The sequence below is a fragment of the Erpetoichthys calabaricus genome, chromosome 6, assembly GCF_900747795.2.
Source record: "Erpetoichthys calabaricus chromosome 6, fErpCal1.3, whole genome shotgun sequence".
Classification (NCBI taxonomy): domain Eukaryota; kingdom Metazoa; phylum Chordata; class Cladistia; order Polypteriformes; family Polypteridae; genus Erpetoichthys; species Erpetoichthys calabaricus.
Window position 1 is genome coordinate 4399915 of NC_041399.2, and position 72089 is coordinate 4472003.

Sequence of the window (72089 nt, forward strand, 5' to 3'; positions counted from 1 at the left end):
TTTCCTGCCTTGTGCCCTGTGTTGGTTAGGATTCACTCCAGCAGACCCTCGTGACTCTGTAGTTAGGATATAGCAGATTGGATAATGGATGGATGGATGGATGAATAACTGATCCATCCATCCATTTTCCAACCTACTGAATCTGAACACAGGGTCACAGGGGTCTGCTGGAGCCAATCCCAGCCAACACAGGGCACAAGGCAGGAACCAATCCTGTGCAGGGTGCCACCCCACCGCAGATAACTGATCACATAAATCTTAAATGTGACACCCCTAAATCATCATAAGGGGCAGCCCATTGCTTTTACAATACAATACAATACAATGTATTTTTGTATAGCCCAAAATCACACAAGAAATGCCACAATGGGCTTTAACAGGCCCTGCCTCTTGACAGCCCCCCAGCCTCGACTCTCTAAAAAGACAAGGAAAAAACTCCCCAAAAAAACCCTAGTAAGGAAAAAAAAATGTAAGAAACCTCCGGAAAGGCAGTTCAAAGAGAGACCCCTTTCCAGGTTGGTTGCAGTGGGTGTCAAAGAGAAGGGGGTCACTGCAACACAATACATAGAACAGAACACAAGTCAACCTCAATACAATGCAATAGTGCAATAGAAATATTACAAGTACAGAGCAGAATTCAACAGTAGATGATATCACATAATACGAGTCCTGGAGACCTCGGCCATCAAGCTACCTCCCACTATTGACCATTCCACAGCTGAGACAGCACTCCGATGACAGGACCTTTCTACCTGATGATCCCCGCAATCCTCTGTCAGAGATGACTTTACCTTAGGCGGGCAGAACAACTTGGCAGGTGGGCAGTGGCACCAAGCGCCACATTTGAGTGCTGAGAAGAGAATTAGAACAGGTGAGGGTTAGTAACAAATTTTAACTATCATGTTACTTATGTTTTAGTGCTAATGACTGACAACAGAGATGCAGTCAGCACAGTTAATCAGCAGCTCTAGTCAGGGTGTGCTAAACTGAAATAGTGAGTCATCAGCCGGGATTTGAAAGCTGAGACTGAATGGGCATCTCTTATAGTAACAGGAAGACCATTCCTGAAGTCAGAAAATTAGTTCAGTGGAAGTCACCTGTCGGAGGTTTCTACAAGGTCCAACTTATGGTGAGTCAATACGAGTGCAGTAAAATCCTGGAGGAAAACCTGATGGATTCTGCAAGAACCCTGAGCTTTGGAAGAAGATAACACGCTCAAGTATGAAACTAAAGTTACACAGGAATAGCTTCAAAACCACAATGTGAAGAAGAATGGCAGAAGATTGGAGAAAATGACAGAGCTGATAAAGAGAGAGCCCTAAGCGCATGGTCTCAAGGCTGTCATGGCGACCATTCTCTAAATACTGACATGAAGGGGGTGAATATGTGTGCGATCGATCATTTGGTGTTTTATATTTGTAATAAACTGAGACCACTTTGCAGAGATCTGTTTTCACTTTGACATCAAAGAGTTTTTCTTTTTTTCTATTGGTCAGTGTCAAAAATGCCAAATTAAAACCACTTTGATTCAATGCTGTATAACAAACGTGAAAACCTCCAAAGGGAGTGAAGACTTTTAATAGACACTGCATAGCAGTGCACATCCCGTGAGAAACGATCAAAATAAAAAAGAGAAGGACAAGCCAATCACATACAAATAATGGAACTTAGTTTCTTACTTTATGTACAGTATATACTGTACACATCTATCCATCCACCCATCTAATATAGCACCTTTCACATATCTATCTATCTATCTATCTATCTATCTATCTATCTATCTATCTATCTATCTATCTATCTATCTATCTATATCTCATACAGTGAGGAACATAAGTATTTGAACACCCTGCGATTTTGCAAGTTCTACCACTTAGAAATCATGGAGGGGTCTGAACTTCCCATTGTAGGTGTCATTCCCACTGTGAGAGACAGAATGTAAAAAAAAAAATCAGGAAATCCCATTGTATAATTTGTACAGAATCTATTTGTATTGCACTGCTGCACACAAGTATTTGAACACCTGAGAAAATCAGTGTTAATATTTGGTACAGAAGCCTTTGTTTGCAATTACAGAGGTCAAACGTTTCCCGTAGCTCTTGACCAGGTTTGCACACACTGCAACAGGGATTTTGGCCCACTCCTCCACACAGATCTCCTCTAGATCTGTCAGGTTCCGGGGCTGGTGCTGAGCAACACGGAGTTTCAGCTCCCTCCAAAGATTTTTGATTGGATTTAGGTCTGGAGACTAGCTAGGCCACTCCAGAACCGTGATATGCTTCTTCCGGAGCCACTCCTTGGTTATCCTGGCTGTGTGCTTCGGGTCATTGTCATGTCGGAAGACCCAGCCACGACCCATCTTCAGTGCTCTGACTGAGGGAAGAAGGTTGTTGCTCAAAATCTCACAATACATGTCCCCATTCATCCTCTCCTTCATACAGTGCAGTCGTACTGTCCCCTTCACAGAAAAGCACCCCCAAAGCATGATGTTTCCACCCCCATGCTTCACAGTAAGGATGGTGTTCTTAGGATGCAACTCCTCCTTCTTCTTTTTCCTCCAAACACGGCGAGTGAAGTTTAGACCAAAAAGTTCTATTTTGGTCTCATCTGACCGCATGACTTTCTCCCATGCCTCCTCTGGATCATCCAGATGGTCATTGGCAAACTTCAGACGGGCCTGGACATGTGATGACTTGAGCAGGGGAACCTTCCGTACAATGCGTGATTTGAAACCATGATGGCATAGTGTTCTACCGATAGTGACCTTTGAAATTGTGGTCCCAGCTCTCTTCATGTCATTGACCAGCTCCTCCCGTGTAGTTCTGGGCTGATTCCTCACCTTTCTTATCATCTGTGATAACCCACGAGGTGAGATTTTGCATGGAGCCCCAGTCCGAGGGAGACTGACAGTCGTCTTTAGCCTCTTCCATTTTCTGACAATTGCTCCAACAGTTGATCTATTTTCACCAAGCTGTTTGGCAATTGCCCTGTAGCCCTTTCCAGCCTTGTGGAGGTCCACAATTTTGTCTCTGGTGTCTTTTGACAGCTCTGTGGTCTTGCCCATGGTAGTAGTTGGAGTCTGACTGACTGTGAGGTGAACAGGTGTCTTTAAAGAGCTCAGAAAGGTGCTACTAATTAAGATTACTAAGTGGAGTAGAGGTGGACTTCTTAAAGGCAGAGTAACAGGTCTTTGAGAGCCAGAATTCTTGCTGATTGCCAGGTGTTCAAATACTTATGTGCAGCAGTGCAATAGAAATAAATTCTGTACAAATCATACAATGGGATTTCCTGAATTTTATTTTTACATTCTGTCTCTCACAGTGGGAATGAACCTACAATATGAATTTCAGACCCCTCCATGATTTCTAAGTGGGAGAACTTGCAAAATCGCAGGGTGTTCAAATACTTCTGTTCCTCATTGTATAATGTCTTTCTTGTTAATCTATCTAAATTTCTAATCTTGCCTACTATACCATGTATCTACCTATTCTATATGTATTTCTTGTCAGTCTATGTAAATTGTTTATCTATCTATCTATCTATCTATCTATCTATCTATCTATCTATCTATCTATCTATCTATCTATCTATCTATCACATAGAGAGCAGCAGTTTCCAAATTCAGTCCTCAGAGACCTCAGTGGCTGATGATTTTTATTCTTTACCAATTTAAGCATTATTGGCTGATGTTAAGAGTGGTGTCCAGCAGGGGTCAGTGCTGTTGCCAGCACCATTTTAACAAGTATAAATGATTTGGAAAGGCATAGAAGTAATAAACGTTTGCAGATGATAGCAAGTAAAGGGGACTGGCAGATAATCGAGAATCCATTGAATCATCACAGAGGGACCTGGACTGCAGACAGGCTTGGGCAGGTTTGTGACAGATGAAATTTAATGTCAGTAAATGTAAAGAATTACAGGTAGGAAGTAAAAATGTGAGGTTTGAATACACAATGGGGGGAGGGGGGTCGGAAAATCAAAAGTCCACCTTATGAGAAGGATTTAGGAGTCATAGTGGAATCAACACTATTGACTTCCAGACAGGGTTGAGAAGCCATTAAGAAGGCTAACAGACTGTCAGGTTATATAGCGCCTTGAAGTGTGCAGTACAAATCACAGGAGGTTCTCCTCAAGCTTTATAATACACTGGTGAGGCCTCATCTGGAGTCCTGGGTGCAGTTTTGGTCTCCAGGGCACAAAAAGGACATAGCAGCACTAGAGAAGGTCCAGAGAAGAGCAAGTAGGCTGATTCAGGGCTATGAGTGGGGATGAGTGATGAGGAAAAGATTAAAAGAGCTGAGCCTTTAAAGGAGAGTAAGAGGAGACCTGACTGAAGTGTGCAAAATGATGAAGGGAATTAGTCCATTGGATCGAGACAGTGACTTTAAAATGAGTTCATCAAGAACACAGGGACACAGTTGGAAACCTCTGAAGGTTAAATTTCACTCAAACTTTAGGACGTTTTTCTTCACACAGAGAGCCACAGACACATGGAATAAGCAACCAAGTAGTGTGGTGGACAGGACAACTTTAGGGACCTTCAAAATTAAAAAAAAAATGCTTGATGTCCAAAACTCACCAGTCACATGCGAGTCCATACCTGTACTCTTGTAATCTTTCATTTGACATGTATTTGTAAATGTGAACATATTGTTTTTCTGTTCTCTCTCTCTAAACCCTAACCTATTTTCTCTAAAATATGCCTGCCTTTTTAAATTGGGGAGTTGAGCAAAATTTTGAAAGTAAAGTCATTGGGGTTTTCCATCCATCCATTTTCCCAACCCGCTGGGTCACGGGGGTCTGCTGGAGCCAATCCCAGCCAACACAGGGCACAAGGCAGGAATCAATCCCGGGCAGGGTGCCAACCCACCGCAGGACACACACAAACACACCCACACACCAAGACCAATTTAGAATCGCCAATCCACCTAACCTGCATGTCTTTGGACTGTGGGAGGAAACCCACGCAGACACGGGGAGAACATGCAAACTCCACGCAGGGAGGACCCGGGTCTCCCAACTGCGAGGCAGCAGCGCTACCACTGCGCCACTGTGCCGCCCCATTGGGGTATTACCCTGGAAAATATTTTGGGAAGCACTGAACCTTTGCATACTTCTACAAGTGGAGCCATGGCTGCATCTATTGGCCCTTCCAAGTAACACCAGGAGTCAGCAGTGGGATCGTTGTAGTCTAACTTCCTACTTACCAGGAGCAAACCCCTTTATGTTAACTATATGACAGATTTTAAACAAACAAGAGCATCTAACAGGAGCACAAACGCCCTGCAGGGTATTATTTCATGAATACATACACTTCATACAAGCTAACTTAACGAGGTTAATTTTAAGGTATTAGAGCCAAGTAGTGAATGACATACCTGAGGACACCATTGAAAGTTGTGGAGACAGAAACTGAGAAGCATTTTGTTATGCAAGGAGTCGGTAGAATCCACAACAAATCATGGAATAATGGAGATCAAGAGGAAGCCCTGGCCATTTTCAAGAAGTTCCTACGTGACGTACAGCATTAGGACAACTCAGCTATGGGTGATGGGGCTGAATGGACTCCTCCTGTGCTGACAAGGTGGACAATTCATTTTTGGTTGGTGTGGACTCATCGAAGATCAAACTCGAGTGATGCGTCAGCCCATCGGATCTTCAGGCAGCTTCACTCCCATCTCAAGGACAATGATGTGGAATTGTTTGGTGGCCGAGATGACAAATTGAATTTGATTATGAAACTGAATGTGTGCTTTGTTGAATTTAATTGAATGTTAATGTTATAATATTTTATAAAACAAGTGAACAATTAAGGAATTGGCACAAATGAAATGAATCATAAAATGAAGTAGTTGATCATTTTTTTAAAGTACAATGGCTGTGGTTTAATTAAATGACTTGTCCATGTCTGTCTTCATCATCATAGCATCATACACTGACACACCGTACTTCAGACGTTCTGCAGCAATATAGAAAAGGAGATGTGCATTAGTTTTATTTTTCAAATTAAATAACTAATATTTTTATATAGTTGTACTACAACGTAAATGGACAAGGTGTAAGCTAAATGTATTTATGATGCACATTGTACTGTAAAGAATAAATGATTAGCATTTACTTAATGGACAGTAATGTAGAACTGAGCCCTCCTGTACGTGTCAAAGGCATTTATATCCATGTGTAGTTATTTTAAACCAAAAATTGTAACTTGTGTCCGATTCCTACTTGGTGTGGTTAGACTTTTCATTAAATAAAACTCTTCATTCATGTGAAACAATGTCGGCTAAATGTGGACAGCAGCTTCCTTCGAATGTGTTAGGAATAGCAAATGATTTTCAGCTCCGACTTCATGTGAATTATTTCAGAGTGTTTTTGCTTATTCTAAAACGAGGGCTGCAGTGTAATGAGCACATAAGCTTTTTGTTTCTTACGTTAATTGAATTAAAATTATGAAAAGAGAACTTTAAAGCCTTGAGGAAGCCATTCAGGACCAATATTAATATTCCCTTTTTTAGGTTAAGAAATTTATAAAATACACACCTGTATGTTTGTTTTTGCATATGCTAGGCCAGGGGTGGCAAACTCCAGTCATGGAGGGCCGCAGTGGCTGCAGGTTTTCATTCTAACCATCTTCTTCATTACTTTTTGCTGCTAATTAACTTCTTTTGCCTTAATTTTAATTAACTTGATTCAGGCCCCAATAATGAAACACAAAACAAGGTGCCACATGACCAGCTCACCCGTGCCCATCACACAATATCTGAAAATAAAGAAAGGTGAAGGTCTCAGTAAGGTTGATCTCTCAGGTCCCCAAAACATTTTGAAAATGTTCTTAGAAAATCAACAGTTATGGAAATGTCTGCTGTGTCAGAATGAGAGCAGCAACAAGCCTTAGAATTACATAACGAGTTTAATCACCAGCAAGAATTGGCTTCTCATTAAGAAACTGTTTGGAGTGAAATTAGTTGGCGTTTGAAGCCCCAATTTAGCTGGTCAACTGTTGATTTGTTTCACATTTGATTTCTGTTTGGCTGTCATTTAATGAAGAAAATAATTAATTCAGAGCACTAAATTCTTTAAAAACAGGGATATTAAAATGAAGGGAAAAAGAAGTAAATTAGCAGTGAAAACTGGGCACTGATTAGGAAAAGGGTTAGAATGAAAACCTGCAGCCACTGCGGCCCTCCAGGCCTGGAGTTCGACACCCCTGCGCTAGGCTTTCACACATAAGGCAAAGATTAAATAAGGTGTCCCGCAGATGAGCTCCATTCCTGCCGATGTTCATAACTTGATTTGGCTACCTACACTATTAAAAATGCTGGTTCTTTACTGGCACTTTATGGTGGGTTCTTCGTAGACCTCTTGCTTGACAAAGCACCATTTCATTTTGGGACGGGATCTTTGCAAATGAAGTTGGTTCTTTATGCATTGAAAAAATTTCTAACATATAGAAAAATAACGTGAAATCTGTAATGTATGGTAGACTACCTAGCAGATTAGGAAAACCCGAATTTTGCCTGTGTTATCGTATCCAAGAAGGGTCCTTTTATGAGGGCAATCCCAAAAGTAAGGTCTCCAAAGCGGTGGGGACGTAGAGAAACTGTTCGTACGGCTGTTGGCCACACTGTTGTGATTGGTGCTTCCTCCACTCCCAAACAAGCATGTGCAGCTTTGCTGGGATGCTCAATCATGGCTTGGCAGCCCTTGAAAATGGAGCTCCCGTTGAACGCTACCACCAAGTGCGAAGTTCGTGCAGGAGACCGTCAATTTCCGATGAGACAGTTGCGAAGGTTGAGGAAAACATGCGTAAAGTTCGGCTGTTGGAACTTCATCACCCACCCACGCTATAGTCTGGACTTGGCACCCAGTGACTACCACCTGTTCCCTAAGTTGAAAGAACATTTGTCCGGAGGGTGATTCTGCTCCGATGAAGAGGTGAAAGATGAGGTTCAACGCTTCCTGAAGGACATGGCGGCGAGCTGGTATGACATGGGCATTCTAAAACTACCACAGCGTCTACAAAGATGCATCGACCGAAATGGCGATTATGTAGAAAAATAAATAAGTCTTTAACCTTTAAAATGATGTAAACATTATAGAACATAAACGGTTGTTTGTATTTCTAAAAAAATAGGAGACCTTACTTTTGGGATTGCCCTCGTAAATTCATGGCTGATTGGTATTTCACAAATCTGTTCCTGTCTGTTTGTGGTTATTTACTCTATGGAGCCTGTCACAGATCTAAATTAACAAAGGGTCTTTCCTGAACCTTCATACAATACAATTTATTTGTTGGATAGCCCAAAATCACACAAGAAGTGCCGCAGTGGGCTTTAACAGGCCCTGCCTCTTGACAGCCCCCCAGCCTTGACTCTCTAAGAAGACCAAAAAACCCTTGTAGGGAAAAAATGGAAGAAACCTCTGGAAAGGCAATTCAAAGAGAGACCCCTTTCCAGGTAGGTCGGGCGTGCAGTGGGTGTCAAAAGAAAGGGGTCAATACAACACGATACAATACACAGAACAGAACAAATCCTCAATACAGTATAAAAATAAAAAATTTAGAAGTACAGAGCAGAATTTAACAGTAGATGATATCACATAATAAGATTTGGATTTGGTCAGAGTCCTGGAGACCTCATCCATCAATCTGCCTCCCCAATTTGGCCATTCCATGGCTGAAACAGCGCTGGGCCAGCCAATCCGATGAAAGGACCCCTCTTTCTCACGATGTGGATGGGTTTATAGGGAACCCAGAATGGTTCCTCAGTAGCATCACTCTGAAGATCCACTCTGGCACCTTCATTTTTGAAGAGTGTTATGTAAATTGAGAAACACTTCAGTTACCCTCACTCTCTGCACACCTCATTGTGTTGTAGATTTACTTTGAAATGGATAAATTGGTCTTTTCTGCCCAATAATCAACACTTGATAACACATAGTGACAGTAAAAACATTTAATAAAATATCAAAAACTGAAACCTCTCAGTGTGCACAGGGCATTATCTCTCCCGGAACACTAGATGACAGCCCCCTTGGGTTGCTGTGGCACCACAGATTCCCACAGAGCTTCACGGGAGATGCTGTACTGTTACTCAACCCTGTTGGGTCCGGTGGGTGCCACCAGGGGGTACTGCAAGGACTGGGGAGCCCCTACTTTGCCAGACATTGAAGTGTTCCCAAACCACACTAACGGGACACCAGAAGTACTCCTGGGTGTTACATAAAAGATGCCCAATGCCAAAGTTCCAAGAGCCAGAGTCGGGAAGGAGAAGACGAAGCTGGCTGGAGGAGGATTGGCGGCAGAGAGAAAAAGCGAAAGACGGGAAGAAAAAGACGACAAAGGGCCGAGTACTTTTATTGTACTGTGCTGTGTGCTTCGGTGTTGTGGAAAAGAATTGGGAAGCATTTCCCACAGAAAAGCCTGTGTTGTGCTGGACTTGTGCCTCTTGTCTCTCTGTGTCAGGTTTGTGTAGCTGGAGCGCCCCCTACAGGCCATACACAATTTTTAAAGAGTGCTTTTGTGTTACAGTAAATTCAGAATTCATTAACGTTCTTAACGGAAAACTTAAGATGGTTTCTTATAAACTTTTCCCTACTGCCATTTTGTTGCAGTTGCCTCTGCTTGAAGGTCTGCTCGTTAAGTTCCACATGAATAAATAGAAGCCAAGGTTCATAAAATGCATATTTAAGTGTATTTCTGTGGTTCCAAATATACAAAATAGGAAGAAAAACACGACGACATTGTAAAGTTTTATGTGCAGCACAAAGCAGTTTTGAGATTTCCAAAAGACTCCAAGCGCCGAGAGTTCTCTTCATGTCAAAGCCAGTTCTTTGTTTTTTTTTTTATTTGACTTTATTCGCTGACGCTGTCTCTTCTTCTACATCCAGTTCAGTAAGGCAGCAGTTGAAGAGCGTCTGAGTGAACCTTGTGAGGATCCCTAAATCAGATGAAGAGGGAGAGGAAGAAAAGACATGTGAGGGTCTTTAAAGCAGGGCTCAGATCATAAACAGACATGGCCGACAGTATTGATAACCCTTCTGTTTTAGTCAAATCCTGCACCATTCTTCCTGAAATGGATTGAAATTTAAAGATCTTACGTCATCCATACATTCATTTCTTTGGTTTGCAGTAGACAGAAACAAAACAGCTGTGAAAAGAACTCGATCACTGCTTATTCCACCAAGATGTCCCAAAATGTTCCAGGACAAAATTATTGGAGCCTGTTAGAAGATCTAAGACATTAATCGTCTTGTAGCGATCCTCCGAGCAGACTGCAAGGGGTTTTTGACGAGAAGCATGCCTGCCTATGAAGGAGTAACATCCAGTGTGGGAAATGTTTTGGCTTAAGTCGACCAGACCCGCTTTGTAATTCCTGCCAACTTTCAACCCGGCAGCGGCCTGCACAGGCAGCCACAATGGAGGAAACCAAAGCTGACGTCCATGAACTCGTCTTGAAAAGATTTTCGTGTGACCATCAGAATGAGTGCTGGGCAGGTGTCTCCGTCCAAGGAACCTGTTGAGCACATCATCCACATGTAGCTGCACATGACACGAGCTGGATACAGCACAACCTCATGCCAGGTCAGAAACAGGTGCACGCCATGTTGTCTCAGGCCATGGCAGCGTCTTTGGCACAGTAGGGGCGGGTTTGTCAACTGGAGATACAGACGCCAGGGTTGAAAGTTGATGGGAATTCAAAACAAGGTGTAGGCCCATGTTTGTCAAGTGTCTCGGAATGACTCTTAGGAATTACACTACAAGGATTAAGAATTTGTCCAACCTCGGAGTTGCACATAAAAAAACAATAAATTGTGAAGCCTTCTACACGCACGCCCAGCTAGGGTGAGAGAAGGAATGTTAAAGAATGGATGATGTCACGATTTCAAAACACCCCGAGACACAAACTGCAGTTCATGAGGATGCTGTGTACTGTTACGAACAATAAGACTGCTCCACAAACATTAAAATAATAACAATGATAATAATAATAATATCCAAAGTAGTAGAAGAAGAATGAAAACATAAAAAGGTAGGAGAGTGTACTAAACAGCATGTAATTGATACCAATTCACTACAACATCAAAAACAAGTTCTACAAGTACTTGGAGGTCCACATCAATGACAGGGTGGAGGAACTACAGAAGAAAGGGCAGAGCAGACTCTCTCTCCAAAGGAAAATGTGTCACTTTAATATGGGTAGGGACATCCTTCACGTCTTCTACACCTCTGTGGTGTCCAGCGTGGCGTTCTGGGCCAGTAACATAATGTCAAGAGAGGACTACTGAATCAACAAGCAAATCAAAAGGGCAGGATCAGCTATGGGATGCACTCTGGACCCCCTGGAGGTTGTAGAGGAGTAGAGAATAAAGACAAAACTCAGTTCCATTATGGACAATGCTGCACAACCTCTCTGTGACACACCAACACTGAGGACTTTGAGCCAATGAATTATTGAGCAGAAGTGGCCTAGAAACACAACTGGGGAACCTTCATACCAACAGCAATATGCCTGTATAGCGCCTTACTGGGACTGGGACTGGGACTGGGACTGCAAAGTCTGATGCTTTCTTTATTTTAATTTACTTCCTTTTCAGCTGTTCTGGTGTGTGTGCATACTATAATCTATCTATCTATCTATCTATCTATCTATCTATCTATCTATCTATCTATCTATCTATCTATCTATCTATCTATCTATCTATCTATCTATAGTGCCTTTCACATCTATCTATCGATTTATTATATAGTGCCTTTCATATCTATCTATCTATCTATCTATCTATCTATCTATCTATCTATCTATCTATCTATCTATCTATCTATCTATCTATCTATCTATCTATCTATCTATCTATCTATCTAACAAGCACAGTACTCACAACAGCCCATCCTCTCAGCTTTGACGAGATGCAGTGACCGTTTTCATTTCAATATAATAATATTTCATATTATGTGTTTCTTTCTAGGCAGTGGGTCTCCTTGTGGTGAAGTGTGACTTAAGAGGACATTATTCCTTCTTTACTACCCCCCTCCCTCCTCAAAAAAAATCAAGTCTCTAAAACCTCTTCAGTGAGCTCTGTGTTTCATAATAGCAAGGAGTTTCCTTCTCCTGCTCCAGATTTACACCATTTTTGCTCTACACTGAAGGTCTCAGTTCGGTCAACAGTTTTCAAGTTGCACTATCAGGGTGAACGAGGACAACTATGATTGTTGTTTTCACAACACTCGTTGTCATTGTTCTCTGAAGTCCTTCATGATACTCATGATGGCTCACCGTTTAGATGACAAATGATCCTTGGCCTCTTCTCGACTGGTAAATAGATGCCAATGAGGTACACTGGCACACCAGACAAGGCGATTGCCACTCCAATCATCGAGTTGATGGTGTCTTCATAGAGGGGGACAACCACCAGGAAGAGAGAGCAAAGGCAGTAAATCACAGGGAAGATGAGGCTCAGCTGAAAGAGAAAAAAAACAGTGGGGGACCCCTGATTAGGAAGCCATGGAGGGCTGATGTTTGAAAGAAGACTTGCAGTAGTTAGTTTACCATTATTGTCCACAAGAGTCAGTCCACTTTGGTCCAGTCAGTAGCATAGAAAAGCACATTACATCATGCAAGACATGCAAAAAAGTACAAATGAACGACATATTTAAACACATTAAATAACAGAATTCTAGAATAGTTACTTAGTTTAACAAAACTGAATTTGGCACATTAAAAAGTTCTATTACCGTCAGTATTAAAGTATTTCTACTTCTGCCTGTTTTGAATTTTGACAGCAACTAATGTCTCCCAGAAGGTCATGTCATGTCATTTAATAACCAGATTATTCCAGACCAGGGTCATGAGTTTTGAGGGGGAATTTGGGTGGCTGGTGACTATGCCAGCTTGCAAATGACACAAGGCAGAAACAAACTCTGTGGAGGGCGCCAGTCCATCACAGCCCAGAAGGTAAAATGTGTAAACATCTTTGTAAGCAGGGTGTCTGGTCCTTTTTTATCTTCTCCGCTTGGTGTTTTCTTGAAACCCTAGTTGTGACTGTCTACAAGGAGCAGACCCCAGGTGGGTTATTTTCATAAGCTTATTTTTATTAGTCACAGACAGACCCTTAAACCAGACCAGGAATGAGAAAGTGTGTACGGTGTCAACACGGCGTGTGCAGTAGTTCCATAGGGTGCTATCTAAGAAGTTAATTTTCCTCCAGCTTCTTAGCAGGTGGCTGCACTGTTGGCATTTTCTGCAGATGTATTGCATGTTTTCATTGAAGTTCAAGCTGTTATCCAATGTTGTTCCCAGGTACTTAAAGCTATTCAACTTGTTCTCCATTGAGGACCAGTGGTTGCATTAGTTCAACATTCTTCCTCAAGTCAATGAGCAAAACTTTTGTATTAGTATAGATAGATAGATAGATAGATAGATAGATAGATAGATAGATAGATAGATAGATAGATAGATAGATAGATAGATAGATAGATAGATAGATAGATAGATAGATAGATAGATAGATAGATAGATAGATAGATAGATAGATAGATAGATAGATAGATAGATAGATAGATAGATAGACAGTCCTCTCCACTTATTTCTTCCAAACTAACATCAAGTCGAGCTTTGAATGTCCCTAACGTCTTACTGTCTACCACACTACTTGGTCACTTATTCCAAGTGTCTATCGTTCTTTGTGTAAAGAAAAACTATGCTGCTATGTCTTTTTTGTAGATAAAACTGCACACAGCACTTCAGATGTGGCCTCACCAGTGTGTTATAAAGATTGAGCAGAACCTCCTGTGACTTGTACTCCACACATCAAGGCGCTATATAACCTGACAGTCTGTTAGCCTTCTTAATGGCTTCTGAACACTGTCATGAAGTCGATAGCTTAGAGTCCACTATGACTCCTAAATCCTTCTAATAAGGTGGACTCTTGATTTTCTGACCACCCATTGTGTATCCAAACCTCACATTTTTACTTCCTGTGTGTAATTCTTTACATTTACTGACATTAAATTTCATCTCCCACAAATCTGCCCAAGCCTATCTACTGTTCAAGTCCCTCTTGTGATGATAATTTGGAATCCGTTATATCTGCTAATCCACCTATCTTGGTTTCATCGGCAAACTTTACCAGCTTGTTCCTTATATTCCTATCTAAATCATTTATAAATATTAAAAATAAATAGCTCTTGCACTGACCCCTGCTGGTCACCACTCTTAACATCACCCTATTTCTGATGAGGTTCCTCTCACCATCACCCTCTGCTCCCTGTGTCTGAGCCAATTCTGCACCCATCTACACACCACACCCTGAACTGCCACTTCTTTTAGTTTGATGCTCACCCTCTCATGTGGCACCTCATCAAATGCTTTCTGAAAGTCCAGATCAATAATATCATCTGCTCCATTTTGATTTTATTCTTTTATTGTTTCCTCATAGAATTCCAGCCTGTTAGTAAAACACAACCTTCCTCTTCTGACCCCATGCTGACTGTCCTGTCCTTGCCAGGTGTTGCTCGATCTTATCTTTAATAATTCCTTCCATTAATTTTCCTGTGATGCACGTTAAGCTTACTGGCCTATAGTTCCTTGGATCTGTCCTGTCACCCATTTTATATAATGGGATGATATTTGCCATTTTCCAGTCCTTTGGAATCTCTCCAGTGCACAGTGACTTCCTAATAATATGTGTCAAGGGTTTATATCTGCACTCGCTAGCCTCCTTAAAAACTCTGTGGTAAATATGATCTACTCCTGGTGATTGGTTTGATTTCAGCTTCTTTAATCTGAGCAGCACTTCTCTCTCTACAATTTCCAAATCCCTCAGTACCTCCTTAGTAGTCCCTGTTACTCCTGGGAGGTTATCCTCTCCCTCACATGTGAAGACCTCATTAAAATGTGACTTTACATCATCCACTACTTCATTGTATGTATCTTTTAATTCATCCATCCATCCATTTTCCAACCCGCTGAATCCGAACACAGGGTCACGGGGGTCTGCTCGAGCCAATCCCAGCCAACACAGGGCACAAGGCAGGGAACCAATCCTGGGCAGGGTGCCAACCCACCGCAGATCTTTTAATTCCCCTTTGCTATTTCTGATGCACTTCACCTCCTCCTTGACTGTTCTCCCATCACAGGAACTACATTTTCAGGAATCATTGAGTTCCTGGATGATGTAGGTCCAGGGTCACTTCTGGTCCGTGGCCACCTATGTGTGTTGTGTTGCCATCACCAACAGGTACTGCAAGAATTATACAAAATACGTGGCATACAAAGAAGAGTGATGTGGTGTAAAGTGAGGTATGTTTGTGAGTTCACGGGACCCCTCCACTCTTGTTGATTCAACGTACGCTGGACTTGTCTGGGTTGACTATTATTTCTGTTTGCTGCATAGGAAATGGTTATTAAGTGTAATGTGGCACAAAGTGTTGCTCTCCATCACCGATAACATTTCAAAGTCCAAATTACTTACAGATTTATGTGCTTGTAGTCCACCAATCCGCACAATTTACTCCACAAGCCCCGCCCATTGATAGTTCCTGGTTGAACAAGATGTATCTGCCCTGGAGGAGGAGCTAAAAAAAGTACCAGGATGTACAAATGGAAGGAGTTCCTGCAGTGGGAACACAACCAAAGTTCCTAAGTTTCTAATAAGTTTCTGCTTCCTGAAAAAGTTCCTGCAGTGGCACCTCATGGGGCAGGCGTGAGTAACAACTAGATGTCACTAAATGTCTCCTTCAGATCAGGAATTCTATACAAGTGGAGTGTAGTTTGGGACAGCAAGCACAGCACAGATCAGGACAGCTGTGAAAACTGAAATCATCTACACTCAGTGTCTCATTGGCCGTTGGTTAAGGCGAACAACCAATCAGGAGGCAGCATGTCACACTTAGCTGTATTCAGACACACAAGTTGTTGAGCCATTAGAATAGCCAACATATGCGGTCAGTCCTACCTTGACGGTTACGGCTCTGACGATAAACACCCCTGTGACTGAGAAGCACCGGACCTCAGTGTAATAATTTGGAGTCTTTAACTAGAGCCTAAAACCACACAAGAGCAGCTCTAAAGAAGACGTCTTTGAAATTTGAGACACGAGTCGAACTTCTTGCTGAAGACGTGATATAGGGCGTCCTAAAGAGATTTTTAAATAAATAATATTTTATTTAAAATATTTATTTTATTTATTTTAAATAAATAATAAGGAGGGGGTGTGGTAGTGTGGTAGGAGCAGTTCCCAGATGCACTGCGGGCGTTTCCTTCACTGAAGTGCACAGGTGCGGTATCACCCATGTCCGTAAATGACGCCGGGAGCTGCTAATCGCCAAACCCGTGCCACGTCCCCATTATAAAAAGGAGAAGTGTGAGTGTGGAGGGGGAGAACAAAAGAGGAAAAAGAAAGATTGTAAAATACAGAATGGAGGTTAATGGAGAGAAAAAAAGCCGGTGTGGGAGTGAGCGAGCGAGCGCGTGAGCGAGAGCAGGCAGATGGGAGGAGAGCCCCTCAGAAGGAGTGCTGGGCCGACGCTCAGAGGAGGCGTAGGAAGCGGTCGCTCTAGCTGAGTGATCTCAAGGCGCTGGTGTGTCCCAGATGGTGGCTGGCTCGCCACGGAAGGCAGGGGGAGTCAGGGAGGCTTGGGAGAGTGAGCCCCAACGTCAGCGCCCTGGCCATTGGGGAGAACCCGAGTCTCGGTCCGACGGGAGCTGAACGTGGCCAGGGGACGGAAGGCTACCGGACCCGGAAGAGAGTCAGCGGGCGATAGGGTGACTCCTCTGTTGCACAGCTCGTATGGGAAAAGCAGGGGAGCCACCGGCTATAAGAAGATGGCACCGGGCTTTTACAAAAGGACAACTTCCTGTCGTGGTTTTAACAGCTTTGTTTTTTTGATTTTTAACCTCCATTTTTATCACATTGTTTGTTTTTATGGATTATTTATTTATTGAAACATTTTGAAGCACTGCACTTTGGACGCTCTTTTGGTTTTATTTGGTTTGTTTTTAATAAAAGCACTTGTACACTTTTTACACCATCCCCTTGCTCCCGGTGTGATTTGTCCTCATTGCACAGCTCATCCTCTCAGAAGAGAAGTGGGAGCATGGAGCAGGATCCTCACCGTCACAGAAGATTTTCTTGTGGGCTTTTAAGTTCTATTTAAAGACTTACAAAAAAGATCAGAATCAAATTTGCTTTTGTAAAGGACTCTTGATTTGTACACCGCAGAGCCGAGATTGCAACAATGGACAGACAAGATAGCAGACACCTTCTGTTCCATCCTGACCTGAAAGCATTAGAAGGTGGGACGTTTATAGGGGTGTGACACCAAGTCAGATGTGGTGTGATGTGGTGGGGAGACAGAAGTTGGTCCCAGCAGAGTTTCCTCATTTCGTTATGACAAAGCTAAGACCAGAGAGGTTACCCTAGGGGGCGCTATCATACCTGTGCAGACTCCGTGCCGTTTGAGAGTTTTTCTAAGCCATATTTGTTCTCTCCCTGACCAGAGGTTCTCCTCATTTGCTCTTGAACACAGTTACCAGTTACCAGGCCTATTATGGGGTTGTGATGCTTGGTGTTCTCCTAAATCCACGTGCTTTGCCAGCCTAAGACAGGATTTGGGTCCCTGAGTTACCGTACCTTCACAGGTCTCGGCCGGTCAGGCTGTGTAACTCTTAGACGAATTTGTCCCACCACTGACAAGCCCACAAAGAGCCAGTAGCTGAAGCTGAAGTAGTTGATTAAAAGGAATATGTCTTCTACACAGAGGTACACCAGGGTCATTAATCCCTAAATAAATAACAAAAGAATAACACAGACAACATGGCAGAGACAGGGCAGCATTGCTAAATGAAACATCTAAAAACTGGTCAGAGTGGACACTTACATTGAAAACGAGAGCAGGGATGGGCGTGAAGCGCTCAATATGGATTAAACTTAAGCTGTCTGGAAGATGGCCTTCTCTCGCTCCAACGTAGAAGAGTCTGAAAACAAAGAAATTCTGGAGTTACAAAACCAGCTCTCAGATAACTCACTTGTAAGGTCTCATTGGGAGTACTGTGTGCAGGTTTGGCCATCATGTTATAAAGAGAATATAGCGAGACTTGAGAAAGTCCAAAGGAGAGCAATTAGACCAGGCTGAGGACAACTGACAGTGAAAAGGGAGGAAAGACTGAAGGAATAATGTTCACAGGACCACTCAGGGACACTCAGTGGATGGTCCCTAAGCCACTTCAGCGTTGTTTTGGTTGTATGCCTCAGGTCATTGAACCGTTGTCCCAGTCTGAGATGATGTGCACGCTGGAGTAGGTTTTCTTCAAGGAATTCTCAGTATTTGGCTGCATTCATTCTTCCCTCAATTTCTTGCAGCCTCCTTGTCCCTGCACCCCCTTAACGTGATGCTGCTACCACCATGTTTCACTGTACGGAAGGTTTTAGGTAGTTGATGAGCAGTGTTTGGCCCTTGCCAGACATAAAGCTTGGAGTTCACTTTTTCTCTGTTCCAACCAGAGAATCTTTTCCCTCATGCACTCTGAATCCTTGAAATTCCATTTGACAAACTCCAAGCAGGCTGTCATATGAGGTGCTGCTGAGATGGTTGTCATTTCGATAGGTTTACCCCACTCAGGTCTTCTGAAACTCTGTTAGAGAGACCATTGGGTTCCTGTTCTTCACGTTCCTGACCAAGACAAGTTTTGTCCATTTTCTCTGTTTGGCTGGATGGAGAATTCTAGGAAGGCTCTTGGTGATGCCATGCTTCTACCATTTAATAATTCTTGAGGTCACTGTGCTCCTGGGAGTGCTCAAAAGTGTAGAAATGGTTTTATCCCCTGATCTTTGTCTCACCACAATTTGATCGTGGAGGTCTACAGAAAGTTCCTTGGATTTGTTAGCTTGGTTTCTGTCTTGATATGCAGCATAAATTGTGTGACCTTCTCTACACAGCACCACGTGTGCCTCTCAAACCAGCAGTTTTCTACTTTTTTGACCTGTGGACTGTTAGAAGACTGAGACGGTCCTTGAGGGAGATGGAAAACAAAAGAAACTTATATACTCTGTATCATAATTTGTCCTGAAGTCGAAAAAGATAAGTTCTGGTACTTATTTTGTACCATCCTGATTTAGCAACATTAGATCTGGTAGCGGGGGTCCCTCTGGGAGTTCAGAGCACAGGTCTTCTTTCAAGTTTTGAGCAGCCAGATTTATTTACATTAGATTCTAGAGTAGGTCCTCCTTTGTGTTTCGAACATCTTACTTACAATAGATTGGAAAGAGGGTCATCTTTCCAGCTTCAAATGTCTATATTTACTTACAGTAGATCAGAGAGTGGGTCATCTTTGGAGTTTCGAGCATCCGGATTTACTTACATCAGATTGGAGAGCAGGTCCTGTTTCGATGTACTAGTGGCCAGATTTACTTACATTAGATTAGAGAGTGGGTTCTCCTTCATGTGTTGAGCACTTGAATTAATTTCCGTTAGATCGATCAGAGAGTGGGTCCTATTTACAGTTTCAAATGTCCATATTTACTTAGATTAGATCAGAGAGTGGTTCCTGTTTGAGCCTCTAGATATTCTTACATTAGAATGTGGAGTGGGTCATGCTTTGTGTTTCAAACATCTGGATTCATTTACGTTAGACCAGAGAGCGGGTTCTGTTTCAGTGTTCTAGCTGCCAGATATGCTTATATTAGATCGGAGAGAGGGGTCACCTTTCCAGTTTTCGAATGTCTATATTTAATTACATTAGATCAGAGAGTGGTTCCTCTTTTGAGTTCTGAGTGGACAAATTTACTTACATTAGATTGCAGAGTGGGTCATCTTTGGAGTTTTGAATGGTTATATTTACTCATTTTAGTTCAGAGAGTGGGTCCTCTATTGAGTTTTGAGCATCCAGATTTACTTAAATTAGATTGTTGAGCAGGTCAACTTTGGAGTTTCGAATGTCCATATTTACTTACATTAGATTAGAGAGTGGTTCCTGTTTGAACCTCTAATTTCTTACATTAGATTGTAGAGTAGGTCATCTTTGGTGTTTCAAGCATGTGGATTATTTTATGTTAGACCAGAGAGCGGGTTCTGTTTCAGTGTTCAAGCTGCCAGATATGCTTATATTAGATCGGAGAGAGGGGTCACCTTTTCAGTTTCCAATGTCTATATTTACTTACGTTAGACCAGAGAGTGGGTCATCTTTGGAGTTTTGAATGGTCATATTTACTCTTGCTAGTTCAGAGTTTGGGTCCTCTATTGAGTTCTGAGCATCCGGATTTACTTACATCAGATTGGAGAGCAGGTCCTGTTTCAATGTTCTAGTGGCCAGATTTACTTACATTAGATTAGAGAGTGGGTCATCTTTGGAGTTTTGATCGGCCATATTTACTTACATTAGATTAGAGAGTGGGTCCTCCTTCATGTTTCGAGCATTTGTATTAATTTACGTTAGATCAGAGAGTGGGTCCTCTTTATAGTTTTGAACGTTATATTTCTTAGATTAGATCAGAGAGCGGGACCTCTTTACAATTTCAAATGTCTTTCTTTACTTATTTTAGTTCAGAGAGTGGGTCCTCTATTGAGTTTTGAGCACTTGTATTAATTGAAGTAAGCTTGAAGAGTGGGTCCTCTTTACAGTTTCAAATGTCTATATTTACTTATTTTAGTTCAGAGAGGGGGTCCTCTGTTGAGTTTCGAGCACTTGGATTAATTTACATTAGATTGGACAGCAGGTCCTGTTTCAATGTTCTACTGGCCAGGTTTACTTGCATTAGATTAGAGAGTGGGTCCTCCTTGATGTTTCGAGCACTTGAACTAATTTACGTTAGATCAGAGAGAAGGTCCTATTTACAGTTTCAAATGTCCATATTTACTTAGATTAGATCAGAGAGTGCTTCCTGTTTGATCCTCTAGATTTCTTACATTAGATTGTAGAGTGGCTCCTCCTTTAGATCAGACAATGGGTCCTCTATTGAGTTTTGAGCAGTCAGGTTTACTTACAGTATATTATTTACTAGCTGTAGCCCGTGGCTGTGCCCACATAGTAATGAAACTGGACAAACTTTAAAAATCAATAGACATTGGCACTGTATCTGATCGTGTTCAGCTCTGACTGAAGAGCATTCCCCGCGTGGGTAGAAAAGCACATGGCCGTGATATCTCTGGCAATCAGCAGCTTCCCTCTAAAACACACGGAGCTCTGATCTCTCTCTCAAGAATGTCAAACGCTACTCCTTAACAATCTGGAGATGATAATGTCTGCTGAACACTTAGGTATCGCTAGCTAAGCGGAGGCAAGGTGCGCTCCAACAGGTGGCGAGATGTAGACCAACTCGAACAGAGGCTGGCGAGTGAATGAGGAAGGCCAGGCCCCCTTGCTCTCGGCCCACAGACACTCTGTTGGATTTGTATAAATACATCGGTACATCGGCAAGTGAACTCTGGTACTTAGTGCGATGAGAGAAGTTGCAAAATCAACCGGAAAGTTCAAGCAAATTATAGAAAACAATCAGATCTAAATCCGTTTAGTAATTCTTTTCGTGAAAAGCGGACAGACATACATACAGAAAGCGCTTGGACCACAAAAATTTTTAAAACCGTTTCTTAAGAGAGCACCTATGGGCCAAGGGTAACCTACATTCCAAATTTCAAGTCCCAAGTCCTCATGGTTTGGGAGATTTTGTGATGAGTGAGTCGGTGCTATTTGGCTTTTACATTATATATATATATAGATAGTTTGGACAGCATGTCCTCTCTCAATTTCAAATGGCCATATTTATTTACATTAGATCAGGGAGCGGGTCTTCCGTTGTGTTTCAAACATGCACATTTACTAGCTGTATTGTGGGATACTCCTTGGCATTTCAAACGTCCAGACAGAACATGACATCATCTTCAAGGAGCTGGTGGTGGATTTTAGGTGGACCAGGCCCCTCACGGACCCCGTGATCATCATAGGTGACTGTGTGCAGAGGACGCAGACCTATAAATACCTGGGAGTGCAGCTGGATGATAAATTAGACTGGACTGCCAATACTGATGGTCTGTGTACGAGAGGACAGAGCCGACTATACTTCCTTAGAAGACTGGCGTCCTTCAACATCTGCAATAAGCTGCTGCAGATGTTCTACCAGACGGTTCTGGCGAGCACCTTCTTGTATGCAGTGGTGTGCTGGGGAGGCAGCATTAAGAAGAAGGACGCCTCACGCCTGGACAAACTGGTGAGGAGGCAGGCTCTATTGTAGGCACGGAGCTGGACAGTTTAACATCTGTGGCAGAGCAACGGGCGCTGAGCAGACTCCTGTCAATCATGGAGAATCCACTGCATCCACTGAACAGGATCATCTCCAGACAGAGGAGCAGCTTCAACGACAGACTGCTGTCACTGTCCTGCTCCACTGACAGACTGAGAAGATCGCTCCTCCATCACACTATGCGACTCTTCAATTCCACCGGGGGGGGTAAACGTTAACATTATACAAAGTTATTGTCTGTCTGTATACCTGCATTGTTATCACTCTTTAATCTTAATATTTTCTTTATCAGTATGCTGCTGCTGGAGTTTGTGAATTTCCCCTTGGGATTAATAAAGTATCTATCTATCTATCTATCTATCTATCTATCTATCTATCTATCTATCTATCTATCTATCTATCTATCTATCTATCTATCTATCTATCTATCTATCTATCTATCTATCTATCTATCTATCTATCTATCTATCTATGATTTTTCATTTCAAATGTAATGTGACAGCGTTCACTTTGGTTTCTCTGATCCTGACTTGGGAATTCAATGATTTTCAAGGAACGGCAAACATATTCTACGGACCGGTAATAGCTTGCAGATCAGTGATTGGGAAACACCATTGAATTCAGTTGACCACAGATGGACTCCGATCAAGTTCTGGACACGTCTCAAGGAGAATTCAAGCAAACGGGAGGCACCAGAGCAAAGAGTAAGGGGTCTGAATACTTCAAGGACCGAGAGATTTCAATTTGTTTTCACTTTGTCATTGTGGGTTATTGAGTGTAGGTTGATGGGCAAAAATGGCAGATTTCTCCATTTAGAATCAAGTCCACAACACAATGAAGTGTGAAGAAAGTGAGGAGGTTTGAAGATTTCAGGACCCACCGTAGTCATGCTAAGGGTAAATTTCACACAAACTTGTCTTCTTGCAGCAGACCCCAGACCCACTGAATAAGCAACTGAGCAGTGCAGTAGAGAGTTGGACTTTAGGGACCTTCAGTTAACAACTTGATGCTATTTTGGAGGTTAACAGGATTAGCCGGCTTGTTGGGCTTAATGGCATCTTCACTCCAAAATTGTTCTCCTGTTGCCAAAGTTGACTAAAGCATAAGGTAGGCAACGTTAAAACAATTATACAAAGCAAAACAAAGCAAGCTTCACAATACCTGGAGGACGCAATTATCGAGGAGTTTAATCCACCGTAACAGGACATGGCCACCGCCACTGGGATGATCCATTTTGCATATCCCAGAACTTCATTACCAAAGCTCTGAAACAAATGACACAGATTATGAAATAAGAAGAAGATCTGCACATTGTGAATTTCCCCTTGGGATTAATAAAGTATCTATCTATCTATCTATCTATCTATCTATCTATCTATCTATCTATCTATCTATCTATCTATCTATCTATCTATCTATCTATCTATCTATCTATCTATCTATCTATCTATCTATCTATCTATCTATCTATCTATCTATCTATCTATATCTCATTCCTCAGAGCTTGGCTGTTTCAGTACCACCCCAGATTCCCACAGGACACACTGGTAATTGGAGTTCATTGGCTCAGCCCTGCTGTGTTCCATGGGTGCCATCAAGGGGTGCTGAGGGTACTAGCGAGCCCTACTTTGTCAAGCTCCATCCTCAGTCAGAAGTGCTTTCGAGCCACAGTTTTGGTACATCGGTTGTGCTCCAGAGTGTTACATAAAAGGAGCTGACCACCGCAACACAGAGAGCCAGTCAGGAGGAGGAGGAGGAGGAAAACAAAGCTTGCTGGAGGAGCAAAAGAAAAATGATAGTGTTGTACAGAGAATTAGAGCTGGTTGTGGGGTGGGAAATGATTACCTCAGTAAGAGTTTTACACAATAAAAACTCTTTATACAGTGCATCCGGAAAGTATTCACAGCGCATCACTTTTTCCACATTTTGTTATGTTACAGCCTTATTCCAAAATGGATTAAATTCATTTTTTTCCTCAGAATTCTACACACAACACCCCATAATGACAACGTGAAAAAAGTTTACTTGAGGTTTTTGCAAATTTATTAAAAATAAAAAAACTGAGAAATCCCATGTCCATAAGTATTCACAGCCTTTGCTCAATACTTTGTCGATGCCCCTTTGGCAGCAATTCCAGCCTCAAGTCTTGTTGAATATGATGCCACAAGCTTGGCACACCTATCCTTGGCCAGTTTGGCCCATTCCTCTTTGCAGCACCTCTCAAGCTCCATCAGGTTGGATGGGAAGCGTCGGTGCACAGCCAAGATCTCTCCAGAGATGTTCAATTGGATTCAAGTCTGGGCTCTGGCTGGGCCACTCAAGGACATTCACAGAGTTGTCCTGAAGCCACTCCTTTGATATCTTGGCTGTGTGCTTAGGGTCGTTGTCCTGCTGAAAGATGAACCGTCGCCCCAGTCTGAGGTCAAGAGCGCTCTGGAGCAGGTTTTCATCCAGGATGTCTCTGTACATTGCTGCAGTTCCTTTGACTACATGCTTGGTTTGTGCTCTGACATGAACTGTCAACTGTGGGACCTTCTATAGACAGGTGTGTGCCTTTCCAAATCATGTCCAATCAACTGAATTTACCACAGGTGGACTCCAATGAAGCTGCAGAAACATCTCAAGGATGATCAGGGGAAACAGGATGCACCTGAGCTCGATTTTGAGCTTCACGGCAAAGACTGTGAATACTTATGTACATGTGCTTTCTCAATTTTTTTATTTTTAATAAATTTGCAAAAATCTCAAGTAAACTTTTTCCATGTTGTCATTATGGGGTGTTGTGTGTAGAATCCATTTTGGAATAAGGCTGTAACATAACAAAATGTGGAAAAACTGATGCGCTGGGAATACTTTCTGGATGCACTGTACATAGCAAACTTATGTCCAAGCCTTTGTGTTGGGAGTTTGGAGAACTGTAGCACCTCCTGTGGTCCATTATATACATACTATATATATGTGTGTGTGTGTATATATATATATATATATCCATCCCTTATCCAACCCGTTATATCCTAACTACAGGGTCACAGGGGTCTGCTGGAGCCAATCCCTGTCAACACAGGGTGCAAGGCAGGAAACAAGCCCCAGGCAGAGCACCAGCCCACCACAGGGCACACACCCACACACCTAGGGACAATTTAGGATCGTCAATGCACCTAACCTGCATGTCTTTGGACTGTGGGAGGAAACCCACACAGACATGGGGAGAACATGCAAACTCCACGCAGGGAGGCCCCGCGATGTGAACACAGATGGGTCTACTAACTGTGAGGCAGCAGCGCTACCCACTGCGCCACCATGCCGCCCACCCATTGAAGTGTTTCATTAAAATAAAATGTTTTGGTTTGTGTTGCTATGTTGGCTTCATGCTTGAGGGAGTTACTTTAAGTAATGAAGACAGAAGCTTCGAGGTCAGGCTGTTGTGTTCACTAATCCTGGAGTCAAAGAATGGCGACACGTCACATGCTGAGTAGCACAGGCGAGTAAGAATCTCACTGCACTCTCACAGTAATCTAGCCTAATAAGAGGATAGGTGTCTGTGTGCCCATCCAGTTGCTGTGTCTTTGTCATTCCAACAGAATTGCGCACTTAAAACATTTCTAGTAATACAATGCATTGCGTTTATCATTCCAACAGATGGTGCATCACAAACATTTTTGGTAATGTATGTTATTACTACAAATGTTTGTGATGTACCATCTGTTGGAATGACGAATGCAATGCATTTCATTACTACATGCATTACAAAGCACGTGCTAATAGCCGGTGCCGTTAATGCTGATGTCTACGTCAATCGCTTAGGTTTCAATATGTCTTAGTCAGATTGCCAATATATAACTTATAATGAGTTATTTAGTTTTTCCAGCCTTCTCTGTGGTTGTTGGGTACTTGGTTTACATGGATTCTGGGGTTCTGAAAGCTGAGGAATATGAATTTCATATTGGTTGGGTAAAATGTGTAACACTGCGGTGGGCTGGCACCCTGCCCGGGGTTTGTTTCCTGCCTTGTGCCCTGTGTTGGCTGGGATTGGCTCCAGCAGACCCCCGTGACCCTGTAGTTAGGATATAGCGGGTTGGATAATGGATGGATGGATGGAAAATCTGTAACAGTAAAAAGAAACAGTTTTATAGGTTCTTATCACAATGCCCTTTTGTTTGTTTCCCAGGCGCAACCTTTTGCTGAGTTAGCCTCGGTCGTTGTCATGGCGATCAATCTCAACAGCTCCCAGGGGTGCGTGGCACATGGTGCCATCCAGAGTGCCATTATAAAAGTCAAGCCAAAGGTTTCCAGAACATCCAATACTGGGATTCTCTATTTGATTTCTTTCACGTAGTTTCCTCCTCTAATTGACTTATTCGTTTTTTTGACTGAAATGTGGTGCATCACAAACATGAACACCGCTTTGTGTAAGAGACGGGACGCCCCTGATATGGAAGGATGAGGGAAGGCTGCTTTTGTAGGACACTGCCTCCCCCAAGACACTAGATGGCAGCTCCCCTGGAGTGTAGAGGTGCCCCAGATTCCTGCAGGGCATCCTGGGACTTGGAGTTCGGTATCTTAGCACTGTTTGGTGCCATGGGTGCCGCCAAGGGGTGTTGTGGAAGGACCTGAGAAATCATGCGTACCTTATAGCCACGGGAGTACTAGGAAGTCACGAGGATGGAAGCCCCGAAATACTTCAGGGCTGATTAAAGAACTTAAATTCTCCATCTGACCCGGAAGTGTGGCAACTCAGGTGGGAGGGAGAACTGAAACACTTCCAGGTCAAGGACTATATAACGGACTGCTGTGAACCCAGCAAGCAAGCCGGAGTCGGGTGGAGGTGGACAAAGCTTGCTGGGAGGAGTGGAGGAGAAAGAGAAAGAGAACTGCATTGTGTTTGTGCTTGATTTATTATTAATTGCCTGTATTATTGTGGCTGGGGTGCTTAGGGAGCACTTTTTAAAGAAGTGTGCTTTTAATCCGTGTCCTGCATGTCTGTCTGTGGGGTTTAAGGGGCAACAGTGCCACCTAGTGTTCACATTTGAGTAAGCCCATACCAGTTGGCGTTTAATACAGACATATACATTGCATTTGTCACTCCAACAGATGGCACATCACAAACATTTGTAGCAATGCTTTGTATTACCTCTCACATTTGTGATGCACCATCTGTTGGAATGGTAAGTGCAATACATTTTATTACTACAAGCATTACTGTACAAAACACATTCCAATACAGTAAATGGTGCACTGCAAATGTTAATGCTGAGATATACGGTGATCATTTGAATTTCAAACTGTTTTAGACCGGTAGCACAGCTAGTGACCTTATGTGAAGTTTCAAGTCGGAGAGCACTTGAAATCTATGTAGAAAAAAAGAAATCCAGAACTGGACCCAGTTCCTATACTTGGCCTAACTTGCATCCCAATGCCAGGCCATCCCTGCCACATGAGCACCTAGAGAACACATTTTTAGGGTCACTGCCAAAATATTTAGGTCTGAGAGATGTAATCTTAGGAATGACAAATATCGATGTTGTACAGTTCAGAATTGTGCTAAAGTCATTTTCAATTCACTTCTTCCATCATTAAACATCCACATTAAGAGGAAATGTGTCTGTGTGCCTGTGTTTGTGTGCATCCATCGTGTTGCTATGTCTCTGTCATTCCAACAGATGGCACATCACAAACATTAACACTGCTTTTTTTGAATCCCATGTCAAATCCCACATAACACAGACAGGTACATTGCATTTGTCATTCCACCGCCACTTAGGAATGTTTTTGTCACCTTCCCCAGATCTGGGCCTCGACACTGTCCTTCCTATGAGCTCAGCAGGCCATTCCTATGACCTCATGGCTTGGTTTTTGTCCAGATGTGGGACATTTCTATAGACAGCTGTGTGTGCCTTCCCTAATCGGTGTAGTCAATTGTACTGACCATTGGTGGTCTCCAAACAAGATGAAGAAACATCTCAGTAGAATGAGACAGACCTGAGATCAGTTTCAAGTGACACATCAAACAGTTGATGTGATATTTCAGTTTTTTATTTGCAAGCATTTCTGAAATCCTGTTTCCTCTTTGCCATTCTGGGGTCTTGAGGTTTACTTGATGAGGGAAAAGCAGAATTTAAACAACTTTACCAGAAGGTGGCCCTCTGAAATTAAACTGAATTGAATTAGGGTTAGGGTTAGGGTGAATTGTGATGGGAGGTCCGTCTGTGCAACGAGACCCTGGTCATAACATACGGAACCAAACATTTGTTCTGTCACTGTCGGATTTTTTGATATTTTTTTCATGCATATTTAGAAAATATTAGATGTGGGCATCCAGGCTTACCACTGCCACTGCGTCACTGGCCAGGAGTGCTGGCATATCAAGGACAACATAATAGGCCACATTAGTGAGGAGGTAGATGATGGTGACAACCGGCATGGATATGATGATTGCAAGAGGAAGGTTCCTGAGGAGACAATGGAAAAACACACAAATTAATTCAATTCCATTTTTTTCAATATCCATCCATCCATTTTCCAACCCGCTGAATCCAAACACAGGGTCACGGGGGTCTGCTGGAGCCAATCCCAGCCAACACAGGGCACAAGGTAGGAACCAATCCCGGGCAGGGTGCCAACCCACCGCAGGACACACACAAACACACCAAGCACACACTAGGGCCAATTTAGAATCGCCAATCTACCTAACCTGCATGTCTTTGGACTGTGGGAGGAAACCGGAGCGCCCGGAGGAAACCCACGCAGACACGGGGAGAACATGCAAACTCCACGCAGGGAGGACCCAGGGAGCGAACCCAGGTCCCCAGGTCTCCCAACTGCGAGGCAGCAACGCTATCCACTGCGCCACCGTGCTGCCCATTTTTGTCAATATTTGCTGTTTAAATACTTTTACATTTTTGCTTTTGCTATTTCATTTGTGGACTATAGGGGCGCACTTGAGCCATTCCCTGAACATTAAGGAGAAGCATCCAACTGCAGAGCCGCACTGCACGTCTACACCGGCAGAAGTGACATCACCGCATGTGTGTGCGATACACTAACGTCACTAATCCATAATCTGAAGTTACCCCTAATCTGAACCGTTTCTACTACACGCTGACGTCACTAATCCTGAACCTCAACTTCCACCGTAAAACTGCCGGTGTAGACCTGTGGTGATGTACGGTGCTGTGGCTCTGCAGTTTGATATTATTGGCTAAAAGGAGACTCAAGGAGGTCCACAGTACAGTAAACCCGCTGTCTGAGAGGCGGAGTTCACTCAGCAGGAGGTCGCATTTAGATGCTGCTTTCTGCTGAGCGAAGTACTGTGGGTAGCAGGAAGAAGGAGAGCATGGTTGTTTTCACTGTCTGTTTAAGTATTTGCACTTCACAAAGTTAGAGAGTTCCTTACAAATAGTGTGCGCCAAGCGAAGCAACGTAGGTTCTGTTGATTTGTTTTTTGGTTTGTATTATAATAATTACGCTTGTGATTTCATTAACACTAAAACGTTTTTCACTTGAAGGCACCTCGCCTTTAGTAATAAGGTGTCACCTAGTGGCCAACTTCAGTATTGCAACTCTAAGATTAATATTTGTGTAAGATTTGCAACGTGATTTTCCTTTACGTGTAATTTGAGAACTAAGAATCGATCTACTTTATTTTTAATTGTAGGCCACACACCCGCACTGTCATATGTACAGATATATATGCAAATTAAAGGTTTAGATTTGAAATCTACCTTACAAGTGTTTTAATCTACTGCAAATGCCAACTATTCCTGCACAACCAGAAGAAGTCCTTTAGTTGTTTCTCTATTTCACCCCCCCCCCCCCCCCCCCCCCCCATCCATATGAGATATATTCCATGCACCCTTCCTCCCCAATGGATGAATGAATGAAATCCACGGATAATACCGAACTCCATATATGCAGGCAATCCACAGGAGTTACATTCCTGAAAAATCCCACAGACACAGAAACCACACGTGTTTACTGTTATTTTGTAATTCAAGTAGTAGTAAAATGCACTGCATTTTTCATTCCAACAGAAGGTGCATTGGAAATATATACTCCAATATGTGATGCACTGCAAATGCTAATGCTGAGGTCTACGTTGATTCCTTAGATTTGAACCCGTCTTAGTTAAATATAAGCAGGCAGCTGCACGTTGTTGGCTCTATTGGTTCTTTCATTCAGCTTTATGCTAAAAAATGCATCTGACCACCCTGTGGTTTCATTGGGGGGGGGGGGGGGACTTCAGGGGTCTAAGCTCCCAATTTCTTGCATCCAACAATAACAACATTTATTTCTAGAGCAAATTTTCATGCAAATGCTGGAGCTCAAGGTGCTTTACAGGATAAAGAAATAAAAGTTTATAAAAAAAAACAGAAATATGACAATAAGATTAGGCAATACTAAATAACAAAGAATAAAGTAAGGTCTGATGTCTGGGAGGACAGAAAAAACAAAACAAAAAAAACTCCAGATGGCTGGAGAAAAAACAAAAAAACAAAATCTGCAGGGGTTCCGAGGCCACAAGACCACCGAGTCCCCACTGGGCATTGTACCTAACATGACCCTTGGAGAGAAACTCCCTCCATGCCCCCATACTCAACATCCAAGTACTACTCACACAATAATCAGACCGGGGGGCTAACCCCATGATATCTGCTAAAACTCACGAGACCCCTGCTCTGACCTTTTAATGAAGCTGACACGGCTCATCCTCTGCCCTTTGCCACCTCATTAATACGTCTCTGCTGGGATGGTCCTCAGTTCCTTACCAGGCCGGGAGGCCAAGGTGGTAAATGGCCAGGAAGAAAGGCAGTGTGGTCCCTGTCTCATTAGTAGTACAGTAGATGCCAATATGAAAATAGCTGTGGGTATGCTGGCATCTTGGTGAAGATCTTTACACTGGTGGGAGGCCAGTATGATGAAAGAACAGAGGATGGTGGCAGCCTGGCAGGACTGTAGGCTCCTGCAACATGCTAGAGTGCATAATATCTGGGCAGGGGTATCCAGACACACACCTGCAGAGCATGCTGGGAATTGTAGTCCCGTATTGCAGCCTTGCTGGGTTCCATGGGTGCCACCAAGGATGGAGGTGAAGGGATTGGCAGTTTTAATGTTTTTGGGCTTCCGCCTGACCCAAAAGAGTTTCCTACATGCAGTGTCCTGGCATCGGATGTACTCCTGGGTCCTGCATGAAAGGAGCCACTTAGCCTCATCCACAAAGTTCACCTGGGAGAAGTGAAGGAAGAGAGAGAAGAACAAGAAAGAAGCCTCAGTGGGGGTCCCTTGCTAAATAAATAGACTTAATTGAACCGGGACTCATGTCTGTGAGGTTGTGTCTGGGGTCTGGGGCTCTGTGGCTCCCCCAAGAGGTTGCAAAATAAAACTGTCGTAATATTAATTTGCTGTAGTGTCTTGTATTTTTCTAGTCTCAGAGGTTCAGGTTGGAGGGGGTTTCATTTAATTGTTAAGACGGGTTAGGGACAAGAGAATGTCAGGGACTTCATACCTACAACAGGTGACCGAACATCTAAAAGCCCCATCATCGGGTGGTACGACCAGAGGTCCAGTAACCGTAACGGCCGTAAGGTCACCATGGCCTGGGGGATGTTTCACTGCTTAGTCTGAGAGAGGGGGATGTCAACCTGAGCGCCCCCCAAACCCGACTTTAGACAGGAGGTCTGAAACTCTGCTGTGAACATTTGGACAGGAGACGTAGTCGGCTCCCCATTCACCACTTGGACCCTACAGTCATACCTTTGGGGGTTCTTAATTTCTTCTGTCACAAAGTTCAGAGTGTCCCATCCGCTGTAGGAGTAAAGCGCAGAGTAGAGCGCCAGGGCGATGCTCCCCATCTGAGTAGAAGATCCATGAAAGGCGGCGTCAAGATTCTGCGTGTGACCTGCCAAAGAGCGATTCAAACAGGTTAGCTAAGCTGGCCGTGAATGGCTTCATTATTTGTCCTTTTTCCGCAGTTTTCTTTGTTCATTTACGAGGCTGAGCACTCGCCTTGGGTGTTCTCTGGAGCTCCGCGACTCCAAATCTCTTATTAGTGTTTCTGATTGAAAGCTTTCATTTGTAGTTGGGAGTTCTTTTCTAACCAGTTTCACCACCGTTTTGGTCATTCCGGCGTTATTACCTGAGGACGTGACCTCAGAGGTTGTGAATTGCCGCTAATGACATGACAGGCTTAAAGGCGATTGTTTTAGGCACATCAGAGTTTAGTGAATGCTGATCCAAAAATGACATTATTTTTACAAAATGCAGTTTGTGGGGATGGTACAATGTCAGCTCTGAGGATGTTGATGGAGAAGTAGAGAAGAGAAGGCCAGAAGGAGTTGCATTGCGTTTTTGTGGACCTGGAGAAAGTAGATGACAGGGTGACTGAGAGGAGCTGTGGTATTGTATGAGGAAGTCAGGAGTGGCAGAGAAGTATGTGAGAATAGTAGAGGATATGAAGTGTGACCGTGGTGAGGTAGGAGTGACGAAGGTGGGATTACATCAGGGATCGGCTCTGAGCCCTTTCTTATCTGCAATGGCGATGGACAGGTTGACAGACGAGATTAGACAGGAGTCCCTGATGTTTGCTGATGACATTGTGATCTGTAGCGATAGTAGGGAGCAGGTTGAGGAGACCCTGGAGAGGTGGAGATATGAGAGGAGAGGAATGAAGGTCAGTAGGAACAAGACAGAATACATGTGTGTGAATGAGAGGGAGGTCAGTGGAATGGTGAGGATGAGGGAGTAGAGTTGGCGAAGGTGGATGAGTTTAAATACTTGGGATCAACAGTACAGAGTAATGGGGACTGTGGAAGAGAAGTGAAAAAGAGAGTGCAGGTAGGGTGGAGTGGGTGGAGAAGAGTGTCAGGAGTGATTTGTGACAGACGGATATCAGCAAGTGTGAAAAGGAAGGTCTACAGGACGGTAGTGAGACCAGCTGTGTTATATGGTTTGGAGACGGTGGCACAGGAGACAGAGCTGGAGGTGGCAGAGTTAAAGACGTTAAGATTTGCATTGGGTGTGATGAGGATGGACAGGATTAGAAATGAGGACATTAGAGTGTCAGCTCAAGTTGGACGTCTGGGAGACAAAGTCAGAGAGACGAAATTGCATTGGTTTGGAGAGATGCTGGGTATATTGGGAGAAGGGTGCTAAGGATAGAGCTGCCAGGTAAGAGGAGAAGAGGAAGGCCTCAGAGAAGGTTTATGGATGTGCTGAGAGGGGACATGCAGGTGATGGGTGTGACAGAGCAAGATATAGAGGACAGGAAGAGATGGAAAGAGATGATCTGCTATGGAGACTCCCAATGGGAGCAGCTGAATGAAGAAGAAGGGAATGCAAATCAGATTACACATTTGGAAAAGGGTTAAAAAAAAAAAGCAAATGGCAGTGATTGTCATATTGGAAAACGAAGGAGATAAAGCAGATTAATAAAAGGATGTGACTGGGTTTCATAAGGCAGAATAGTCAGGGTGTGTCTTCAGATCATCGCGTCTACCAGGGATTAACGCTGAAGTGTCTTTGACTTTCACAGGTGGAGCACATCTGGCAGGAGTCAGAGAATAATAATAATTCATTACATTTATATAGCGCTTTTCTCAGTACTCAAAGCACTATCCACACAGGGAGGAACCGAACCCACAATCTTCCACAGTCTCCTTACTGCAAAGCAGCAGCACTACCACTGCGCCACCTGTGAGAACAAAGAGAAGCGAGATTGTGTTGGTGTGGACATGTGCAGAGGAGAGATGAGGGGTATAATGGGAAAAGGATACTAAGGATAGAGCTGCCAGGGAAGAGGAGAAGAGGAAGGACTAACCCAGCGTTTCTCAGCTTTTAAGTATTTGCAACCCGAGTTTTCATAACAATTTTAATCGCGCCCCCCTAATGTTTTTTTGAAAGGATCCCACTAATACCAATTTGTTCTTTTTTAATTAATGGTATATCATAGATGCATATTTTATTATACCTACTTAACTTTTATCAACATTAATCTACCTCTATATTTATTTTTCTAGTATCAGAGTGTAGTTTAAGTTAATTTGTTTTGATTTCAATAGATGGATTTTTCATATTTTCGATTCTTGTTTTCTTTTTTTCACATCTTTACACCCCGCTTTTTGTTACTTCGTGCCCCCTTAAGGGGGGCCCACCCCACAGTTTTAGAACCACTGGCCTAAGACAAGGTTTATGGATGTGGTGAGTGAGGACATGAAGGTGATGGTGTGACAGAACAAGATGTAGAGGACAGAAAGATATGGAAGAAGATGATCCGCTGTGGTGACCCCTAACGGGAGCAGCCGAAAGAAGAAGAAGTAGTTTGTAGGGCTGAGAAAAGATTTTAATCTCATGTTTACATGCAGAGTGAGAGGAAAAACTTTATGATATAATGGAGCATAATGCCTCCCTGAGCTGCACAACAGCAAACGGTGTGAAAAACATCCTTGGGGGAAAAAAAAGAAAATAAATCATAAACAGGAAATCCACTCCCCCTCATGACACTTAGTGTTTACCCCCAGAAAAACGATCCAAAAATGTTGTTTTGTGAAAATGAAACATATGAATACTGTCACGCATGCATTACGTTTATTTTCCTTCATCAAAGGGACTTCCAACATTTGAGATACCAGTGGTTACATTCTTTTCCTTTCTCCAATTGGAGCGCAGAGGGTGAAGTGACTTGCTCAGGGACTTGGTGGGATTTGAAATTCCAAAGTCTTCACAACTACACCGCACCGCCTTCATAATAGAGGATTGCTGTCCGGGCTCACCTAAGGTTGTGGTACCACCCCAGGATGAGAGGGGGCGCCGTTGCTAACAGTCTTGTATCCTTTACTCAAAGGGACATTCATCTGACAAACAATGCAGTTTCATAAAGTTAAAAATATTTATGTTCAAATAAAGTTCTTAATGCCAAAACAAATACACATCACTGAAATTCAAAAAAAGCCTTTGACTTTATTTTTAATAATTAGAGTTGCAGAGAAAGATAGATAAGGAAGGCACTATATGATAGATAGATAGATAGATAGATAGATAGATAGATAGATAGATAGATAGATAGATAGATAGATAGATAGATAGATAGATAGATAGATAGATAGATAGATAGATAGATTTGAAAGGCACTATATGATAGATAGATAGATAGATAGATAGATAGATAGATAGATAGATAGATAGATAGATAGATAGATAGATAGATAGATAGATAGATAGATAGATAGATAGATAGATAGATGTGAAAGGTGCTATATATAATAGATAGATAGATAGATAGATAGATAGATAGATAGATAGATAGATAGATAGATAGATAGATAGATAGATAGATAGATGTGAAAGGTGCTATATAATAGATAGATAGATAGATAGATAGATAGATAGATAGATAGATAGATAGATAGATAGATAGATAGATAGATAGATAGATTTGAAAGGCACTATATATGATAGATAGATAGATAGATAGATAGATAGATAGATAGATAGATAGATAGATAGATAGATAGATAGATAAGGCACTATATGATAGATAGATAGATAGATAGATAGATAGATAGATAGATAGATAGATAGATAGATAGATAGATAGATAGATGTGAAAGGTGCTATATAATAGATAGATAGATAGATAGATAGATAGATAGATAGATAGATAGATAGATAGATAGATAGATGTGAAAGGTGCTATATAATAGATAGATAGATAGATAGATAGATAGATAGATAGATAGATAGATAGATAGATAGATAGATAGATAGATAGATAGATAGATAGATTTGAAAGGCACTATATGATAGATAGATAGATAGATAGATAGATAGATAGATAGATAGATAGATAGATAGATAGATAGATAGATAGATAGATAAGGCACTATATGATAGATAGATAGATAGATAGATAGATAGATAGATAGATAGATAGATAGATAGATAGATAGATAGATAGATAGATAGATAGATAGATTTGAAAGGCGCTATATAATAGATAGATAGATAGATAGATAGATAGATAGATAGATAGATAGATAGATAGATTTGAAAGGCACTATATAATAGATAGATAGATAGATAGATAGATAGATAGATAGATAGATAGATAGATAGATAGATAGATAGATAGATAGATAGATGTGAAAGGTGCTATATAATAGATAGATAGATAAATAGATAGATAGATAGATAGATAGATAGATAGATAGATAGATAGATAGATAGATAGATAGATAGATAGATAGATAGATAGATAGGTGTGAAAGGTGCTATATAATAGATAGATAGATAGATAGATAGATAGATAGATAGATAGATAGATAGATAGATAGATAGATAGATAGATAGATAGATAGATAGATAGATAGATAGATAGATAGATAGGTGTGAAAGGTGCTATATAATAGATAGATAGATAGATAGATAGATAGATAGATAGATAGATAGATAGATAGATAGATAGATAGATAGATAGATAGATTTGAAAGGCACTATATGATAGATAGATAGATAGATAGATAGATAGATAGATAGATAGATAGATAGATAGATAGATAGATAGATAGATAGATAGATAGATAGATAGATAGATAGATAGATAGATGTGAAAGGCGCTATACAGTCAATGGCTGTTCCTTTCTTACCTTGGTTGATCTTCACAATCCCCACAGAGATAATCAGAATGAGGGCGAAGACTTTGGCGTACGTGAAGAGGTCCTGTATGAGGGTCCCCCACTTGACATGGGCACAGTTTATGAAGACCAGGGTACCTGAGTGTCAGGAGGAAAGCCAAAAGCAGAAGGCACATTAAAATGACTCCGGCCCTTTCATTCACTGAGGTGTCATTTTTTCTTTGTCATATGGTAACAAAGTTTCCATTTTGCTCCCCTCATCCCTCGCAGCTGTTTCTGCTTCTTTAGCGAAGGATTTAGTAACAGCTGATGGATTCCATGCATAAAGACAAAGGTCAAAATGGGACAAAGGGAGTTAGCAGTGAGAAAGGAGGCTGCCATGCTATGCCCACATCTGTGCCCTGCTTATTGCTTGCGCCACCACCATCTACCCAAAGCACCATGATGTTCCAACAATGATGGATGGATTAAAAGCCAGAAGTCTGCATGACCATCAGCATCAAGTGACTCTGTGAGAACCCTAACTACAAAGAGGACTATTTCATTTATGTTAGGTAGAATGCCCAGAGGGGACTGGGTGGTCTCGTGGACTTGAACCCCTACAGATTTTATTTTTTTCTCCAGCCGTCTGGAGTTTTTTTTTGTTTTTTCTGTCCACCCTGGCCATCGGACCTTACTCCTTTCTATGTTAACTAATATTGTCTTATTTTAATTTCTTATTTTGTGTTTTATTTTTCTTTTCTTCATTATGTAAAGCACTTTGAGCTACTTTTTGTATGAAAATGTGCTATAGAAATAAACGTTGTTGTTGTTGTTGTCATTCAAACTTGGTTGACATCTGCTTCACTATTCCCAGTAATGTGTGATTTCATTTTTATTTTTGTGTTTATCTTCTCCTTTATCATTCAATTCTTCTACGGTTTGTAACGTTTCTTGTGATGCTGCTCTATGAGAAATAGACTCGATCCTGATTTATTGATTGAGTGATCTACATTGGAGGCAAAGCCTAGAAATGTATGCCAGCATGAGACGCCTCCCACACTAAGAGCTGCTCATTAAACTCTAAAGGGTTACAAATGTCGGGCTGAGTGAGCACAGAGTGGCCACAGACGCCAGCCGGGTGAGACAGGAGGTTGTGCCACACAGACAAGGACACTGAAAGGCAGACTCGGGACGTTTCTACCGCACATTTATTAATAGCCTCAGCAACACGGTCAGCCGTGACGTGGCTCAGCAGCAGCAGCCGGCCGCCTCCGTCGTGTTGGCAGACGGTGGAATGTGCTTTGCTGGTCCCGACTTCCCTGAAAGTGTTGGCTGAACATTTTGTTTTCTCAGGTTTTGCAAATATTGATTAAGCCTGCTGTTGCCTCCAAAGAGAAGGAAACGCTTCATTCATTCATTCATTTATTCTTTTTGTGTTAAAATCAATCAAAGTATAAACGAGAAGCTCTATGAATAAATCACCCAGCGCAGAAATGGCCATCATTTACATGCAGCTGGCTGACATTTTAGTGATGTTCAATGTTATTGTCATGTCGCCACAATGCAAGGACATTCTTCCTTGTACGTCTGTGATAGACGAGGGACAGCCGCACGATACGTACAACAGCACACACTGAGTGCAATACACACATGGACCGTAAAGGTAGACAGACAGTAGATATTGTCACGCGTGTGTACGGCTTAAGGGCTCTGGTGATGGTAATTATCCCCCGAACCAGAAGTTGGCACTGTAGGCTAACGCCTTCTCCCTCCCTCTGCAGAACTGAGAGCCTCTGCACCGCTGCCATCACTTCCATTTCCCGTCCTCTTGCCTGGACCCACCCCTTCCTGCCGAGAGACTACATAACCAGTGAATCGACCCCCTTATTCTCAGTTCTGTTCTGGATAGAACACTTCTTCTTTTTCCATATCTTCCTGTCCTCGTCATCTTACTCTGTCACACCATCGCCTGCATGTCCTCTCTCACCACATCCCTGAACCTTCTCTTAGTCCTTCCTCTTCTCCTCTTCCCTGGCAGCTCTATCCTTAGCATCCTTCTCCCAATAGCCCCAGCATCTCTCCTCTGCACATGTCCAAACCAACGCAATCTTGCCTCTCTGACTTTGTCTCCTAACCGTCCAACTTGAGCTGACCCTCTAATGTCCTCATTTCTAATCCTGTCCATCCTCGTCACACTCAATGCAAATCTTAGCATCTTTAACTCTGCCACCTCCAGCTCTGTCTCCTGTGCCACCGTCTCCAGCCCATATAGCACAGCTGGTCTCACTAATGTCCTGTAGACCTTCCCTTTCACTCTTGCTGATACCCGTCTGTCACCAATCACCACTGACACTCTTCTCCACCCATTCCACCCTGCCTGCACTCTCTTCTTCACCTCTCTTCCACAATCCCCATTACTCTGTACTGTTGATCCCAAGTATTTAAACTCCTCCACCTTCGCCAACTTTACTTCCCTCATCCTTACCATTCTCTCATTCACACACATGTATTCTATCTTGGTGGTCCTACTGACCTTCATTCCTCTCCTCTCATATCTCCACCTCTCCAGGGTGTCTTCAATCTGCTCCCTACTATCGCTACAGATCACAATGTCATCAGCAGACATCACAGTCCATGGTGACTCCTGTCTTATCTCGTCTGTCAACCTGTCCATCACCATTGCAAATAAGAAAGGGCTCAGAGCCGATCCCTGATGTAATCCCACCTCCGTCCCTCCTACCGCAGACCTCACCACGGTCACACTTCCCTCGTACATATCCTGTACAACTCTTACGTACTTCTCTGACACTCCTGACTTCCTCATACAATACCACAACTCCTCTCGAGGCACCCTGTCATATATTTTCTCCAGGCCCACAAAGACACAATGCAACTCTTTCTGGCCTTCTCTAAACTTCTCCATCAACATCCTCAGAGCAAACATCACATCTGTGGTGCTCTTTCTTGGCATGAAACCATCCTGCTGCTCACTAATCATCACCTCACTTCTTAACTGAGCTTCCACTACTCTTTCCCATAACTTCATGCTGTGGCTCATCAATTTTATCCCCCTGTAGTAACTACAGTCCTGCACATCCCCCTTATTCTTAAATATCGGCACCAGTACACTTCTTCTCCACTCCTCAGGCATCCTCTCACTTTCTAAGATTCCATTAAACAATCTGGTTAAAAACTCCACTGCCATCTCTCCTAAACACCTCCATGCTTCCATAGGTATGTCATCTGGACCAACGGCCTTTCCGTTCTTCATCCTCCTAATCTCTGTCCTTACTTCCTCCTTGGTAATCCGTTGCATTTCCTGAGTCACTATCTCCACATCATCCAACCTTCTCTCTTCTCTCTCTTGTTCTCTTCATTCATCAGCCTCTCAAAGTACTCTTTCCATCTACTCAACATGCTCTCCTCACTTGTGAGTACATTTCCATCTTTATCCTTTATCACTCTAACCTGTTGCTCATCTTTCCCAGCTCGGCCCCCTCTCTGTAGCCCACTGGTCCTTTTCTCCCTCCTTAGTGTCCAACCTCTCATACAACTCATCATATGCCTTTTCTTTAGCCTTCACCACCTCTCTCTTCACCTTGTGGCTTATCTCCTTGTACTCTTGTCTACTTTCTACAACTCTCTGACTATCCCACTTCTTCTTTGCCATCCTCTTCTTCTGTATTCTCTCCTGTACTTCCACCACCAGGTCTCCTTTTTATTTACCACCAATATTTAGTAACTCAGAAAGACAGAGAAAGGAGAAGAATGACTCACAGAAACTGCCCGAGGTCAGAGAAGGGGGAACACCTGTTGTTTGAAGGCCAATTAGGAAATAAGGGAAGCCAAGAATGAAGACAAGTGATAAGCTGAGAACAATATTGGTGGCCAAGAAAGGGCCCGGGAGAAGCCAGCTGGAGTAAGGAGTCAGAATAGACAACAAAGGCATTGTTACGAGCGAGGTCAAGATGATAAGAGATGAGTATAGAGACTGTGATTTTTGGCTTGCTCGGGGATGAACTCTGTTTGGCCTAATTGGGTTGAGTCTGTGTGATCGGTTGTTGCAATAAACCTAATGACTCTGTTCGCCTCTCCTCTGACTCCTAGAGCCTTCTTTCAAGGTGAGAATCTTCGGCGTATTTTATGCTCCCACAGTTATGATGAACCTGGAGAGGTGGAGATACGCACTGGAGAGAAGGAGAATGACAGTCGGTAGGAGTAAGACGGGGTACATGTGCGTGAATGAGAGGGAAGATGGTGGAATGGTGCGACTGTAAGGGGCAGAGGTAGTGAAGGTCGACCAATTTAAATATTTGGGTTCAGCGGGTTCTTTATATAACGGGATAACACTTTTAGACTCCCATCTTTATGAATTTCCCCAGTGTGCAGAGATTTTCGAAAAATGTGTGCCAAAGGTTCCAATCTCCACTCGCTAACCTTAACCTTAAGGACTCTTTGCTATTTGTGATCTGGTCCGTGTCATTTGTTAGACTTCAGCCTGTTTAACCTACACTACACTTCTCCCTCTACAATTTCCAAGTCACTCAGCACCTCCTTAGTAGTCCCTGTTACCGCTGGAGGTTATCGGCTTCTTCTCACGTTTCAATAAAGTGCAACGTTAAAGAGTTTGCTGTTTCCGTGTCTGTATATTTTAATTATTGTTTGCTCCTTATATTTCTTCTCCTCCACCTTAACTGTTCTTTCAGTAACTGTACCACGGAATGAATCTCATTGGGTCGTCTATCACCATTTCTGAAGTATTTCTCTCCTTTTTCGCTTTCTTAAAGCCCCTTTGAACCAGCCAAGCATCTCCTCGACTGCCTCCACACTCAAACGCTCACCCCAAGCGTCTGCTCAAAGTTTTTTCCCCTACTACAATTAACTTTAACTCTTTTTGTTTTAGAATATGCACTCAGTTAAAACACAGTGCAATTGATGATATTACAATTATACTTTCAGCAGAAAACCGATGGATGGATTATGATGAAAGGCACTATAAAGACATTTACAGTGCTATGCGCTGTTGGATGATGGATAGAAATCACTAAATGGCAGACTCACCCGCTAGCCCTGAACCTAAGTGAGTGAACTCACATATGTGGACTTGAACCTGAATGAATAATAATCACCTGCACTGATGGTGAGTGATGTGAAAGGCGTTATATAAAATACTCTTCTTTATGTGGCTCACTTCCTTAGTTCCTCAAGGTGTCTCATTGCCTGGCTGCTCTTTAAATAAAGTTTACGCAGATCAGTGATGGAGGCTGAGGGTCAGGGAGGCACATTAGACACTACACTAGACTATAACTCTAGACACCACTAGAGAGAGCTCAAGGATGATGTGCCTCTTAATGTGAGCAGGAATATGCCCAGTGGTAGAGTGGATCCCCATCCAGGCTGAAGCCTTAGGCTGCCATTAGAAAAATGACGGATGGATTATGATGAAAGGCACTATAAAGACTTTTACGGTATTATGTGCTGTTGTATGATGGGTAGTAGTCACTAGATGCCAGACTTACACTCAGTAGCCATGACATAAATAAGTAAATTTACATATGTGGACTTGAACCTTGATGAATAATAATTATCTGCACCAATGCTGATTGACGTGAAAGGCACTATATAAAATACAAGATGCATTCATCAGTTCATTTAGTCAGTGTGTGAATGTCAGCATGAATGTGCTCTGTGGTGGACTGGCATCCCATCCAGGCTGATTCCTTATGCTACCGTTCGAAAAAAGGATGGATAGATTATGATGAAAGGCACTATAAAGACTTTTACAGTACTATGTGCTGTTGCATGATGGGTAGTAGTCACTAGATGGCAGACTTACACTCAGTAGCCATGACATAAATAAGTAAATTCACATATATGGACTTGAACCTTGATGAATAATAATTATCTGCACCAATGCTGATTGATGTGAAAGGCGCTATATAAAATACAAGATGCGTTGATCAGTTCATTTAGTCAGTGTGTGAATGTCAGCATGAATGTGCTCTGTGGTGGACTGGCATCCCATCCAGGCTGATTCCTTATGCTACCGTTCGAAAAAAGAATGGATAGATTATGATGAAAGGCACTATAAAGACTTTTACTGTACTGTGCGCAGTTGCATGATGGACAGAAGTCACTAGATGGCAGACTCACACTCACTAGCCATGACATAATTAAGTAAATTCACATATGTAGGTTTGAACCTTGATGAATAATAATTATCTGCACCAATGGTGATTGACGGGAAAGGCGCTATATAAAATACAAGATGTGTTCATCAGTTCATTTAGTCAGTGTGTGGATGTCGGCATGAATGTGCCCTGTGGTGGACTGGCAACTCATCCAGGCTGATACCTTACGCTGCCATTAGGAAAAAGGATGGATGGATGGATTGTGATGAAAGGCACTATAAAGACTCATATGGTACTCTGTGTTGCTGCATCATGGATTGAAATTAATAAATGACAGACTCACTAGCCCTGACCTAAGGGAGTCAACTCACAAATATAGAGTTGTGCCTGTTTGAATAATAATCAATGGTGATTGACATGAAAGGCGCTATATAATAAACAAGGTGCTCTTGTCTCATTATTTAGTCAGTGTGTGTGTGTGTGTTTATGAATGTGGCACGCCATCCAGGCTTACACTTTATGCTTTCAATTGAAAACAGATGGATGGATTATAATGAAAGGCGCTATAAAGACTCATATGGTACTATGCATTGTTGAATGAATGATAGACTAAATGGCAGGTTCACTAGCCCTGACCGAAGTGTGTAAACTCACATATGAGTACTTAAATTGGCATGAAAGGTGCTATATAAAGTAGTGCTCTTTATTTAGTTTGTGCGGCACACTGCCTTAGTCCCTCAGCTACATAAATGACTGCTCTTTGAATGATGAAGGCTGCGTGTCAGGACAGTAAAGACACCACTAGAGGGAGCTGCAATATAATTATCTGTACTGATGGTGTATGATGTGAAAGGCGCTATATAAAACACAAGATGCTTTCATCTCTTTATTTAGTGCATGAATGTGCCCCATGCAGATTTTCAAAAGATGAATGGATGGAGTGCAATGAAAGGCGCTATACACATTAATGATTCTGCATGGCCTGCCCACACTTTTCACATGCAAGTGTCATGGTGTCTGCTGTTGTTCACTGTAATGTTGTCCTTTACAAATCAACCCACCCCCACAGAGGGTTGCCACAGACCATCTGGAAGGTTCTACTCACAGATGCACGCAGCCGCAATCAGCCGCACGGCTTCATAAGGTGGCTCACAGGATGGGAAGATGGCCTGCACCACGTAATTGGCGAACGTGATGGCGATGATGGCCTGCGAGGAAGGCTCGATGATGAGGATGGATGACCAAAGTCGGATGAAGGCAGTGAACCCACCAAATGCCTCCAGGATGTACGAGTAGCTGGCCCCCGACTTTGGGATGGTTGTCCCAAGTTCAGCGTAGCAAAGGGCCCCAATCAGAGAGAAGAGTCCTCCGAGCGCCCAGATAACCAGCGACAGTCCGTAGGAGGCGCTATATGTCAAAACACCCTTGGGCGAGACGAATATCCCCGAGCCGATCATGTTGCCCACAATCAGGCAGATGCCGTTGATTAAGGTGATTTCCTTTTTCATTTGCATTTTATCTTCTCTGGTCTCTTGCTCTGCCACCTGTGAGGGGTCATCGCTTCTCCTGTCCACGTGGGCACAGCAAGCGTCCCTGCACATGCCCATGCTGGCCCAGGCCTTCAGTTTCATTGAAAAGCTGTGGGAGCTCAAAAAGGAAAGAAAAATGAGAGATTAGCAATGAGCACTGCCCTCTGTTTGGGACAGCTGCCCAGTCAGTCTTTCCTCCATTGCCATGAAAGGGCACATTGTATGCTTATATAGCGCCTTTCAAAACAGACTGAAGCAAAGCCCAGATACATGGAAAGGATTCCTTAAAGACCATTGGTGTACTGGAAAGGAACAAAGGAAGACGAGTCAGTGGGGCAACAGAGCCGGGCAGAGCCACTGACCAGAAGGGGGAGCCAATGAGCTGAATGAGCGGGCATTGGCAGGAGGTGCCAGGAAGTTGAGGGCAGGGGTGGCCTGTCACAGATCTGAAGACCTGGGTTCAAACCTCACTCACTGCCTGCAGGACTGGTGGTGGAGTAACGGAGGAAGGTGGGACTTCTATACAGTGCATCCAGAAAGTATTCCCAGCACATCATTTTTTCCACATTTTGTTATGTTACAGCCTTATTCCAAAATGGATTAAATTCATTTTTTTCCTCAGAATTCTACACACAACACCCCATAATGACAACGTGAAAAAAGTTTACTTGAGATTTTAGCAAATTTATTAAAAATAAAAAAACTGAGAAATCCCAGGTCCATAAGTATTCACAGCCTTTGCCTTGAAGCTCAAAATTGAGCTCAGGTGCCTCCTGTTTCCCCTGATCATCCTTGAGATGTTTCTGCAGCTTCATTGGAGTCCACCTGTGGTAAATTCAGTTGATTGGACATGATTTGGAAAGGCACACACCTGTCTATAGAAGGTCCCACAGTTGACAGTTCATGTCAGAGCACAAACCAAGCATGAAGTCAAAGGAATTGTCTGTAGACCTCCGAGACAGGATTGTCTCGAGGCACAAATCTGGGGAAGGTTACAGAAAAATGCCTGCTGCTTTGAAGGTCCCAATGAGCACAGTGGCCTCCATCATCTGTAAGTGGAAGAAGTTCGAAACCACCAGGACTCTTCCTAGAGCTGGCCAGCCATCTAAACTGAGCAATCAGAGGAGAAGGGCCTTAGTCAGGGAGGTGAGCAAGAACCCGATGGTCACTCTGTCAGAGCTCCAGAGGTCCTCTGTGGAGAGAGGAGAACCTTCCAGAAGGACAACCATCTCTGCAGCAATCCACCAATCAGGCCTGTGTGGTAGAGTGGCCAGACGGAAGCCACTCCTTAGTAAAAGGCACATGGCAGCCCGCCTGGAGTTTGCCAAAAGGCACCTGAAGGACTCTCAGACCATGAGAAAGAAAATTCTCTGGTCTGATGAGACAAAGATTGAACTGTTTGGTGTGAATGCCAGGAGTCACGTTTGGAGGAAACCAGGCAGCGCTCATCACCAGGCCAATACCAATACAGTGAAGCATGGTGGTGGCAGCATCATGCTGTGGAGAACTGGGAGACTAGTCAGGATAAAGTGAAAGATGACTGCAGCAATGTACAGAGACATCCTGGATGAAAACCTGCTCCAGAGCACTCTTGACCTCAGACTGGGGCGACAGTTCATCTTTCAGCAGGACAACGACCCTAAGCACACAGCCAAGATATCAAAGGAGTGGCTTCAGGACAACTCTGTGAATGTCCTTGAGTGGCCCAGCCAGAGCCCAGACTTGAATCCGATTGAACATCTCTGGAGAGATCTTAAAATGGCTGTGCACCGACGCTTCCCATCCAACCTGATGGAGCTTGAGAGGTGCTGCAAAGAGGAATGAGCCAAACTGGCCAAGGATAGGTGTGCCAAGCTTGTGGCATCATATTCAACAAGACTTGAGGCTGGAATTGCTGCCAAAGGGGCATCGACAAAGTATTGAGCAAAGGCTGTGAATACTTATGGACATGTGCTTTCTCAGTTTTTTTTATTTTTAATGAATTTGCAAAAATCTCAAGTAAACTTTTTTCACGTTGTCATTATGGGGTGTTGTGTGCAGAATTCTGAGGAAAAAAATGAATTTAATCCATTTGGGAATAAGGCTGTAACGTAACAAAATGTGGAAAAAGTGATGAAGCGCTGGGAATACTTTCTGGATGCACTGTACTTCTTAACTGGGGGAATTCATTTTAATTCTAACCAAAGGTGAAAAAAATACAGTAAGTCAGTCAGTAAGTCAGTCAGTCATCTTTGAACCCACTTAGTCCTGCACAGGGTCACGGGGGTCTGCTGGAGCCAATCCCAGCTAGAATAGGGAGCAAGGCAGGAACAAATCCTGGACAGGACACCAGGCCATCACAGGGCTAACACACACACACCACAATCACACAAACACCACCCCCCCACACAACCCTATCCCAAACACACACTCACACGTAAAGTCATCCCTGATGGAGGATTGCAGGAATGGTCGGGTAGAAGGGTCCTTTCATCGGATTGGCTGGCCCAGCGCTGACTCAGCTGTGGAACGGCCAATAGGGGGAGGCGGCTTGATAGCCGAGGTCTCCAGGACTCGTATTATGGGATATCATCCATCCATTATCCAAACCGCTTTATCCGAACTACAGGGTCACGGGGGTCTGCTGGAGCCAATCCCAGCCAACACAGGGTGCAAGGCAGGAAAGAAACCCCAGGCAGGGCGCCAGCCCACCACAGATGGGATATCATCTACTGTTAAATTCTGCTCTTTACTTGTAATATTTTATATTGTATTGAGGGTGACTTGTGTTCTGTTCTGTGTATTGTGTTATGTTGACCCCCACTGCACGCCCAGCCTACCTGGAAGGGGGTCTCTCTTTGAACTGCCTTTCCCAAGGTGTCTTCCATTTTTTTTTCCTCCCTATAATGGTTTTCCTTCCTTGTCTTCTTAGAGAGTCAAGGCTGGGGGGGCTGTCAAGAGGCAGGGCCTGTTAAAGCCTTTTGTGGCCCTCCTTGTGTGATTTTGGGCTACGTTGTATTGTATTGTATTGTATTTGCACCAATCACACACACACCAAGCACACACCAGGCCAGGGCCACTTCATCCATCCATCCATCCATCCATTATCCAACCCGCTATATCCTAACTACAGGGTCACGGGGGCCTGCTGGAGCCAATCCCAGCCAACACAGAGTGCAAGGCAGGAAAGAAACCCCGGGTAGGGAGCCAGCCCTCCGCAGGGCACACACACACACCAAGCACACACTAGGGACTATTTAGAATCACCAATGCACTGTGGGAGGAAACCCATGCAGACAATGGGAGAACATGCAGACTCCATGCAGGGAGGACCCGAGAAGCGAACCCAGGTCTCCTTACTGCGTGGCGGTACCCACTGTGCCACCGTGCCGCCCGGCCAATTCATTCCTTGTCAATTTTATTAGCTCACATTTCTATCACACAGCACAAAGAATACTCAGTGGATTCAGAAAGTCTTTAGCCCCCCTTAACATAACATTAAATGGAAAGATTTGCCATTTTTGCCCATCAATCTACGCTCAATAACGTAGGACAAATAAAACGCCTGCTGTCAGAAAGGTGTGCAAATTTCTTAAAAATCAAAAAGTGAAACCTCTCATTCCTAGATGTTTTCAGACCCTCATGTCAGTACTTTGTAGAAGCCCCCTTTGGTAGCCATTGCAGCTTCAAGTCTTCTTGGGTTAAAACTTGATAAGCTTTGCCCTCCTGGATTTGGGCAGTTGATCACATTCCCATGGCGGAGTGGTGGCTCTGGGGCGAGGGATCTGCGCTGCTTGGAATCTCGTTGGAATCCCCTTAACCTGCAGTCGCTCCATCTGGCATGTGACGTTAATCTATCAGGAGGTCCTCCAACTTGCCAGAGAAAATGTGGGAGTTGGTGGCAGTGCACAGCTGCACTCGGGTCCTAATTTGGAATCCCAAGGTGGCTCGTCGTGTGCTGCATCACTGCAGGCTCCCAATCTCTCTCTCATTCCCTCATTCTCTCATTTTAAGGGAAAATTTCACACAAACATTAGGAAGTTTGTCTTCACACAGTGAACCACAGACACTTGGAATAGGTGACCAAGCAGTGTGGTGGACAGGAGGACCCTAGGGACTTTTAGAATTTGACTTGATGTTTTTTTGGAAGAAATAAGTGGACAGGACTGGTGAGCTTTGTTGGGCTGAATGGCCTGTTCTTGTCTAGAGTGTTCTAATGTTCCATTCTGATCTTCTCAAGCTCCATTAGATTGGACAGGGAGTGTCTTCATGTCCCTCCACAGATATTCTATGGGGCTTAAGTCTGGACTTTAGCTGGATCACTCAAGTATGCCCAAGCCTCCCTACCGCTGTCCAGGCTTTATGCTTTGGGTTGTTGAACTGTCTCTCCATTCTGAGGTGGTGTGCACTGTGGACCTCTCTGTATTTGGCTCTATTCGTCCTTCCCTCAATTCTGATCGGTCTCTCTGTCCCCCATGGCGTGATGCTGCTACCACCATATTTCACAGTAGGGTCGAGATTAAGCCTGGGGTGAGCAGTTCCTAGTCCTTACCACACAAGGTGCTTGAAGTTCTGCTTAAAGAGGTCCTAACTTTTGTCTCATCAGACCAGAGGGTCTTTAATCTCAAGTGTTTCACTCAAGGTTGGCTTCCATCTAGCCACCTGACTGGTGGGCTGCAGCTGAGATGGCTGTCCTTCCAACAGGTTCTCCCATTTCAGTAGATGACTTCTGCTGGAGTGACCATTAGGTTTTGGGTCACCTCCCTGACCAAAACTCTTCTTGGCCTGGTTACTCAGATTGGCTGAATTGTCAACTCTAGGAAGAGTCCTGGAGGTTCCAAACTTCTTTAATTTCTCAGTTTCTGAGGCCACTGAGTTACTGGAGTGACTCAAAGCTGTGATCTCCTGGTCCTGATTGATGCCTCACCACAATTTGATTATGGTGGTCTATGGAGAGTTCCTTGGACTTCATGGTTTGATTTGTGTCCCGACATGCAGTGTGAATTGTGGGACCTTCTAGACACAGGGACACGTGTGGGCCTTTCTAAGTGATGTCCAATAAATTCAGTAGGCCTCCACTCAAGTTCTAGAAACATCTCAAGGTGGTGCAGTAGTAGCACTGCTGCTTTGCAATACGAAGGTCGTGGGTTCGCTTCCTGGGTCTTTCCTGCATGGAGAGTGCTTTTGAGTAGTGAGAAAAGTGTTATATAAATATAAAGAATTATTATTATTATTATTGAATAAAGCGAACAGGAGGGGCACAGCCAAAGGGGTCTGAACACTTCAAGGAAGGAGAGATTTCAGTTTGGGATTTTCAATTAACTGCCAGACCTTCCTGAAAACGTGTTGTCACTTTGTCACTGTGGGTTAGTGAGTGATGGGCATAAATGGCAAAAATCTCCATTTTAAAGTGCAATCGACCACACGAGGAATAAAGCGTGCAAAAAGTGAAGGGGGCAGAATGCGCAAAGAATCAGCGGCAAATATCACGAAGAGTAAATCACAAAGTAAAAAAGGCGACTTGAAAATGACGCGGTGACCGCAACTGGGAGAAGCCGACGCGATACGACGTGTCTGCAAAGGTTTATGGGTAATCTGAACACACACACACACACACACAACGCAACGCCCTGTCAAAGGAAGATGGACACTCTGCTGTGGGGTTACAGCATTGCAGGGACGTGCAGCCAGGGGAGGCGTCATTGTATAAAATCTAATAATCCATCCATCATCCAACCCGCTATATCCTAACTACAGGGTCACGGGGGTCTGCTGGAGCCAATCCCAGTCAACACAGGGCGCAAGGCAGGAAACAAACCCACCAAGCACAGACTAGGGACAATTTGGAATCATCAATGCACCTAACCTGCATGTCTTTGGACTGTGGGAGGAAACGGGAGCACCCGAGGAGAACATGCAAACTCCACACAGGGAGGACCCGGGAAGTGAACCCAGGTCTCCTAACTGCGAAGCACCAGCGCTACCCACTGCGCCACCGTGCCACCCTAAAATAAATGTGTCGATAAATTTGTTTTCTGTATGATTCCAATAATTCTGATAATTTTTATAGTCAAAATCGCTGAATTGGCGCATTTCCTGTTCAAATACATCAGAGAAACGCGATGTGCGGCAGCGATGATCCTCACCTCCCCTCGGACTGCGTTGTCCTCACACACTGACGAGATTGGTGCGTGCGATTGGCACGTGCCTGTCGCTGTCTCTCTGTATGTCACCAATATGAGGTGTGCACACGTGTTTATTATACACCCTGACTTTGCACAGTCTGGCTAATATTTTTAAAGATTGTGCGCGACATATTTAGTCTTGCTGATCGGATATAAAGCCGCAGTGAGAAGGCTCGAGGCGAGTGAGGCAGACAGTACCGTGCTGTCCTGAAGAGGGCGCATGTGAGCCCAACAGACGCTCGTTGCAGCAGGCGCGGAGGCGCCAATACGTTAGCGACATCAGAAAGTCAAGTGCACGGCAGCGCTCCGTTTACTTTTATTATATGTTCTGATTGACTACCAAAATGGAAGATTAAGACATTTAAAACTAAAGGAAAATAAGGAGGACTTTTACAAGAAAGTGACGGAGATCATCGTGGAGGATAGGCGCGTGGACTTTAATTACAAATAAAGGTATAAGACTAATTAAACGGTTTTCAATTTTATAAAAAAAAAAATGGGATCAGGCTAAGAAAAAAAAATCCAATATTTAAAAATTAAATTTTGACCTTAAATAAAATATTCTTTTGCTTTTCTTGTTATCCTTTTGTTGAGCAGTCTGTATTAAAATTGATTAAAGCGTCAGAATTAAAAGCCTTTAAAAACAACTAAATATTTCAATGAAGGTCAAAATTGAAATCGGATTTTTTTTTTGTACGCCACTCTATACTTTCTTTTGTATTAAATGAGTGTGAATTGTGGAATTGCAACGGCAAATTTGGAACACATGGAGGGTGAGGAGCAGATGCGCTCTCTCTGTCTCGCCGCTATAAACGTAACGTTCTTTAATAGCCAGATATGCGCCTTACCTGTGTGTGTGTGTAAAGAATGAGATTTTTTTTTGTTCTTTATTTTTCCTTATACAATTTCTGTTATTAGGAATTTGTTAGTTTTCGCATACACTGAAAAAAGTATAACATTGATGTTGTTCATTCAACGTAAATTTTCTCTTTCAAGCAATTTAAAATTAGTCATTTAGTGTTCATCCATCCATTTTCCAACCCGCTGAATCCGAACACAGGGTCACGGGGGTCAGCTGAAGCCAATCCCAGCCAACACAGGGCACAAGGCAGGGAACCAATCCCGGGCAGGGTGCCAACCCACCACAGGACACACACAAACAGACCCACACACCAAGCACACACTAGGGCCAATTTAGAATCGCCAGTCCACCTAACCTGCATGTCTTTGGACTGTGGGAGGAAACCTGAGCGCCCTGAGGAAACCCACGCAGACACGGGGAGAACATGCTTGTAGCTTGAAATATTTGGTTTCAGATCTCTATCAAAGTAAAAAAAATTGTTTGTACCAAAGTAGGTTATGGTGGAGGGAATAAACGTAGAAATCCTATTTCCATCCCGCTAAATCCGAACACAGCCAATCCCAGCTAACACAAGGCAGGAACCAATCCCGGGCAGGGTGCCAACCCACCACAGGACACACACCCAGCGCCAATTTAGAATCGCCAATCCACCTAACCTGCATGTCTTTGGAATGGGGAGAACATGCAAACTCCACGCAGGGAGGACCCGGGAAGCGAACCCAGACGGGTCTCCTAACTGCGAGGCAGCAGCGCTACCACTGCACCACCGTGCCACCCAATCCAATTTCAGTTAACATAATATTTTAGTTTGTTCATGTGCTGTGTTTGAGGGGCCATTTGTATATTCTTCCAGTTGAACTTTCCAGCGTGCTGGCTTTTCAACTGCCAAACAAGAAGAACAACTTAAAAAATAGATTTAGTATAAAACAAGTGAATTGCATCCAATCACTCTAAATGATTTGCCTCAACTTAAAAATTGTGGGATCAATAAGCTAAAAAGAATGATACTGTATTGGTTCAGATTGAAAATATTAAGTGTGAATCATCACCTTTTTTTTTCAGTGTACCCCTTGGGGTCAGAGCGCAACTACAGGTTCAGGGTCTTGCTCGAGGGCCCAGCAGAGTAGGATCTCTTTTGGCAGTGATGGAAATTCGAACCGGCAACCTTCTGGATACCAGCACAGATCCTTAGCCTCAGAGCCACCACTCCGCTCCATTTAAAACATAACCAGTAGTCAATGTGCAGGCTGGCTGACAATATGAATAGTGAACAAGCCGATCTCTGGGGTTCATAGATTTGTAAATCTGCAGACTCTGACCAGCCATGAACCTCACCGCACGTCACTGCACCATTGTAGAATAACACGACATAATCGGCCGAGGGAGGGACACCTGCTGAAGGAGGTGATGGGGAAACTGCATAACGCACCGGTGAGGCCAAATCTGGAGTCCGCTGGGGAGGTTTGGACTCCATAAAGACATAGCAGTGCTAGAGAAGTCCAGAGAAAAGCGAGGAGTCTAATTACAGGGAATGAGTTATGAGGAAAGACAAAAGGAGCTGAGAGGAGAGAAGACTGAAGTGTTTCGGGAAGGAATTAGTGCTGTGGGTCGAGACAGTGACTTTAAAATGAGTACAGTGGGAAACCCGTGAAGGAGAAATTTGACACAAACATCAGGAAGAGAACCACAGACACCTGGAATAAGTGGCCGAGTGGTGTGGTGGACAGCAGGACTTTAGGGACCTACAAAAAAAACTCGACTTGATGTGACTTGACCCGACATGAGAGGGTGGGCATCAAACTAAAAGAAGTGGCAGTTCAGGGTGTGGTGTGTAGATGGGGGCAGACACATGAAGGAGAGGGTGATGGTGCGAGGAACCTCATCAGAAGGGGCCACTGCTATTTTTAATATCTATAAATGATTTAGATAGAAATATTAGTAACAAGCTGGTGAAGTTTGCAGATACCAAGATAGGTGGAATAGCAGATAATCAAGAATCTGTTATACAGTATCTTGGACAGCAGACAGGCTTGGGCAGATTTGTGGCAGATGAAATTTAATGTCAGTAAATGTAAAGATTTACACATAGGAAGTAAAAATGTGAGGTTTGAATACACAATGGAGGTCTGAAAATCGAGAGTACACCTTATGAGAAGGATTTAGGAGTCATAGAGGACTCTAAGCTATCGACTTCCAGACAGAGTTCAGAAGCCATTAAGAAGTCTAACAGAATGTCAGGTTATATAGCGCCTTGATGTGTGGAGTACAAGTCACAGGAGGTTCTGCTCAAGCTTTATAACACACTGGTGAGGCCTTATCTGGAGTCCTGGGTGCAGTTTTGGTTTCCAGGCTACAAAAAGGACATAGCAGCACAAGAGAAGGTCTAGAGAAGACCAATTAGGCTGATTGAGGGCTACAGGGGATGAAGAGGAGACCTGACTGAAGTGTTTAAAATGATGAAGGGAATTAGTCCAGTGGATCGAGAAGGCTATTTTAAAATGAGTTCATCAAGAACATGGGGACACAGTTGGAAACTTGTGAAGGGTAAATTTCGCACAAACATTAGGAAGTTTTTCTTTACACAAAGAACGATAGACACTTGGAATAAGCGACCAAGTAGTGTGGTGGACAGGAGGTCTTTAGGGACTTTCAAAACTCGACTTGATGTTAGTTTAGAAGAAATAAGTGGAAAGGACTGGCGAGCTTTGTTGGGCTGAATGGCATGTTCTCGTCCAGATTGTTCAAATGTTCTAATGTAGCCTCCTTAGCATTAGACCCGAGCGTTACTTGTGCTGTGAAAACCGTGCTAAAATCGTTAGTCCCGAGTGTCACTCAGGTAACTGTAAAGATGCGTCTTGCGTAAGAATCACTGGGGCTGTCAAAGTGCTGATGTTCTTTGGTGTAATTAGTTTTCACTAATTATGAAATATCTGCACTTTACTAACAATGAAGACTTTGATGAGAATATCCATGCAGCACCCAAAATGAAGACAATTTGGGAGATATACCAGGCCATTATAGTGAAATTTCAGACTGCGATGTCAGCATTGATGAAAGTCTCATGGCTTGTAAGGGTAGACTGTCATGGATACAGAACATCACGTCAAAAAGATCAAGACTTGGTATGAAGCTTTACGAGCGTTGTGAATCTAAAATGGCATACATTTGGAATTCAGTTCTATACGCAGGGAAAGGGACAATGTTTGATCCGAAATACAATCAGTCCGGTGTTGCTACGTCCTCAGTGCTGACTTTGATAGCCACTCTGACAGATCAGGGTGACTGTGTAACCAGGGGCAGTTTTAATACTTTGCCAGAGCTCTTTGACATCTTGCTGCAAGGAAAGACTGACACATATAGGATGGTGTGTCCCAACCATCATGGCCTGAAGACTCTGGGAGAGCAAAATGACAGTGAGGTGCGCTAGTAGCCTGGCAAAAGGGTAAAGTGCTGGCACTGAAATGGAAGGACAAGGAAGATGTTTGTCTTCTTAGCACCGTAAATAATGCGGCTAAAGGCAACAAGCAGGTCACGAAGCCTTGTGCTGTGCTTGACTGCAGTAGCACGATGGGCGGCGGAGATCATGAGGAACAAGAATTGACTTTTTGCCCCGCTTTGTGGATGCAACAAAAGAAAAACTACAAAAAGATATGTCGTCATCTGGTGGAACAGCGCATTTGGAGCGCATTGATGTTATACAAACGAAAAGCTGAGTCTCACGCAAACTTTACATGCCAGTGTAAGAGCCATTTGCTAGTCACTTAGGTTACGTCAAGTCAAGTCGATAGTTAAGTTAAATGTTTGCCTAAAAAAAGTGCATCGTCTAAGAGAGTTTCTAATAACCCCGACAAGCTGAATCAACGTGGTTCTTGAGGCTGATCCTCCACATTAGCTGTGAACCCCCCAATCTCGCTGAGATGGCACAGGTGGTGAACCAGCTGAGGGGAGGGAAGGCTGCAAGGATCTGTAGTATCCAGGGGTGCACTTCTCCAGGCTGGTGGTCAGGCTGTCCTCCTGGCATTGCAAGCAATCTTTGCTTCCATTAGGGAGACGGGCGTCATCCCAACTGACTGGAAAATGGGACTCGTTGTCCCTATCTGGAAAAGGAAGGAAGGGTGATCACCTGGGGCCTCATATATAAATGTTGCATACGCCCGTTTCCACGCTCACATTGTGATGTATAAAAACTAAACTTGGCACATTTTCATGCCAGATCAATCCCTGGTGTACGCAAGTTCTTCGCTCGGTTTTGCAAACTGGCGGCACCCAGCATCAAAGCAGTGCTACTGGTCCTGTGTGGTTTCCCTTTCTTTTTCAGATCCACATCCCTGACGCGGCTTTATAAATACACTGAAATGAACCGCATATTGTTTATTAGTTTAATGCATCTGATTGTAATTAACCTGCAACAATATAATGGTACACAGAATGGCCAAACTATTCTAAATACCACAGCTGCTTTAGCGTTATTACTCTCACTGCACCACTCGGAGTATTTTAACCCACTGTATCTGAGTGTGCAATCACAGCTGTACAGCTCTATGGCAGATTGTGTCAAGAGTGGGGAGAAATATCAGGATGCAGCATCAAGCACACGTGCGTCAGCCATGCACACAGTCTATTTGAACTTCTCCCGATCGGTAAACGCTTCAGAGCCTTTCCTGTACGGACCTTGCGGTTCACAAACAGTTTCATCCCAAGAACTATAAATGCACTCAGTCCATCAAGTTCTCCCGGTAGAACTGTTAGTACTTAGAAGTACAATCACCTCACTGTAAACTTGAACTACAGTTGTAATGTTGCACAACCTGAGCAACTGTTGTTGTTGTTGTTCCTCCATCTCCATTGGGATGGCACGGTGGTGCAGTGGTAGTGCTGTTGCCTCGCAGCTAGAAGACCCGGGTTTGCTTCCCAGGTCCTCCCTGCGTGGAGTTTGCATGTTCTTCCCGTGTCTGCGTGGGTTTCCTCCGGGTGCTCTGGTTTCCTCCCACAGTCCAAAGACATGCAAGTTAGGTGCATTGGCGATCCGAAATTGTGTGTGTCCTGCGGTAAGTTGGCATCCTGTCTGGGGTTTGTTCCTGCCTTGCTCCCTGGGATTGGCTCCAGCAGACCCCCATGACCCTGTAGTTAAGATATAGCGGATTGGATAATGGATGGATGGATATTTTACCATTTTTTAGGAAAATAAGTTTATGGAAGATTTACATATTGAATCTCATTGTACCATACTATAACAATAAAGGAATTCAATTCAATAGAACAAGTCGATTTAGATTTCCAGGCGCTATCTTCATGGAGCTCTTGATATCATTTTAAAAATGAAATGCTGTAAAGTATATATATTACATTATACTAATACATTTTACCTCCATTTAAATAATATATATTGTTAATAATTAAACACGTGTGGACACAGTGTCGCAGCGCTAGCGATGAGCTGGCACTCCGTTCACGGATTGTTCCTGCCTCATGCTGTATTCTTGCTGGGGTTGGTGTGACACTGGAAGGATAGATGGATAGAATAATTAAACACTTACAACGAAGATATTTCAATGTTCCTTAAAAGTTTTGAAGAATCGGCGTTCTAAGCTTACAGATGGCTTGATATTTATTAAAACCTTTGACACGGCACACACATTAGCACATGCGGATGTGGCGGATGCCTTCATCAGAGAAGACCAATGGATCTGCTGTTACTGCACATCTGGATATCGGCTCCGATTCCGAAGCTGCCTTCTAGCACTAAAACAGAAGTAACATGATAGTTAGAATTGGATACTAACCCTCATCTATTCTGTTTCTCTTCTCGGTACTCAAATGTGGCACTTGGTGCCACGGCCCACCTGCCAAGTTGTTTTGCCTGCCTAATGTAAAGTCATCCCTGATGGAAGATCGCAGGAATCGTGGGAAGGAGGGGTCCTTTCATCGGATTGGCTGGCCCAGCGCTATCTCAGCTGTGGAAAGGCCAATAGGGGGAAGCAGCTTGATGGCTGAAGTCTCCAGGACTCTGAACAGTAGATGATATTCCATAACAGGATTTGAATTTGTTCAATTCTGCTCCGTACTTGTAATTTTTTTTATTTTTATATAAAAATAAATTGTGTTGTATTGTACATACTCGCGATGAATTCAGTTGGTTTAGTGAAACTGGAGGGCTGAAATGAAAACTACCTGAATGTTCAATACACCCGGGCACCTCTGAAATAACCTCAGGGAACTACGGCAGAGATTAGAGTGACTGTGTTTGAATTACTAAAGCCATCTACGGTACACGGGAATTCATCAAAAAAACATATAATTAGTAAACAGGACGAGTTAATTTAAAGTGAACTTAATTTAGTTCTGTGGAAAAAGTTGTCATAATAAAATGAGTTAAATCCAAATGTATTTTTTAAAAAGTGTATGAAAGGCACTATATAAGATCATAAGAGTTGAGTCACAGAAAGGTGACGTCACCCGCCTGTGTTCACCTTAGATAGATAGATAGATAGATAGATAGAATCATTTGACAAATGCCCAGCAGACCGCAGAACTGATGTTATATAAAGCCATCAAAATGATTATGATTTTTATCTGTAGACAAACAAGAAAGAAAGCCATACAGTAGACAGACAGATTGACATAAAAAATGAAACTATAAAATAGATAGATGGGAAAAGGCACTATATAGAACTAGACATACATGAAAGGTGTTACACATATAAATAAAACTGACAAGCACTAAACTCTAGATTATTTGACTGAAAGGTGCTATATAGATCAATATGTAGGGAAGGCACTATATAACAAAACGACTTGAAATTTAATGTGTAAAATATATGAAATGCAGTAAATGATAAGAGTCAGAGATACACAGGCAGTTAAAAACTAAAGGTTTTATATAATAGGTAGTAATAAAAAGTCACATGAAAAGACAGCATAATAAACGGAAATGGAAGACAGTAATGACAGACTGAGGTTAAAGGTGTTATACACATAAATAAAAATGAAAAACACTGTACTCTAGACACATTGACATGAAAGGTGCTATAAAGATCTATAAGTAAGGCTCCATATTTAACAAATAGACTTGTATAAATGCAATGTATAAAAGATGGATATGAAATGCCTTAAATCAGTGGTTCTCAAACTGTGGGGTGGGCTCCTCTAGGGGGGCGCGAAGTAACAAAAAGAGGGACGCGAAGATGTGAAAAAAAGAAAACAAGAATCAAAAATATAAAAAATACATCTATTGAAACCAAAACAAATTAACTTAAACTACATTCTGATACTAGAAAAATAATGGGGGTTGCGATTAAAACTGTTATGAAAACTCGGGTCGCAAATACTTAAAGGCTGAGAAACGCTGCCTTAAATGTTAGATAGATAGATAGATAGATAAGGCACCTCATGTTTTCAAGCACATGGCGGAGATTTAAACGGACACGAAGACTAAACGCTCCCGGACCGAACGACGACGACTTACCTCGAGGACGCGGTACAGAATGAGACCGACGCGGCGGTCATCAGGGTGGCAGACACACAAATGACATTCGCGTGACGGCAGCTGAACAACACGTGCGTCCGGCTGCTCAAGTAAAAATAGACCCCCGGGGGCTTTTCTAATTTCGTCTGCAAAAGCAGCCTGGCAGCTTAAAGGAGACTCAGTACGCGCCTCTGATTGCGTATGTAACCGAGTTCGATGTAAAAATCAACCGAGCGGTGCGAGCAAGTGTCAAGAAACGGTCAAAGAATGAATCAGTCAATAAAAAGTGTGCCCAAGTAACTGAGAGTGCGTCTACAAACGGGCTGTGAACGGGTTAAAGCGGGCCAGCGTAAACAAAAACAAACCCAGGACACTGATGTGCTTCCTGTAGTGTGACAGGGCGACGATGTAATAAAAAAAAAAATCAAAATCTGTGCAAATCCGACTCCTTGTGTGGTATATGCGCATGCGCACAGTTTAAACTCGTTATTCTGCGGGACTTTTCAAAAGCACTGCGCATGCGCATGAACACGGAATTCCTCTTTGACAAACAACACAGACTACAAGGTGTCAGAGCTGCCTGGGACATTATCAGCGCTACAAGCCTTTTGTATTCATTAAAACGCACCGCCTTTGTCTTCTTCTAATTGTCCTCTTGAAGCAGGCAGGCTACCACAGATTCTCTCAATAAAATGTGTCGATGAAGATGTCACCTCACTGATCGCTACAGGATACCTTTCGGATATCAACTCATTTTATGGTCTTCCGTAGTGTCCTATATGCAACATCTTGGTGGGCATTCCTTTAGTAGAGGAGTGCAGATAGATAGATAGATAGATAGATAGATAGATAGATAGATAGATAGATAGATAGATAGATAGATAGATAGATACTTTATTAATCCCAGGGGGAAATTCACATATTCCAGCAGCAAAAATATTAAAGAGTAATAAAAAATGCAGATAAAAAAACAGACAATAACTTGAATAATGTTCAACGTTTACCCCCTCTGGTGGAATTGAAGAGTCGCATAGTTTGGGGGAGGAATGATCTTCTCAGTCTGTCACTGAAACTGCTCCTCTGTCTGGAGATGACACTGTTTAATGGATGTAGTGGATTCTCCATAATTGATAGGAGCCTGCTCAGCGCCCGTCACTCTGCCACGGATGTCAAACCGTCCAGCTCTATGCCAACAATAGAGCCTGCCTTCCTCACCAGTTTGTCCAGGCGTGAGGCATCCTTCTTCTTAATGCTGCCTCCCCAGCACACCACTGCGTAGAAGAGGGCACTCGCCACAACCATCTGATAGAAAATCTGCAGCATCTTACTGCAGATGTTGAAGGATGCCAGTCTTCTAAGGAAGTATAGCCGGCTCTGTCCTTTCTTGCACAGAGTATGAGTATTGGCAGTCCAGTCCAATTTATCGTCCAGCTGCACTCCTAGGTATTTATAGGTCTGCACCCTCTGCACACAGTCACCTTTGATGATCACGGGGTCCATGAGGGGCCTGGGTCTCCTAAAATCCACCACCAGTTCCTTGGTTTTGCTGGTGTTCAGTTGTAGGTGGTTTAAGTCGCACCATTTAACAAAGTCCTTGATGAGGTTTCTATACTCCTCCTCCTGCCCACTCCTGATGCAGCCCACGATAGCAGTGTCATCAGCAAACTTTTGCACGTGGCAGGACTCTGAGTTATATTGGAAGTCCGATGTATATAGGCTGAATAGGACCGGAGAAAGTACAGTCCCCTGCGGCGCTCCTGTGTTGCTGACCACAATGTCAGATCTGCAATTCCCGAGACGCACATACTGAGGTCTGTCTCTAAGATAGTCCATGATCCATGCCACCAGGTATGAATCTACTCCCATCTCTGTCAGCTTGTCCCTAAGGAGCAGAGGTTGGATGGTGTTGAAGGCGCTAGAGAAGTCTAGAAACATAATTCTTACAGCACCACTGCCTCTGTCCAAGTGGGAGAGGGATCGATGTAGCATATAGATGATGGCATCTTCCGCTCCCACCTTCTCCTGGTATGCGAACTGCAGAGGGTCGAGGGCGTGTTGGACCTGTGGCCTCAGGTGGTGAAGCAGCAGATAGATCACATGACAAAGTTCCCTATTATTGACCTGCTCACGAGAGACGATCATTCTGACAAGCCTGCTAGGCAATATGGGCATTTGTTGAACCTGTTTTCTGTTGTGCCAATGTATACTCGTCTTTGATTTGTTTTTTTTTACTTTGGCAATAACAAAGGGTTGCCCAGTTGGCACCCTAAGTATTATTAGAGTCTCCTCAGATTCCCATGACACCCACTCGGTTTTGCTGATAAATGCCATCTAGTGATGCCACCTCTGCCTGTCATCAAATCTTAATTCATGTGTAGCTCCTACCTGGTGGAAGGAGCTTCCCACCTTCGTCCAAACTGCTGCCTTCCTGTGGATGAGAATTTGCTCCTTCACAACTGAAGCCATGAGAAGAGTCGTTTCATCCCCCAGGGAGGAAAATGAAAAAGCTGTCCCAAGAAGAAGAGTCCAAAGAGCGTGGGGTCTTCTTCATGTGTGCTGGCAGATGGGATTCCAAGGTTGACTAGCAGCCATTGTGAGGAATAAAATTGATGAAGCAAGGTGGGCACTCAATTTCCTTGTCTATTGTCATCCTCAATCCTTACCTACATGGAATTTGATCAAAACAGATTAACGGTACCAGTGGCTGAACAGGATTTTCAGGATGGATATATAGTAATGGGACAATCTGGTGGAGACCTCAGAGTCAAGCTGATGGTCTGGACTAAGAGGAAGCGGATGAGGCATTTGGAATTGGCTATGAACTAACGAGAAGGATGAAATCTACTAGTGGACCTGAAGATTTCTTGGAATTTTCTTGGAGTCTGGTGGGGAAAGTGAAGTGTGGTGTGGAGTGATCAGTTTGTGACCAACACTGTAGTCACCAGAACAAAGCACAGCAGACAATGTCCCATTAGTAAACTGCTGATCCACAAGTTCATGGAGTATGTTTCAGTTTCGAGTTGTCACACATGAGTAGTTTGGTTGGCTCTTATGAGGTATGACCACCATCCACAGAGTCAGGGTGAAAACGATCCCGAATGATCCCTTCTGCCTTCCCTGCAGACCAGAGGACGATGTTCTGTGACGGGCTGTGATGCCACTTCCACCAAAGCTCTGGATGTCCCACTTCTTCCAGTGCCTTCACTGTGTGATTATCTTCTGGGACAGAAGTCGGTGGGCATTTAGACCACGTTCACCTGGCGAATACACCTCCATGGCGGGAGAAGACCTTTCCTCAAAGTCGGGAAACACACAACAGGCCAGATGTCCATTCCTTTGCATCTTCTACTTTCATTTTGAGTTCTACAAATTAAAAGGGGTACCCGGCTGGTCTCCAATGCTTTACCATTTCTCAGTTTCTTTTATTAGCAACATTTATTGCCATGTGTTCGATATTAAGTTAAATTCTTACCTGTGTGATGTTTTCAAAATGAGGAGTTTGGCTTGAAGACCCTAAGGAGGTGAGCTGGGCACAGTTCTAGGATTTGTGTTTAGTTCACATACATACATACATTTCATTCAGCATTTGCCAGCTTGGGTGGCACAGTTTCAGGGACCTGAGTTGTAATTGTGGAGTTAATCATCTTGTGCTGGTGGTCCAATAAGTTTTCTTGAAGGATGAATGATGGGTTTGATGATCCCATTTACCATTTTGAACAGAAGCTGAGCTGATAATACGTCAGTGCCCTGTGACCCTGGACTGAGCAGGTGCCACATCAGGATGTTATACTGCTAGTGAGGGTGGACTCCATGGTGCACACATGGAAACTTCAGAACTTTCCGGCAACACATCGAAGGAAATTATGAAGTTAGTAAGCCTTGGTGAGTTAAGGTGTGTTGTCAGCTCAAAAATGGCCCGGGTGGGTGACTGCAGGTATGAGAAGAAAGGAATCTGAAGATTTTACTGAAGAGTTTAGATGGATCATCAATAGAAACAGCCAGGGTCGTGAGCAGAATGTCAGAAAATGGTTTGAAACACAGCCAAGGATGTGAGACAGGGATCAACGCAGAATATGAATGTTGTGAGAGGGACAGTAACCAGAATCAAAGACGCAAACAAAGTCAAAAATCAATCAGGAAGAGAATGGATTCATAACCAGGAAATCAAAATTTGAAACTCAAAGGCTAAGAATTGTGAATATATCTTTGAACTTGGACACTCAGGAAATGCTTAACGCTGACCTTAATACCGCTGCGGTAACGACGTCACCTGTCACAAACTCTTAACTAGCAACGGCCGGAAACAAAAACACAAAATGGCGGCACCAATAACAAAACTAAATGTTAGTAGTTCATTTCTAACTTTGTTAAAAATAGATTCCACCAAAAAATAAATGTAACCAATGAATCAGTTGGTCTCAAACCCCAGAAAGAAATCCAAATCATTATTTAAAGACCAAGGAATTCTGTGAAAAATGTAAAATAAAATTCAGATCATGACAGCATTGTGATTTGGTATACTGTAGCAGTTGTTTCATCCACCCCTCTATTATTTTGCCACTTGTCCAGGTCCGGGTCATGGGGGCAGCAGACTAAGCAAAAATGACCAGACCTTGATTGCATCTGCCGTCTCCTACAATTCCTCCGGGGGTTAGATACCAAGGTGATCCCAGGCTGTCTGAGAGGTATCATCTCTCCAGCTAGGTGGCAGGACTCCAGGGGGTGGATGATACTCGCCATGAGACCTTCAATGCTCTGAATGATGTTGGGCCGTCTTGGCTGACATGCCTTTTCAGTATAGTGCCCCTGAATTGGCAAACTGGGGTGGTGGTCCCCATCTTTAGGAAAGGGCACTGGAGGGTGTGTTCCAACTTTAGATGAGTTTATTCCTCAGTCTCCCTGGGAAGGCCTATGCCAGGGTTCTGGAAAGGAGAATCCAGCTGTTGGTTGAGCTTCGGATTCAGGAGGGACAATGTGGATTTTTGTCCTGGTTGTGGAACACTGGACCAGCTTTTAACCCTCACATGGATTCTGAAGGGTTCATGGGGCTACGATCAACCAGTCCGCCTGCATTTTGTACACTTGGAAAAGGCCTAAGACTGTGTCCCTTGGGGTGTCCTGTTGGGGTTGCTTCAAGAGTAAGGAGTACCGGGCCTGCTATTAAAGCTGGACCAAAAGCTTGGTTGGCAATGCCAGCAGTAAGTCAGATTCATTCCCAGTGGGTGTGGGACTCTGCCAGAGCTGCCCTTTGTCACCAATTCTGTTCATAATGTTTATGGACAGAATTTCCAGGAGCAGACAAGTAATAGATATAGTCCAGTTTGTTGGCCTCAGGATCATCTGTCTGCTTTTTGCAGACTCTCTGGTCCTGCTGGCTCCATTGTGCTGCGACCTCAGAGTTTGCAGGAGAGTTCGAAGCAGGCCCGGGATAAGGTTCAACACCTCCAATTCTGAGGTCAGGGTGAAGATGAGCTGTTGCTTCAAGTTGAGGAGCTCAAGTATCTCGGGATCTTGTTCACGAATAGAGAGAAGACGGAAAGATGAGCCGAAAGACAAAGCTCTTGATCTCCTGGTCAGTCTAAGTCTCTGTCCTCATCTATGGCCACAAGCATTAGGTCGTGACTAAATGAACTTGATCGTGGATACAAGAATCAGAAATGAGCTTCCCTTTTAGGGAGTCAGAGCTCAGCCTTAGAGACAGAGTGAGGAGTGCGGACATTCGAGAGGAGCTCAGAGTGGAGGCGCTGCTCCTCCGCATCGAAAAGAGCCAGTTGAGGTGGTTCTGACATGGGATTAGGACACCTGCTGGATGGACCTGTTGATGTTTCGGGCATGTCCAGCCAAGAGGAGACCTCAGTGTAGGCCTAGAACATGCTGGAGAGATTATATTAATATAAATATAAAAATAAAATGTATTATTATTATTAAACATGGTTATTACTTCACCACACATTTTTGCATTCAATTGAGGTTTGTAATAGTGGGACATGATTTTGTCTTTAATGTAATTTTTTTTTTTTTTTAATAAGCGCCACCATTTGTTGTGTTATTGTCATGGTAACAACCCAGCCATGCTCTCGTGTGAGGATGTCAGCGCCGTGGGGTTAAAGGGATTATTCGACTATTTCAGAATGCAGATATACCAAAGATTTCTCCTCATATTTTCTTTAATTTACCGATTCTCCAGTTTTCGCGTTTCTGACTTTCGATTTTTAGTTTCGACGACGGTTAAATTGCTTCTTCCGGTTTCGATCGTTGCTTTCCTTCTGACTACACCTTGTCTGCTGATGATTTATCCCATCTTATCTTGTAAAGCTGTTCTTAAATTATGGGCCACTGTGGATTTTGAACCTCAGTGACTCTATTGGGATGATCGTTTGTTTCATACGCTAGCTGTAGAATCGACTTATTGTTGCTTCACGTTTTGTGGCTACTGCATTGTCAATTTGTTTTTCACAAAAAAACTAAGTCGATGTCAAAAAAGAGAATCAAAAAACACGACAAATCTAACACTTGGATGGCTTGAAAAGAAAACTAACTGGCGTTAAGAGATTTGGCGTCTATCTACAGTAACTGAGGGATACTTTTCCATTGGCACTGCGTCCATAACTATACAAAGCATTTGGTGACATCATTGACACGACGAAGAACTGTCATGTGACCCATAAATCTCGATGCATAGATAAGAAACAAAATGAAATAAAATACACAGATAGGCCGTGTATAGTAACAGGATCCCTGCAATGGCTTCAGGAGTGCTGTACAAATAGCTGGCCCTGCGCTTAGACCCCAAGCTTCTCTCTTCCTCTCTGTAGAGTAAGTTGGTGTATATGAAAAATGACCAATTCCTAATGGAAGAAATTGTATACAGTGGAACCTCGGGTCACGACCGTAATTCGTTCCAAAACTCTGGTCGCAGCCCGATTTGGTCGTGACTCGAACTACTTTCCCCCATAGGATTGTATGTAAGTACAATTAATCCGTTCCAGACCATACGAACTGTACGTAAATATATATATATTTTTTTTAAAGATTTTTAAGCACAAAAATAGTTCATTATACCGTAGAATGCACAGCGTAATAGTAAACTGAATGTAAAAATATTGAATAATACTGAGAAAACCTTGAACAGAGAAAACTAACATTGCAGGTTCACGCTACAGCCTTACGAACTGCTCGCTGTAAACACTTTTTATTTAATGAGTTTTAAGCACAGGGAAAAAAATGAAAATTTGAAAAATTGTTAATTTATACAAAAACTAACCATTAACAACCAAGAAAACTAACCTTGCATGAGTCGAGTTCTGGCATGAAGTGAGGAGGAACTGGGTGGAGAACAATCCGGTCTCGTCACAGCTGAAGACTTGTTGCGGGGTGTAGCCTTCGTCCTCCACTAATTTTGCGAAATTTTTCACGAATTCTTTCGCAGCTTCAGCCTCTCCATGCCTTACCACACTATGAATGCCACTTCTCTTGTGAAACTTTTCAAACCATCCTCTACTGGCTTTAAATTCCTCACTTTCGCCACTCGTAGAAGGATAGTTTTGCAGCAAATCGCCATGAATCTTCCTGGCTTTCTCACATGACATCGCCTCGCTTACGCTATCCCCTGCAAGTTGCTTCTCGTTCAGCCACACTAGCAACAGTTTTTTCACCTCTTCCAGCACTTGATGCCTCTGCTTGGTTAACACTGTAACTCCTTTTGCAACATCAGCTGCTTTAATGGCCTCTTTGTGCTTTAGAATAGTCGAAATCGTAGATTTTGACTTCTTGTACTCGGCAGCAAGATCAGTAACACGAACGCCACGCTCATACTTTTCAATAATTTCTTTCTTTAATTTGATTTCAATTTTCTGCAAAACTTTCTTCTCACCACTCTTCACTTGCTTAGAGGCCATGGTTAATTGCAAAATAAATGCAAAAGCACACGAAACAGAGCACAAAGAGTTCACAGTGAATGCATGCACGTCTGACCGAGAACAATGTACAGGAAGAGACTGAACACGTGCGGAAATCATCGGCGCGTACGAAACGGAAGGGAAACTGGCTTGTTCGTCACCCGAGTGTGTGGTCGTGAACAGATACAAAAGTTTGGCAAACTTTTTGGTCGTAACCCGATTTGTAAGTGTTTCCGAGACGTTCGTGACCCGAGGTTCCACTGTATCTCAAATAACATGAATTCTCATTATTATTAATTACCATCCAGTGATAGTCTGGCACCTTGCACTCAATGCTTATGGGGATGTCCTATTGACCCTCAACTGAGCTAACAGGGTTTGTTAGGTTTACTAGAATATTGACTTTGGTATCGATGCCAGCTTTAGGACCTGAATACGGGTACTGAAATGGTTCTGAATTAAACAACCGATAACTCCATGACCCCTGTCTTGCTCCAGCCTCCCTGATGCACCACACAATCGATCGCCTCGCTGGTGCACCGTGTCATCGTGTTGCACTATACACCGCTTGAAGTTCAGATTCGATCCCACAGAAGCAATAAACGAGGAGGTCCTCCATCAGGTTCTGATTATGCACAAACAATAAAGGAGGCGTTCTCTGTGTGTGTAGTTTTGTTTTGTGCCGTCTACAAAATGGACGTTTTTCTACAACCACAATAGCGCGTTTCAAGGGAAACGGGTATTGGAGGATCAAGAGGAATGCTGCCCTTTTCTTCTGGTCCTGAAAAATCCAAAAATTCCAAATACCCTAACGTTTTTAAATGTGGGTTTTTGGGTACTTTTCCAGTAGCAGTATACCGTACAACCCTACTCAACACACAAAGCACTTTTGTGTACTACGGCCTGCAGAGACCGTCAAATACTGGACTTAACACATTCATTCAGGAAGAAATGGGGTCTCAAAGAAAGCAACTGGAACACACAGGATAAAGGGACAGTTTAAACTTATAAAGCCTCCACACTCCTTAATCTAAAAAAAAAAAGGATAAACAACAAGCGGGTAACTTAATAGACTTTTATTAGTTTGTGTATCTATTGCACAATTGGATTTTTTTTTTTTTTTGTGTACGTCATACACATGAAGAATTCAAAATATTTATGTACTTGAAACAGGTTTAGCTGCCATTTCTTCTGTGTGTATATGCTATGCTATACATCTGCTGTAGGTGTAGAAAGTGCTCAAAGAACAAATCGTGCCAAAAGCATTTTAGAAATTTCAAATGGTGATACCCTGTTTTCCATTGTGTTACAATTTTCTACGTATTAAGCACAACCCATTTAGCTGCACGGACACGCGCCTTTATTTACAGCAGACACACATTGCCAGTTATAATAAGGACTTACAGTTGAAGATTTTCACAAGCATACAGTCGTCCAAGCATTTTACACAGGTAGGTTTCTTGCGTCACATTTAAAATGGCACAGCTCCTGGCACAGAAGACAGACATGTTCACTACATTACAAAAGAGCAAAAAACAAAAAAACGTCAAAGAGCATACAAAGTCTACAAGGTCACAGAGAAACTATGAGGAGACATTGGCTGTTACTTCTTTACTTGTCTTATAATTCATAACAGCTTTGTCGTGAATGCAGCACCAAGCACGTAACTAACTACACTTTTAACCCCGACTGTATCAAGCTGTCATATCTTAGCCAGGGTTCAAGTTCATATTTAATGTCTGTTATGTTAATTGTTGATTATGTGCATCATTCTTTGTTTTCATTTATGTATGTAAGCCGCCTGTGCTTTGTTCCATGTGTTCTGTGGGAGGCGGAGCACACCTGCCAATCACCTGCCAGTCACCGCCCACCACCCTATAAATCCAGAGGGTCTCCCACAGTTCCCGGCGGTTCATTTCGGTTGTGCAGAGTTTTCTTGAACCTTCTTCTGGATTTTCAACCTGTTTGCGTCCTTGCAGTGGATTTCTGTATTTGGGTCTTGTTTGCCCGGAATGCCTTTTGTTTAAGGCAACCCTTTATGGAGTTTGCTTTTGTTTCTGAGTTTTCTTTTATTTTATAATATTATACATTACTAGCCGGGTTCGATGGACTTTCCCTCTAGTGGGCATTCTTGGAAGAGCTTTTTTTTCCCGTTAGGACTTTGGGACTCCTAAGTCATGTCATGAGCGAGTGGTCATGGCTCATTCACCCCTTGGCTATTGTCAGTGTGTCGCCCCGTGTTGATGCACTCTACTGTTTGGCTCACTTAGGATTTTTGATTTTACACGACGATGAGGGCTGCACAGAAAATCCACACAAGATTTCTGTTACAGATGATCTTCATGCCATCAGAACAGCACTTTTGTACCTTGAACAGCAGGAAGACCCAATAACGGCCAACATTTTGGTGCTCAGGCCACTGCGGCAAAGAAGCAAAGAACATTAAATTCACTTGGGTATGAAAAGAGGCCTAAAAGTCATTCTGCATCCTATAAATTGGCAAAACTGTAATTCTTAATCCAAAATGGCCGTGGCTATCGGTTTAATCCGAGTTTTCAGATATTTGAGGTAACATCAGTCCACATCACCTCAGATAATTGGGGTTCTGCTGTATATGGCTTGTTTGTGCTTTCATTTGACTGAGACAAATTCTAATTACACTGTAGAGCAGAATCCTCCCTCACTTCAATCAAGCTCTTAATTAGAACCCACTTATTTACTACTAAAGGCTGGCGTCCTTCAACATCTGCAATAAGATGCTGCAGATGTCCTATCAGACGGTTGTGGCGAGCACCCTCTTCTACGCGGTGGTGTGCTGGGGAGGCAGCATAAAGAAGAAGGACGCCTCACACCTGGACAAACTGGTGAGGAAGGCAAGCTCTATTGTTGGCATGGAGCTGGACAGTTTGACATCCATGGAAGAGCGACGGGCGCTGAGCAGACTCCTGTCAATCATGGAGAATCCACTGCATCCACTAAACAGGATCATCTCCAGACAGAGAAGCAACTTCAGTGACAGACTGCTGTCACCGTCCTGCTCCACTGACAGACTGAGGAGATCGTTCCTCCCCCACACTATGAGACTCCTCAATTCCACCACCCGGGGGGTAAACGTTAACATTATACAAAGATATTGTCTATCTGTTATACCTGCATTGTTATCACTCTTTAATTTAATATTGTTCTTTATCAGTATGCTGCTGCTGGAGTATGTGAATTTCCCCTTGGGATTAATAAAGTATCTATCTATCTATCTATCTATCTATCTATCTATCTATCTATCTATCTATCTATCTATCTATCTATCTATCTATCTATCTATCTATCTATCTATCTATCTATCTATCTATCTATCTATCTATCTATCTATCTATCTATCTATCTATCTATCTATCTATCTAAAGCAATGAACTTTTGGGGTTTAATTTTAGTTAACAAGCTTGTTGCAATTCAGGGCCCTTAGTTACCTCTTTTAGTTTTAAGCAGCTGCATTTTGGTTTTAATTGCTTCGCATTTTCTTAACCAGACATCAATTCATAATGAGGTGTCAATGAGAAAGAAGCCACCAGCTCTCTGGCTAATGTGCTTCTGTTCACATCGGTGAATGTGCATCATGAAGTATCTAAGTTGATAAAACGTTTAGAAATAAATGAGAGCAAAAAGGGGACGATCATAAAGTGCAAATCTGTTCTGGTCCTCAAAATATATGATAAAGTTCTCAGAAAGGGAAATTCTACAATGTCAATACAATTTGTTTGGTGTATGACAGCACTAACAAGCCATAGAGTTAAACATCAAGTTTCATCATCAACAAGGACCGAGTTCAAATTAGGAAACGGGTGGGAATGAAAGCTTGCTGCCACTGCGGCCCACCAGGCCTGTGAGAGAAGATCCTTGGACTAGCATGGAGAGCAGAGACAAGGAGGAACGAGAAGTTTGACCAACTTCTGGATCATGGAGAATGGTCAGGGAGGAATGAAGGAAATAGGCGAAGGTGTTCAGTTTGAGCAGACGGACATCACGAGGGGAGAAGTGCGACGTGGCTCATTCTGGGACTGAGAGGGCTGAGCTGTGAGGAGACACTGAAGGAGATGAACCTTTTCAGTTTAAGCAAAAGGAGTCTAAGAGGAGCCATTATTGAAGTGTTTACAAATTATGGGAGGAAATCAGTACAGCGGATTTCCAGCCGTTAGTTCAAAATGAACACGGGGGGCACAGTTGGAAACTTGGTAAGGGCAGATTTTGCACAAACGTTAGGAAGTTTGTTTTCACCCAAAGAATCAAAGACATATGGAATCAGTGACCAGGCAGTGTGGTGGACAGCAGGATTTTAGGGACCTTCCTATCTTCTGAATGGCCTTTACTCATCACAACTGTACTAAAATTGTAAATATATGAAAGCACTCCATGAAGGGCACTACAGTATACAAACATGACCCGAGTTCAAAATTCAAGACCAATTCAGGTACGTCTAGCTCTGGTGGGGATGCATGACAAAAATGAAAATGAACAATTATGAGCTTTCAGACTAACGTACATTGATTTACATTTTATACAAACTTGTACACACAATAAAAAAATGGCTGACACACTGCTCAGTTCTATTGAGTTGCTCAGCTATTTACAGTATGACATGTGCTTACCTCGAGTTTTCAAACTTATTTTATTTGACGCATACCGAGGGTTTAGCACCATCAGAAGGCATTAACTAATACAGCATATAGGAATACACACGGGAGTCGCCCGTTTGGTGCCATTTTGTTCATTAATTAGCCATTCGTAAAACATTCCAATTAATATAAGTAAGGTGTCTCAAAAACATTTTTTTGGAAAAACACACACAAGACAATACAGACCCCCCAGAAAATTTTTTTTTTTTTTTTTAAAAGACTGACATTTGGCACAGGATGGTATTTGCTTCTAGCTACTGCTAAAGTGGCGCTCGGTGTACCTGCTGCCATTACTGTGTTTGTTTTTGTTGGACTATTGGTTTCACGGCAGGACCTGATCCCATATCTTTTATCTTCACAGTGCTACTCACTCACTTATTTTATAAATCTGCTTATTCTAATACGGACTCGTAAACGTATGAGAGAAAGTCAATAATTATCCGCACTTCTCTGATCATTTTGCTTGGGTGGGCCATACAGGTTCCTCCGTGCACATGAGGGTGTTGCCGTGTCTGTGTTCAAACTTGTCAC

The 72089-nt window shown here is 43.1% G+C and overlaps 1 protein-coding gene across 2 annotated transcripts; it reads right to left on the minus strand.

Moving 5' to 3' along the window:
- Positions 1–9737: 9737 nt before the first annotated feature.
- Positions 9738–59377, minus strand: LOC114653193 (Y+L amino acid transporter 2-like). Of its 2 annotated transcripts, none has more exons than XM_028803374.2 (10): positions 58991–59377; positions 44076–44617; positions 36870–36995; positions 31984–32128; positions 28559–28682; positions 23395–23498; positions 17879–17975; positions 17632–17781; positions 12276–12459; positions 9738–9938 (listed from the first exon to the last, which is right to left on the minus strand). In XM_028803374.2, exons 1-10 carry the CDS (start codon positions 59029–59031, stop codon positions 9844–9846), a joined length of 1608 nt encoding a protein of 535 aa, XP_028659207.1. In that variant the 5' UTR covers positions 59032–59377; the 3' UTR covers positions 9738–9843. The 2 variants fall into 2 exon arrangements, with proteins under 2 accessions (XP_028659207.1, XP_051785233.1); XM_051929273.1 differs by lacking the exon at positions 58991–59377 and adding an exon at positions 58912–58934.
- Positions 59378–72089: the final 12712 nt, after the last annotated feature.

Excerpts from the sequence above, each read along its gene's own strand:
- LOC114653193 (XM_028803374.2), bottom strand. The coding sequence starts at position 59,031 with ATGACCGCCGCGTCGGTCTCATTCTGTACCGCGTCCTCGAG. Across the intron at positions 23,499-28,558 it reads CCAGTGACGCAGTGGCAGTG|AGCTTTGGTAATGAAGTTCT; the intron begins GTAAGCCTGGAT and ends CATTTGTTTCAG. Across the intron at positions 17,782-17,878 it reads TCCCTGCTCTCGTTTTCAAT|GGATTAATGACCCTGGTGTA; the intron begins GTAAGTGTCCAC and ends TTATTTATTTAG.